The sequence below is a fragment of the Salvia hispanica genome, chromosome 3 (assembly GCF_023119035.1).
Source record: "Salvia hispanica cultivar TCC Black 2014 chromosome 3, UniMelb_Shisp_WGS_1.0, whole genome shotgun sequence".
NCBI lineage: Eukaryota > Viridiplantae > Streptophyta > Magnoliopsida > Lamiales > Lamiaceae > Salvia > Salvia hispanica.
Window position 1 is genome coordinate 52,168,255 of NC_062967.1, and position 65,401 is coordinate 52,233,655.

A 65,401-nucleotide genomic window follows, 5' to 3' on the forward strand; every position below is an offset into this window, starting at 1 on the left:
TTTATTTGTGGAAAATTATTTCACTTTATTATCCTTATACATCAAGTTATTGACAACTTATACCACTAATAAATCTTATACTCCCTCCGTCCCAATAAATATGAAACATTTAGTTTCCGGCACAAGATTTTATGCAGTGGTGTTTTATGAGTTAATGAAGATAGAGTAAAGTAGAGAGAGTGATGTTTCCATTTTAGGAAACGTTTCATTTTTAGTGGGACGGCCCAAAAAAAAACGTTGCATTTCTAATGGGACAGAAGGAGTACAAGAAAACAACCCCTTCTCCCACTAGCTCTCCAGTCATCTTTTCTGTACTACTTGTCCATTTTATAATAGTGTACTAATAAATGTAGCAACTGCCAAATACTATTGTACAAGTGAATCCTTCCAACAGTTTTGAATTTTAAATGTCTTTTTCTTTAAGTTTCTTAGAAGGGAAATTTCAACTGGTGAATGGAGAATTGCATTATACGTTTGTCAAATCAAAGAGCATTACGTAAGTCGCTGACTTGAAGAACAAGGTTTGGGGAATTAGTATTCAATACTGAGTAGCCCCTATGTTCCACAATAAAATTCATATTTTACCATTTCCGTCTACAACAAGAACCTTATTTCACCTTTAACATAAATTATAAATACACTTCATATTCCACCAATTTATTACACACTCACATTTTATTGCTATAAAACTACTATATAAGTAGAACTCATATTCCCCTAACCCATTCAATCCACTTTTCTTTATCATTTCTTAAAATCCATATCCACACTAAATAAAACTCCTATAGTAAGACTGAGATGGGGTAGTAATATTTTGGAATTGCTTCACACATGGGTAAACTTTTTTTTTTTTAAAAAGGCATCATCCAAAAAAAAGAAATATGACAGTACACAAATAAAAATTAAAATCGATTAAATGAATGTTCAGCGAGCATATACGAAATGTAGATCTTAAATTTTCATAATAAAGCATCAATCATTTTTGTGAATTAAAATTAACCTGCGAGATTAAGCATACAGTTAAGTAGCCTGCTTCGATTCAGAAAACGAGAAATGAATCAAACGAACAGCAGAAGGATTAAAAGTCGAAAGCCAAATGAAAGCGATGATGTATCATCAGCCCAAAATGCTACCTTGCCACAGATTAATTTGTAACCATTTTTTCTACTATAGAGTTTCAGGGTAAGCATCTTGTTCAACTTTTCAAACTCAGTGCAGCTTTGTGGACCATTGTCTCCTTATGGATTTGGTGGCAGCTCTTCTCCACGAGCTCGAGTAGCTTCTCCAAGTTTGATGACCACAAGTTCAGGATATCATTGCTGTCCTTAGCTGCTTGGAAACAGATCACACCTAGAGGCCTGTCGATCTTTGCCACCAGTGCTTTCGAGACGACCATATCTGAAAGATGTTTCTCAGCTTCCTGCGGTAATAATGATGAAATGGATGAAGGTGGTGATTCATGGATCGATATGAATTTCAACTTCAACAGCAGGTATTGGAACATCATAGAGATGGAATTAATAGAATAAACCGAACATAAGAACACAATATTCTCTTAATAATGAGATCATGTTTGTTCACAATATAGCAGCAGACCCAAAAAGGTTGCAGAAAAGCTGATAGAATATTTTTAGCTTGTTAACTTAGCTTATCATATCACGAACCTAGTTGCACACGTAATAGATTCATAATAAAAAATTTGGGTAACCATCAAACATTATCTAAGATGCACGTAATACAGATTTAAAGGTAGCGTATCCAGAATAACTCAAAGCTAGACGTTTACAAGTAAAGATGTTTCACAAATATAATGCAGAATGACCTGGACAGTGAGGCACAATAGATCTGCAAGTCTCTTCAAGGTGATCCGTGAATAGTACTTAGAAATGACAAGGATGTTCTGCAAGGTATACCAACGCTCAGTTACATGTAACACATAAATAAATAGATCTAAAAAGATATAAGCAACAAAAGATTAACATCATTAGAGGAAGCAATGAAGATAAATCACAAAGTATAAAGAAATGGTTGTTGGAGCCTTACATGTTCTATTACTCTGAGTTTCAAATCCTCAGCTGCCTTTTCACCCAAAGAACCACCAAGCATGTTCTTCTCATTCTCAAACTCGTTTTCAAATGTGCCCCAAAGAGCCGTCCATTGAATAACCTCCATAGTAACCAGTTGTTTCAACAGCAACCTAGTGATAAGGGCAGACTTATATAATAACCATATGAGAAATAAAAGAGGAAAACGAAAAACCATACACGTTAGAAATAGCTAACCTGAAATGAGGAATTTCTGACAGGTTCTTATCCTCCAGAGTTGAGTTAAGAAGGCTAGATTGCATAGGATCATGAGGAGACAAGACCAAATACCAGCAAATTTTTCTCAAAACCTGCAGGTAATATTGTGATTTTTAACAACAGATAACATAAACCAAACAGATCAAAAGACTTGTTATAGGAGTATATCCAAAGATGATAATTACAAGCAATTAAAAGCAAAAAACTGGTCAGTAAAAAAAAAGATCATACCGGTATCCACTGGGCTGGATCTTCTTTCACGGAAGGGATCTCATATATTGACTTGTAGCACCGGCATATTTCGAGGTAGTCATTGTTGTGAGAGTAATACCTAAAAATGTTGAAGGCAATCAGATTATACTGGCTGCTTACATGATAAAAACTCCTTGGAGGAGGATGTGAAGGAGGAATCAGACATTAGATATGTTGGAGGCAGCAAGTTATAACATATTTGTCAAACTCAAACCCAAAAGTATCCATACATCAATAAAGTAAAATCCATCACTGGGAATGAAAGATGATATTTAATGGCTAAAGCCTGAAATGCAATCAGCATGCTAGCCTCCCTTTGGCTATATTTGTTTGTATGACTATGTAGGTCTCATGAATCCCTATGCAAGTATTACATGATGGATTATGTACATGTTCACTAGAACATGGGCTGATATAAATGACGTATAACCTTGGAAGAAATCAAAAGTAGAAATGGTGAATACCTAATCATTAATTGGTAGTAGATCCGCTTCAACTCCAACAGCGATGGAATATCAGCTGGAGCCTCTTCAACAATGCTTTCACTTTCTTTGGGTTTCTTCTTTTCTTTTGATGGATCAGCCTCGAAAACTCTAGGACTTATCTTTCTCGAGAGTATTTGGGCACGGACATAGTCTTGGCGGTCTAAACATAGACGGACCTATGAAATGCAAAGGACGGAAACTCTTGACCATCAGCCAAATGCAAAATTGAGAAAGAAAACCAATCATAGATGGATATAAAAGAATAAATAACTTACTTGCTCAAGAATAAAAGCTATTTTTTCAGTTTTTGCCATGGCTCCAAATGTTTCGACCTGTAGCAGATATCTGTTAGAGAACAACTGAAGAAGTAAACAAAACCTACTGATTGACTAGTGCAATTAGTGAAAACAACTGACCGCAACTTCTTGCATTAAATCTGCAGCCTCGGCTATAAGTCCTTGTTCTTCCTTAATCTTGGCAAGTTTCTTAATAAGGCGAGCTCTCTCTATCTCAACATAAATCTGTCAGCAAATTGAGCAATACTTAAGACATCAAAGTCCTCAAAATACAGATAAATATAAACGGATTTCTGCACATGAATCACCTTCCCAGCTGATACACTATTAAGTGTCTTGATAAGCTCAATCTTAGTATCAATATCGGGAGTTTGATCAATATATTGCATTGCTAGTTGAACCATGGATTGCACGGCCTGCGTCAACCAAACACAAAATCAACCATCAACACAAACTTCAGGCAGCAAAAGAGCTTCCAGCAACATCACTAATCAAGCCATGAACGAGTTCAAAAAACGCATACAGCCGTTTTCAGCTTCCTATTACTACTAAATACTGAACCTAAAAGAGCAAATGAACACATCGACATTTCATCTCATCTCAAACCAAATTAATCAAAAGGAAAAAGATGAAAATGCTAAAACAAGAATAAACTCGACTATGATTGAAAAAATATCCAACAAAATTAAACAAATCCGTCGCTGCAAAAAATCTACCGAACCTGTTTCAACTGTCCGCGGCGCTTGGAAATGAGCAGAATCTGCTCGTTGAGAGTCTGCCACGCGCCGGCTTCGAAGCATAGCTGCAGAATATCGGTGGCTGCCTTCCGTGTGCCGGCGACGTCGCCAACTTGCCTCATCTGCTTCTCCACATTCAGCAGCGACTCAATTTTCGCCTCCAAACTGCCCCCTGCATCGCCCTGCGAAATCGAGACAATGAATCACCAAAATTACACCACTGAGATCCATAATTGGGCGGAAAAAACTGTATTAACAGAAGCTGATTGTGAATTAGGAGATATGACAGGTTACCATTTTGATGGAAGTGATTCGACGATTACAATCAGCTGAGAGTAAAAACCCTAGAGAGAGAAAGTGGGGAAATTTGAGGATTTGAGAGATTTTGAAATCTGTTTTACTATATGCTGAATTACTTATGTGCTTTTATTATGACTATTTTTCGAGAGATTTTGGAATACGACTATTTTTTCGGTGAAAAAAAAATAAAATTATTTTTCATGGATAGTGTAAATAAATTTTATATTTCATGAAATATTTACTTCCCTATAAGTTATACGAGTGTTTTAATTATAAATTCATAATTAGGCTCTTGATTTTTCCAATAATTAATTAATCCCCTTTTAATTTCAAGTGACTAACCAAACCGCAAATTTCCATCTTTTTGTGAACATATTTTTTTCCAAATTTCCACAATTTTTATTTGTAAAAATAAAATCAAACAGCTAAAAGATAAAACAAACAATTTTAATGAAATATGAAAGAAAGAAAAATGTTGGAGGAAAAAAATAAATTAATAATTTATTTATTTATAAAATAGTGATAAAACACCTACCAAAAAAATGGTTATGAAAATTAATAGCCTACGTGTATGAGTTAAAGAGAAAATAATAAAAGTAGACAAAAATTGAGCAGCAAAGAATCCAAAAGCGAAGCGGAGATTAATCGGCGGCCAAATCGCCCCTAAATGGAGACGAAGAAGCTGCGTTCTTTGATTTGCAATGGTCCTAGAACTAGTTGTGTCTCAAATTCTGGCTGGAAAATATCAATTGGTGTATTGTGCGCTGTTGGAACAGTCTTGGCAGCAAGATTTAGTAGATATTTCGATTTCAGAATCTCGTATGAAGATGCAGATTCTACTGGTGTTTGGGCTGTTCCCGGATTGCAAAATCTCGGCAACAATTGTTTCTTGAATGTTGTTTTGCAGGTAAAAAACACTGATTCCTTTTAATGTTAATTTGGGGCTGAGCTCGATTCTAGGTTTTGTGGTGATGCGATTTTTTGGTATGATATGTTATCTGCTTGTGTGTATGATTGTGTACTCTACTACTCTTTCAGAGCTTGGTTCTATAATTGCATTCTTTTGTTGAGAGAGAGAGGTTGTTTTGTATGTAAAAATCGAATCTTGAATGTTGTGATTATGTGTGAATATGAGCTCTTTTGAGCTATGTAATGTTCAATTTTGCAGTTGGATATATGTGTGTGTGAGAGAGAGAGAGAGAGAGATTGAAGTTGTTTTGATTGTAAAAATTGGATGTTCAATGTTGTTCTTGTGGTCTGACTATGCCATTTGTTAGTGTGTGTGAACGAGAGCTCTTTTTGAGATATCTAATCTGATTTGGTGGTAATGTTCAGTTCTGCTGTTTGATTATGCTGATTCTCCTGTTTTCGAACCTGTGCTTGCTTGTGTCCGACTATGCTATTAGTTTGCGAGTGTGATCGTGAGCTCTTTCGAGCCATGTAATGATTATGTTGGGTGATTGTGGCTTCAGGCATTGTCGAGCTGCGTTAGCTTCCAGAAATATCTGTGGGAGATGATGGAAGAATACGGCTCGTTATCAGTTGAAGAAGTAGATGATAATTGTGGTAGTGAAAATCTTCCACTTTTTAGTTCGTTAGCTTCACTACTGGAAGGTTAGTCTATCTTGTCTATGCTCTAAAAATATGAAAACCCATTGAGGTGATCACTCGCTACGTATCTGATTGCTTTTTTACAATCTCGGTTGTTTTTCCCAAGTTTAATTGAGCTCGTACCCTTAGTCAAAATGATGATCTTCACTATCTTGATGCCCTCCATTGCATATTATTTGCCCAGTTGTTCGTTGGAATGTTACATTCAGCGGCATTGCCCTTAATGAGATCGTTGTATATTGCAGAGTTATGTTGTGTTAGGCACCAAAAAACTGTACTCAACCCTCGGAAATTGATGGCTGAGATGGATCATTATATTCCGAAGTTCAATCTATCCAGGCAGCAGGTACTTGTTTCATTAGCACCATCCATCTCTATGAAGTTCATAAACATTACGAGTCTAATTCTAGCTTTATTGTAGGATGCCGAGGAAGCATTTTCCCATCTCTTGTCTTCGCTGAGAGAAGAAATATACGAGCATTTTATCCCCACAACATGTTCCTTAGCCGATTTGCCCTCACTTCCTAATGGTAGGATTCTTACCATAAAGACCAGCAAAGATGAGATTGAGTTGCAAAGATGGAGCCGTAGTTTTCTCAAGCCCTTTGATGGAATCCTCGGCAGCATCTTAGTTTGCCAGAGTTGTTCGTTTCAGGTTGAATGGTAAAATTTGCTAGTCATCAAGGTCCAAACTTCATCCTAGATTACATAATTTCATGACTTATATATATTTGTTTTTTACTTCTACAGATCTCTCTCGATTTTCAGCATTTTCATAGTTTGCACCTTTCGCCTCCAGTGAGCAGTGATGGTACAATTGTACGTTTGTACATTTTTCTCAGTCATTCGCTTTTTTTCTATTTGCATCCTCCACCATGCTTATTTTCTTCGTTGTGAAAATTTTAGATGGCTGGATGCACATTGGAGGACTGCCTAAAGCGATACTTTGTAGCCGAACATATTGAGAATTATTACTGCAGCAACTGTTGGCATAAGGCTGCAATCGAATACGTGTCTATTTTCAAAGATAAGGTAATCTACTTCGATCAAATCGTTGTTGTTCGAGTTTGGTATTTTACTATTAATATCGGTATACTTTCTTGCAGGCGGATATTGAAAAACTAGGAAGCTGTAATCGAGGCGAATCTTGTCAATGCCGGACACTATCTTCTCTCGAATCACTTCCTTGGTCAAATAGGTTCTCTCGTACGCTCAAGCAACTGAGTATTGCATGGAGCCCTAAGGTATGCACAGCGAAACGAAAAACAATCTGCAGCATTTTTGTCTAAACATATTTGAATTTCAAATCTTTTTAACGTGCAGATTTTGTGCATTCATTTCCAACGAGCTTCATATAATGTTCTTGGACAATCGACGAAACTTAGAGTAATCTACCTCGAACCCCGCTAGTCCTATTTGATTTTCCGTAGTTTGCATAGTTTCTTTTGCTTTCCTTGTCTTTTTTTGTGATTCGGGTGATATGTTCTCTTTAAAGGGACATGTCTCGTTCCCGTCGGTCCTCGATCTATCTTCGTTCACCAACACTGGAGTCGGGATCAAAGCCATGGAAGCAAGTTCGTCATTCAGGCCGTCGAGCCAGCGAGTAATGGCCTTCCCTCGTTTCATGTACCAAACAACGGCACTTGATCCGGGAACAAGCATTGCAGTCGAAAACGACCCTCATTTAGAAGATCTGGGCACCAGCTCCCCCGATTCTAGGAATCGAGCTGATGGCAACGTGAGCTTCTCATCCTCTTTGCCTTGCCATTCCCCCTCAGTTTCTCTTTCCCCACTAATGCAATGCTTGCTACTGCAGGTGGAAGCTGCGGCCCCACCAACGAGGCCGGCACGAAGCCCAGTTTACCGCCTCGTCTCCGTTGTGGAGCACTTTGGAAGCAGTGGCGGTGGGCACTACACAGTTTACAGGAAAGTGAGAGGCAAGATAGGTGATGATGGAGATGATGAAATTCAGCAATGGTTTTGTATCTCAGATTCTCAGGTGGATACTGTTTTAGAGAGAGAAGTGATGGATGCAAATGCTAGCATGCTTTTTTATGAGAAATTTGAGAATTTTTGAGCTACAAATAGTTTCTTTATATATATTATTTTTTTAGTGTTAGGCATATAGATCATGCTCCAGTTAAAAGGTGCCTCTGCAATGAATTGATGACTTAATTGTTAGTACTATGACTCATGGGGATGGCATTTATCCTAAAATTACTTTCATTTTTATTTTACCAAAGCTTAGATCTTTCTGTAATTGTGAAATGATACTGAGACTAATATTTTTTGTTATATTTGAATATTATTTGTATAAATATATACTCTCTCTGATCCAAGTTATTTAAGCTGTATTTTATTTTGGATTGTCGCGAGTTACTTGAATCATTTCTTTTTTTGGCTAAAAACAAAACATCTAATCACACAGTGGCGGATGCAAGATTTTTGTACTGGGGGAACCAAATTATTGTTAACAATATTGCATATATATAATGTCAATTACGGCAGAAACAATTCCGACTTGAATAGTGTATAGCGAGATAGAGATGAATAATGAGTGATAAATGGATAATATAAATAAAGATACATATAGTAATAGTGCCAATGTCGAAATAATTGAAAATTATAAAAATTAAAGATAAATATAGTAATAGTGCCAATGTCGAAATAATTGAAAATTATAAAAATTAAATTTACTGATATTATATGATAGTACTATATTTATTTTTATGAGATTAAAGAATTTTTTTTATTCTCAGATCATTAAGTACATTACAAATACAAGAAAAATATATTTATTTAACAAAGAGAATCACTAGATAAATAAATTAATGTAATTAAGAGAAAATTTAAAATAAACGTAAAATAAATTGAGAATAGAATAAGAAAACCTATAGTTGGTATCTATGAGAATGAGAAATATAGCAAAGGCGCTCCCAGCAAGATTCAAACACGCCGTATTAGCAGGGTAGCTTGCGAACCAGCTGAGCTACGCATATACTTGTGAAGTGTTCTATGAATACACAATATATAGTAGTGATAACTAAAATGCATGGGGTCCCATGGAGAAATCCCATGCCCCAACGTGGGTCCGCTCCTGTTAAATCACACATACTTGATTCTTTTTTTACTTTATTCTCTCTTCTACTTTCGTTTACTTTATTTAACTTACTAAACACAACTTTCTCAAATATCGTGTCGAAAAAAATGCCTCAAAGTAACGTGGAATGGAGAGAGTAACATATATCTGGTTGTCTATAGAGGCCATTATTGAGAGTATTATCGACATACTCTTATCGTTTGGGGGTTAATAATTTCGTTTTTTTTAGTTAATTGTACAAATAAATGTCGACATTCGTTATGATTTTGTATTCTCAGTATCGGTTAATTATTACAACTAAAATAAATAACCCATTATATCAATAAATCAGTGGAACCACTGTTTGACAAATGATTATTTTCAGCTTTTTTAATCATTATTAGAATTAATTTAACAAAACTTAATTAAAAAATGGCGGAGTATTATTAAAGATTAAGAAAAATATCAGAACTAATAAGTTTCTTTAAAATCTCCTCACTTTATGAATATAGAATAAAGTTTATTTTTGGTCCCCTTCTTCACATAGAAAAAATATTATGCATCGATGATCTATTTAGACCACCGAATATTTTCTTTTATGTATAAGGAGCAAATAGAGTAAAAAATGGTAGGAGTATACGTATTCTGGTGTAAATTCCAAAGCTAAAATAGAAGAAATGAGAGGGCTGCTAGGTCTACTGGGTTTTGAACCAAGGTTGGAGTCCCCTGACTAATTGAAACAAAACGCCAGCAAGCAGTGGTATTGTTCACGCTCTTGTTAGCCGACGAAGACGCCACCACTGATTCCCAACACCAGAGGGCTGCTCTGTCTGCTTGTTTCGAAAGCTAAGTCCCTCATACTTTAGCTTTTGATTTCTTCTTTGTGGTGCTCTCTGCACAGACCGTTGAAAGTGTTGTAACAAGTTCTACTATCTTTGTCATGCCTTCTTTTCTACGTGGAAATAGCTAAATCAGTTTTTGTTACTATCACCGGCACCTATCACAAGCTCCAACCTGATTTGGCCGTTGTGGTAACCAGCCTGCAAGTCACCCTTGGACAGTCAGGGCAGGGACTATTTTTGGACGCTGGTGACTACACCTACCAGTATCTAGCTTTGTTTGTTTGTGGCAGTGGTGCAGGAAATTGGATTTTGTGCTGTCAAAGACAATTTCCTCTTTTTGGTGCTGCATAAACTGTCATTGTGGTGCAGGTGGAGAGGGTTACCTGCCCTTTCCCAAAATAGGCAAACAACTCAAATTGTGTTGATTCATTACTGCAACACTAGGTCACGTGATTTGCTACCAAGTGACACGCCAGCCCAACCCCAGCTGCGGTGTTTCTCTATCCTTACTTGCCACATGGCAAAATGCTAGGGCAACATAAGATGACGAATCCCAGCTTCTCTATGGGACAGAATGGCTCTTCGTGGACTCGACGAAATTAGTGAAACTATTGGGAACTTAGAGGTGCCCGAAACTCAGCAAGTCTCAGCCAATTCCACTACCCAAAATGCATGAGAGGACCAAGAAGTATCTTCATCGACAGGGCCAAACATCATAGCTCTACCAGCCAACCAGCCTACTCCGTCTAGTGGATCTGTCAGTAGAACTTTGGAACCTTACTGCAGTGAGTAAGATTGGGTCTTACATTGGAACTCCACTCTCTGCTGATTTCTTTTTTTATATATAAATAAATCAATGAATAGATGAAACCAAAGTTACAAACTTCAACTTGGGCATACCCAAGGGAGAGACTGCCGGACAGACCCGGACAATCAAAAAGAGCACAAAATTCGAGAGGAGAAACCCTCAGCGATGACAAACAAGATCTGGAAATGAACGAATAAACTCCGTGCGGTGGTACTACCAACTAACCCAGAGGTTTGGTCGGGCCTCGTTAAAACCTCTTAAGACCAAAAACCCGAAGGAAAAAAGATCCCAAGAGGAAAAAGAGTACCCACGTTAGTAGCACCAAAAGGCTCTCAAAAACCCAAACACTGGGTAAAGGAACCCTGACCTTTCTTCTAATTCTGACTTCGCTGCTATGGTAGATGTTGAATGACTTGATCATCAGGATATCGCGAGTAGAGGAGACTATAAGTGGTTGACTTGATGAGGAAAGTCGTTCTCACCGCATCAAACTTCTTACCATCATTGATGTGAGCATTCCTAGCCTTCCAAATGAAGTAGACCGAGGCCATGAGGGCAATCTTCCTTACTTTTTGAATAATAGCCGACCTCGTTTCGTGCCTAGCAATCCACTTGATTGCACTTTTGATGGTTGTGGACCGTCGCTGCATCCCAGTCCAATAACTTATTTCTTCCCAAAGTTTTTTCGTTTTCAAGCATTTGAAGAAGAGGTGCACAATCGTTTCATCTTGTGTCGTGCAAAATTCACACCTCTTTTTAGTAGTCGTCCAAGTGACTCGGTCGCGTGTCGTCAGTCTCCCACGAAGTTCCAGCCAGCTGATGAAAGAGTACTTCGGAGGGATAAGGTCTTTCCAAACAAACTTAGGCCAGAACCGGCGTTCACCGTGTGGTCGGAACCAGTCGTAGGCCGCTTGAGTGCCCTTGCCCCAACTCCATTGTGTAAGCAATCTCTCCACCTCCTGTCTGGAACTTTTCCACCCATTTCATCCCGGATGGAAATAAGATGTTTGATGAGGGGAGAATCGATCTTCGGCCCCGGGGTCCACTCCCAAAAGTCAGTGCCTCGAATGATTTCAGTATGAATCCATTTGATCCACAATGTGCCCTTCTTGGCAAAGATGTTCCACAAAATTTTGGCATTGAGGGTCGTGTTCCAAACATCCATGTCCCGCAATCCTAGCCCGCCCTCCGTTGTTGGGAAGCAGACATCTTTCCACGCCACTTTAGCATACTTGGATCCCCATAGGAACTGTCTCGCAAGTCTTGAAGGAACCGTGCCAACCATAGGGAACGCTTGCAGCCAATACGCCTCCACATCCTACAAGCAAGCCCGGATTAGTTCAAGTCTACCCGCAAATGAGAGGGACTTACCGTTCCATTTTTTAACAGTCGAGGAGAATTTCTCAATGAGTTGAGAATAGTCGGCGGCTTGAGCACACGTGAAGCTAGCGGTATGACAAGATATTTTCCCGGTAAATGGGCGACGGGAAAACCAAACGTGTTGATCAAGACATCTCTTCGCTCATCCGCCATTGTTCCTGCAATTTTTCCCTTGGCTCACTTCAAGTCCCGAACAAGCCGAGAACTCCTTTACTACTTTATTAAGGACATCCAACGAGTACGAATCAGCATGGCTAAACAGCATAAGGTCATATGCGAAAGCAAGGTGAGTAATACGAAGCGAAACACAATGAGGATGATAATTGAAATGTGTCCCCATGTGTGCGAAGTGAGAGCAAGCGAGAAAGATACTCCATGCATAAGATAAAGAGGGTCGGGGAACTTCCATTAACAATAATAGAGTAGGTTGGTGACGTGACGCATCCCATCACTCTTTCCACAAAGATTGGATGGAAGTTGAGACCAAGGAGGACTTCTTCAAGAAAATCCCAGCAAATGGTGTCATAAGCCTTACGGAGGTCAATTTTCACAGTGCAACGCGACACTCCTCGGGCATGATCATAGGAGCGTATGAGTTCCATGGCCAAGTGGATGTTATCCATGATGCTTCTTCCCAAGAAAAAAGCCGATTGGGCTTGATTCACGAGTTGCGGCAACAACAGTTCCATCCACTTGGAGATAATCTTGGTGATGGCCTTATAGAAAACATTGCAGCACGCAATCAAGCGGAAGACCCCGACTTTGGGATTGTTGTTGGACTTTGCGATCAAGGCAATAATGGTCGTATTAAGGTCTTTAGCAGCAGTCCCGTATGAAAGAATTCCCTAACTGCTTCCACAAAGTCGCACTCGAGAGTGGCCCAGTTCTTCTTAAAGAACGCTGAGGAGAACCCGTCCGGCCCCGGCGCTTTCCCCTCATCAATATTGAAAAGGGCATCCTAAATTTCCTAGACCATGACTTCTCGAATGAGCCCTTCTTTATCTTCCTCATTCAGGAGCGGTCCGATCTAGCTGGTTGAGCATCTTTTGCCGTGCCAAAGAGCCCTTTGAAGAAGTTTACAAAGGTCTCGATGATTTCGTCCTGGTCATCCATAATTGCACCGTCTTCCCTGCAAAGGAAAGAGATAGTGTTTCGAACATTGTTAGTCTTAACCATAGAATGGAAGAAAGTAGTATTCTTATCGCTTTGGATAAGATTCTTGATCCCCGCTTTCTGGCTAAAGAATTTCCTTTCCGATGTTGCAAGCATTTCCGCCTTCTACTTAAGCTCTCTGAGCTGTTCGTGGAGGACTAGATCATCCGTATCCTGGTTGATCGTTGATACGCTCGGATTTTGCACGGTTTTAAGGCCATTATTTGGTCTATTTTGAGTATCAAAGTTGCATTGCACGTTCATTAATCGTATATTTTATCCATTTTGGTATTTTGACGTGTTTTGTGAGAAATGTGCAAAATAGAGCAGAAAAATGACACAAAAAGGTGAAATTTCGGAAGCAGGAGCTGTAGGGCAACCCAGCAGCCCACTGCACCCAATGCAGCAGTCGCTGCAACGAGTCCAGGGAGTTCTGGAGCTGTCCAGCGGCCCCCTGGAAAAACGTAGCGCGCGATAGCTGTCTTCAAACTCGATTTGCCGGTGATCCTGAAGTCCGATCAGGTCGTTCTATACACCATTCTCTTCGTCCTGGAAAGAGCTTCAAGTTGGTACAAGAAGCACCTCAATCCGAGTTCTGTGGAGAGAGTTATGATCGTTCTACCAAAGTCGCGCAAAGCTGCCAGCTGCAGTCTAGCCGGAAATTTAAAGATGGAAAGAAGATATTACCTTGTGAAGCCAAATCTTTTCCTTCTACTATGGGGAACGAAAATTACATATTTCCTAATTCTTGGAGGAAACTTATTACCAAATTTAAATCATTCTCAAGCCTATATATACCCATAACCTCATTCATAGAAATTCAACCATTCCATGGCCCCCAAAAGGGGAGCCTTCATGGCTTTCCCCTCCATTCTCCAACCTTAATTCCTTCATCCATCATCCATCACCATTCTTGGAGATTGAAGCAAGGCAAGAGGAGCATGGAGACTTCAAGATTCATCATTGGGTTTTGTTTGTTTATTTCATGTCTCGTACTTTAATTATTGTTTTAGTTCATCTGTCTATGGATTACTAAACAATAGAATTTTGAGGTTTGATAGTAATTGATTTTTATGTTGTTCTTTTTATGTTAAATGTTCAGAACTCGTTTCCACTTGATTTTTCTTGAACTTTTGTTCGACTAATTAGCCGTTACATTGATTATTGTCAATCTTTGATCGGTGATAGCTTTGATTGGTTTATCTTATATGTTCATACAATAATTGTGACATGAGTATTGATGCATGATAGAGATAAATAATGGTAAAACTTGAGTCGGATGAACGTAGAACTAATTAGAATAACTAAAGAGTTAGTGAAATCTTGTCCTTGAAATTCCTCTATTTGCCTAATTCTATCTTCTTCGCTTTTATTGTTTTACTTTATCTCTAGTTTTATATATTTCAAACTCAAATCTATGTTTCTCTAGATAGTATTTGACGCTTAGTACAGCCAGTTGCAATTATATTCCCCGTGTTCGATATCCCGGTACTGACTTTTAGCTATACTAGATCTACCCTGTATATTTGCAAGTATTTTTAGTGCTAATAAAAAGTGCATCAATCGCCAATTGGGCATCCTCTAGATCCTTAGCCGCTTGTTTTGCACGCTCAATTATCTTATTGGATTCCTTGAAGTTGAACTCCCTAAGATCTTGTTTGAACGCCTTTCATCTTTGGAATAAGGCGAACTGTTTAGATCCAACCACTGGCCTGCGCCACTTCTCCTCAAGAAGGGGCTTAAAACCTGCATGGGTCATTCAATAATTGAAGAATTTGAAAGGCTTAAAGTAAGTCTGAACATCACCGAAGATCTTAGTCTTTGTCGGTGAGTGGTCTGTCTAAATACCCACGGGCATAAACGTCGTGTCCATGATGTAACCAGCATGATCAACACCCAGGGCTCCAGGCCCTCCTCTCTGATCCTCCTCGGATAGGATAGTTGCATTTTAAGGGTTAGTTGGTTCAAAGGGCGCCTCCAATTCTTCAACTTCCGAGTCCTCTACTCTTGCATCAGTAGGGATCTAGGTGGATCCATCCGGCAGAGGGATTTTCTCTTCAGCATCATTTTCCATCGAGCCTTTTTCCGCACCACTCTATTGCGCTGCTTCTGCGCCTTTAAGATGTACCGGGTAGTGCGGCACATTGCCCTTTCGGTCGACTACTGTATTCTTATCTTGGTGCGGTTTGATCGACGTAACCGTGTGTGGTAGTGCCGAGTCTTCATTTTCAAGGCCAACAAACTTATTAGCCGTCTCCACCATCGAAGGCTCTTTGTGTCGGGCGACACCTTTGCCTTTATTTTTCCCCGCCGCCTTCCACACTCCAGTGCTAATATTTTGTGGGGCATTCGGACTTGTGGACACATTTACCGTACCACAGACTTAGCTTCGGCCTCTGGACTTGCCTTAACCATTCTTAGGGGCGGGACCTCGAGATTGGTCACGGGACTTTGCTCGGTCTGGGACTTGCGATTTAGGGCGGTTTAGCTTCGCCCGTCTGATTCTTTCTTTTTCCCTTTCCACGGGCTGGGACAGCCTTCACTGGCATGGCCAAATGCAAGGCAAGTGCGTAAATATTTAAGGAGATGCTCGTAGGCAATCCGCTGATCTAATTTATCCCCTCCCGGCATGATGATCTCAATACTTTTATGGGGCTCCTCGAGGATATTGATAATTACCTAGACCCTTGGTCCATCCAGAGTGTATATGAGGGTCGTGTCCTCATCCACCATAACTAGTGTGCCAACTGTGATGGCAATCTTATTTATCGCCGACTTATTCCAGAGAGTCAATGGAGATCAAGAATCCTGATCCAGATGGGGATATCAACCTTTAATTTCATGTTGAAATCAGAGTCCTCCAGCGTCGGCTCCATGACGAGTGGTATGCCAAAGATAGCCTGGGGGCCTCTTCCCTGGACTTTTTCAAGGTCCTTTTGTTGCAGAAAGAGAAGATGATCCACCCTTTTCCATGAAAGGCCGTCTTTACCGGAACGTTGTTGGATCATGCCGAGGACAACTTCTTTTCCTGGAAACCTGGCAGCAAACATACCACACAGGGAAGGACCCCAGCCTTGTCTAATCGGCATGAGGTCCGCGTTAGTAAGGACAATTGAATTAGAGGCTATGGATATACCTTTGACACTGAAAAGGGTGCGCGTCATGGGATTGGCAAGGGGGCGGATGGCTTGGTTTGAGGCAAGTCAAGCCTTTTATCGTTCCTTCTCGAGTTTTGCCTCAATTTCTTCCCTAAGTTCCTTCTCAGGTCTATCGTATGCATCTCCATGATCTACATGCACTCTAACGGGAATCGCATATTTGGAGCACAGGGCCTTGATGTCGAGACCTGTTCCGTCGTTCAAAAGGAGTTGGTCTAGAAGTCTTTGTCGAGTGTTGGCCTTATTATTCGCTTTTGTTTGAGTAGCCTCGTGATTTTTGTTGCGTGCCATTTCCACGCACCATCGGTAGTGGTTGGAGATTGCTCAAGCAAGCGATCCGAGGTCAGCTCGGCCGACTTGCCTCCGAGAGCCGGCGTTGTTGCAGGGTCTGCCACGCCAATATATTTCATAACATGTCCTTCCATCGCTATCAAAGCAGCCACGTGCGGGATCAGGCTTACTTTGTTGAAGAACCTACACGACAAGGTTAGCTAACCCGAAAAATAACTAAGTGTTGGGCGCAAACCAAAAGGGCGTAGGGTGCCCTAGGAGGGTGAGAAACGTTCAGGGGCGCACGCGTCCCTCTCCTGGAATGCTAGCTTCTTCGGCAGGGGACAACGAATCACAAGCGGTGTCTTGAGTACTTGAAGAGAATACCTGCAAAAAGAAGTTAGAAAACAAAGGAATTTGACAAAGTGTTGAATCCAAACCTTGAGGGCATAGGGGGCCCTAGGGAATTGGTGTGTCTCGAGCATGTGCACGCCCTTGTGGCTCGGCCGTCCGCGCCAACTTGTGCACCACAGACACCCCCTGCAGTACCAAATGATCCAAGTATTCTGAACACAGCTCAAAGACAAATCTTTAACAGTGATAAACAAGTGGACGCGCTCCATTTAAGGAAAAACCCAACCCGGTCTGGCCCAAAATCGCTAGAGCCCAAATCCAACCAGTCTCGGCCCAGCGTCTGGGCCCGAACCCAGCAGAGACCCGGCCCAAATTGGATCCAAACCCAGCACAGACCCAGAGCCCAAACCCAAATAGACCCAACCCGACCCTGATCTGCGCCCTTCTAACCCTAACCCTAGAACCAGCCACCAAATACGAATTTTGAATTTGTAGTGTCTAGGTTCTACGTATGTGACCGTTGAGATGGCGGCGCCGGAGACCTTTGAACTTCCGGCAAGGTGGCGCCGAAAAAATTATGGTTTCGACGAAAAAGTCACTGGAAAAATCAGAGTGGCCAAACACCCAAGAACGTCGCTGGAATCTGCAAATAACACAAACACAGACCAAAAACTATCCACCAATAGTATAAATCAGTCCCAAACAGATCAACAAGAGACGAAAACAGGAGATTAAGAGAGGAAGAAGGCCGAAGAACACTTCGAAACAATTCTAAGTGTAGATGAGACTTCTAACTCCAATCCAACCACATTCGAATCCTTCAATAAAAGAGCACCAAACCGAGACCTCCTAGGTGAATAATCACTTCAAAACCTGCAAAAATAGATTAGAACATAAGCAAAACACATCCATAAAGTGTGGAAGGCAATGGAACAATAGCAGATCACAAGAAAACAACACACACACAAAACCCACGAATTAAACACCAACACACAAAAAAATCAGAGATTAAATAGTGAGGGATGTAGAAAACTTAGGCTTAAAGGTGGAGAACTCAATTAACTTTAATGGAATCTTCGAACATAAACCTTCTTCACTTCCAACTCAAAGCAGCCGGCCTTTCTCAATCCGTCGCACTTGCCTTTGAAGACAAGTGATCTCTGAGGAAGCGCTGCAACTGAGTTGGAAGGAAGGGACTCTAATATTCGGTTACACCTCTATAGAAAAGAAGAACACCTCCTCGACGCAAAGTGGGAGAATCGCCGGAATCTGCAAATCGTTTACAGATTCAATACCTCACCTCTCTGACTGATTTTCACACCGTCAATCACCACAAGGGTGACTTCCGATGCTACTGGAGTGGAGAGGAGGCCACTAGAGGGCTGGAGAAGCTTCAAACTCACCGGAAAAATATTTTTAGATCAGCAAAGAAAAAACCAAAGAACCTCAAATCTGCTCCAAAACTGGTGTTTTTTGGATTAAACTCTTCGATTTGATGAGAGGATTAAGTTCCGAAGAGTTGAAATCCACCAGAAGTGAGGAGAATGGAACGCGAGAGGATTTGGGCGGAAATGCTAGAGATAGATAGTGAGGATTCTAGAGAGAATTCTTACCCTAAACTCTCTACTGATTTCAAAACACTTAGGACCCGTTTGATAGCCTACGAGGATAAAAAATCGCCCAATTAGTAATCAAGGAATGGAGGCCCGGTGGGCCAAAATTTGTTATCTTTGACGGTCGTTTGACAGGCAATATTTAATTCAAACCCAATTCTTTTGTCATTGTTTGATAACATATTATTAAAAATCTATTTTAGCATTGATGTATATTTTTTCCTCCCTTTTTTTCCCTTTTTTTTCCCACTTTTTCAGTCCCCCCCCCCCTCTTTTTTCCCTTTCTTTTTTTCGTAGGGTAGCCGAAGAGTTGTGGCTGGGTTTATTTAAACAGAACTAGGAGCATTGTGGTTGGGTCTATTTAAACAGAACTAGGAAATCTCTTGCTTATTGGTGTTTGGCCTTACCCATCTCAACAAGGATGTTTCAATTTTGTTTGTACCATTTATTTTTGCTGATTTTATGTGTGCAATGTCAAACCTTTTGTGAAATTTTGCAATATAGTTGTGTTCTAATTTTTGTTTACAATTGTGGGTGTTGGTGAAGATGTGAAATTTTGCAATTTATCTGTGTGCTAAAATTTGTTTACAATTGTGGGTGTTGGTGAAGATGTGAAATGTTGCAATTTTTTCAACGATGTCTGTTCGGCTGTGAGTGTAGAGTATAGAATGTTAACCATTTCTTTTTTTAGATAAACATAAAATGGCTGATTACCGTCGTGGCAAAGCAGTTATGGAAGCAGCTCTCGCTGATCGTGGTATGTGTGTGACTTCTTTTTATAGTTTTGTTTTTAGTTCTCAAACATTACACATGGTTTTTGGTATGCATCTCTAATTCAGGAACTAGCAATGTCCCTCGTCCCAAACAACTCAAAGGCGACAGGAGTAGGCGCATGTTGAGAAACCGAGAGGAAGAGGTCCTAGTTGCGGCCTTAAAGGAGCTTGTTGCACAGGGGTGGAAGGCTGACAACGGATTTCGGGGTGGCTACTTAAGAGGCTGGAGGACGCATTACGCAGAGAGTTCCCTACAACAGATATTAAGGCTACCCCCAACATTCAATCTAAGCTCGGTGCCTGGAAAAAGTGCTACTCCACGCTGCAGGCTATACTTTCATTGAGTGGTGTCGGTTTCAATCTCAATGGAGACTATAAAATTGACTGTGATGATGAGCAATGGGCTCACATTGTGAAGGTATTCAACATTCTAATTCCACCTAATTGAAGCTATCAGATGTTTGTTTGTGTGTTGACAGTTATGTTGGGAATGCTATTTTTTCAGGTTGATCCAAATGCAAAGCTTATGCGAAACAAATCGTGGCCATATTTGGATACATGAAAGGAAGTTTTTGGCAAGGACAGAGCCACTGGAGCAGCTGCGGAGGACATACTCGATGCAATAAATTACATGTGTTCGCAAGAGAACCTCATGGGGGTTGGTTCGAGCAACAACTATAGCTCTGCCGAATTCTTTCCGGCCAGCCAAGTCCCCGATGCTTCATCACCCCATGGGGAATCTGACAGTGTTTTTAGTACGCCGCGTGAGACTCCCACTAACAAGGTTCAAAGAAAAAAACGCAAGGTAATGTCTGAGATGAATGGCATGGTGGAGATGCTTGCAAAAATGCACACTGCTACTAATGAGCGCCTTGAGCTCTTAGCAACTCGTATTGGATACGAGTTTGATCTCACTAAGGCACGGAAGGAAGTGTTTGATCTTGTTGGCGTTATACCGGGGCTGACAATTATGCAACAATTCATGGCATGTGGGTTCATACTACACAAAGTGGAGTGTTTGGACTTCTTTATGTCTCTGCCTGCTGCTGCAAAACAGGAGTATGTGATGATGGCTTTGGAGGATAACCCACCAATATGAATGTTGGAATGTAGACCTACTTATCTATTTTGCTTTTTTTGGCTTTAGAAACTTTATCTATTTTGGTTTTTGGGCTGCCTGTAAGGCTTTAGATCCCTCTTCATGCAAGTTTAGCTCTTTTAAGCATGTTGATAAGGGTATGGTGGTTTTAGTAAAATGTTATGTTAATATTATGGTATATATAACATCTATGCTTTTGTGTAACTCTTTTAAACATACAAAATTACTATACAAATATGATTGATGCAAAACAGAACATACTTCATATTGGTACTTACATTAATGTCCACCAAAATACATTATATAGCACACGTCCAAACTACATTAATTCATTAACATCCAAACTACATTTCTAACATATATAGTACACATCCAAGCAGTGTTAATAACATATATAGCACATCCAAGCAACTAGCCAAAAAACAAAACATAAGTAGAGGATAAGCTATAGAGAAGTAAAAGCACACTTACTTGAAATGCAGACAAAAACCATACAACAAGGTTCAAGGATCCAGATTCGCCCTCCACCCGATAGGACTGCAGGATGCGCACGAGCTTCCTTGGGGTGAATAGTATGGCTTAGATGCAACCTCTGAGTGCTTCAATTGCAGGAGTCCGATGGCTTTGATTTCTTTTTCATTGGTCGAACATCGATCACTAACATGATCGGGGTCCTCGAATAGTTTGCGTCGTGCTTTCTCCTTAACTGGCCATACAGGGGAGTTCACTTCTTCACTCAAAGCTTGAAGCGGCGAGATTACTGGAGCATGCAGAGGAGCTTTATCACTTGAGTCCGACAGGATGATTAAAGTTTGCTCATCTTCCTCAACCTTCGCTTGCTCATCACCGAAAAGAGTTACAAGCTCATCGTAGATGGGTTCTCCATTGTGGTAGTAAGCCTCAGCTAGCTTATTTTTCTGTGGGAATGAAAGCATTAGTCATGTCCTATTTCTTAAAACATTGAATTAATTATAGTGTTGCATACCTTAAAAATCTCTCGCCACACTTGGCTAGGAGTTACCACAACATTTGACTGAGTTTTCCAGAAAGTGTCATCGATCTTGATGACTTCTGTGAAGCAATTATACCTGCTCTCAAGATGTCGGAACCTCTCGTACATCTCAGCCCAAGTTACCCCACAACCAAATCCCTTTTGAATAGCTACGGTGGCTGAGTTACCCCACAACCAAGATGTCTGGTACAACTTTCTCTCCCCACTGCATTTCTTTTTTTTTCTGGATAATTGTTTGGACGAGCAGCGAATCCATTTCTGGGGTCCAATGCTTCTTGTAGAAAAAGACATGTTGCTGAGGTATGTTGAGAGCCATCTTAGGAATAATTGCAAGTATGAAATGCTACAACTCAGCTGCCCACTTCTATTTCAAGGATTAGTATGTCTATATATGTGACAACTCGCATTTTTTGTATAAGAAATTAATGTTTAACACCGACCCACTTCTACTTTATATTAATAGCTATAAATTGTGATGTGGCTTGGGGTAGTTGGCTGCAATTGCAAGTTGCTCAATCATATCAATAATCAATTCTTTACAATATTGAAATACACAAATTGTTGGAATTGGCGATTGTATAAACGAAAATAGAACGAGAAAAAAAACAACACACAAAGGAATTTTACGTGGTTCGGTTTTATCAAACCTACGTCCACGGGAAACTATATGGGGATCTTTATTCACAACTACAAGATGAAGAAGATTACAATGGGAATCACGAATGGAATGAAGAACAACACTCACGCTCGCAATCTAATCACAAGACTTGAACTCTAGTGTTTCACTCTTCCTCTCTCTCTTCTTTTCTCCCTCTGTTTCTGGATGCTTTCGGTTGAATGAAGTGAAACCGTGTCACACACACTATATATACCAGCTGCTCCTTGTTAGTTATAACTAACTCAATCTGCAACTCATATACTTAGCTGTGGTGCTGGTGTACATGCACCCTCACTCCAAGGCAACTGATCCGAGCCAGGTCCGAGCCAGGTCCGAGCCAAGTCTCATGACCACAAACCTAACACTTACTACTTGCAGTAACACCTTCAGCTGCAATAGAAATAATTTATAGGAGCTTCTTGCTATTTTCATTCCCGAGACCATTATCATCAAGATCGTATATACCAAGGTGGAATGATAATTTGGTGTGTATTATTTATAACATATTGACACAGTAATTATATAGCTTAATTATTTTTTATTTTACATGTGCATATTAATCACTGTTATATAGGTTAAAATGTAAAGGTTGCTAATAATAATAAGATGATCAAAAAATAATTTTACTTGATTAAGATGACTAAATTTTTAGTTCGTTCAAGTATACATAATTATATAATGATATAAAAGAACATTTAGATAAATAAATAATTATGTAATGAAGTAGTATAAAAGAACATTTATATAAATAAAAGCAATTACAAATCCGATCAGAAAATATAGTAGTACAAAATAGATGGAACTTAGTCCACCAAAATACAAAATAATACACAAGTCTACCAATGGCAGTCATCAAAACTGTCCATTTTTTGCAGATAAAAGTTACTACACGAGCCTACCAATTACAAATCCAAACAATAATAGCACAATAGCCATAAAGGTCATAACAAAATAACTAGTCTAGCAATTACAAATCCTGCGCAATGAACTGGCATCTTACCGCCACCGCAACGACATTCCGGGACCAACATCGCGTCGTCGTGCTCCAACATGTTCCTGCATATGAACAACAAAATCAGGTATGAGAATGCAGTGGAAAAAACAAGCATATGGAGAATCAATAAATCGTACTTAATGAAATAAAAAACACACATAATTGTTCAAATAAAGTTGTCATATCAGTTGCACACCCACATGATCCCACATAGCTTGTGCCATGTCATCGCGTTTCTGATTCCACTCGGTTGAAGGCTCTACCCCGTCCACAAATTCAACGCCCCCATCATTATGGCCTTCATACTCAGCACAATCCTCGAAGCCAAGTTCTTTCTCTATCGGATCAGTTGGCATCTCAGAGCGGATAAAGTTGTGTAGCAAAAAACAAGCCATGATAAGCCTAACTTGGATCTTAACGGGATAAAATGCCGCACTCCTAAGAATTTCCCAACGCATTTTTAGCACCACAAAAGCACGCTCAATTATGTTGTGTGCCTTTGTATGCCTCATATTGAACATCTCCTTGGGGTTTTGGGGCATTGATGCAGTAGGACCCCACTCTTTAAGGTGGTAACAGACAGTCTTATATGGGCTCAAAAAACCTTCGCTATTAGCGTACCCGTTGTCGCAAAGATAGAAATTCCCTAAGACAACATACACATTGGATGAATATTAGATACAAGGTTAACTACAAATCCAATAATGTTTGAGTGAAGAACAATCATTCAAGATAAGCATATAACCTTTTGGCACACGCAAGCCATGAACCCTATTGATCGCGTCTCTGAGAACTCTAGAATCAGCAGCGGACCCTTCCCATCCCAGCAGGACATAGACAAACCTCATATACCGATCACAAACAGCTAAAGTATTCGTCGCTATTTTTCCCTTACGCGTCCGATACCTCGGCTTATCCACATTAAGTACAAGCATACTGATATATGTCTCATCCAGGGCCCCTAAGCAACCCTAGTAAACATAAAAAGGTAAATATCACGTGGTACTAGTTTTGGAGACAAAGAGAGATGCCATGTATAATGTTACCTTGAACCACTTCCATCGGGGGTCAACAGAATCGGTTGTTACTGGGTCAGGTTTCACCGTAACAAGAGCATTCAACTTTAAAATAGATCTCAATACACGATGAACATAATTAGACACCGTTTGTCCTGACCTCCAAAAATCAAACTTGACGATCCTATGTTTTCTATGGTGTGCTAAAATCTCTAAGAACATTGCTATTTGCTCCTCCACAAGCACAAATCTCCCATCCTTCAGGCCTCCCACGTGTTTCAGTAATTGGCAGAGCCCCCCGAATGTATTACGGTCCATTCGGAGGTTATCCAAACAATCAAAATCAGTAATTCCCACTAACCTATGCATATGCCTTACTTGCATTGGCATCCTATCTATCAAAGTGGATGGCTTAACTGGCATTTCCCTTCGAGTGCGCACTCTCCGTCGGAGGTTTGCATCTAGAAGGCGTAGGATACAAATTGTCTCAAATCTGTAAAGGTGCAAGATGTACTCTAATATTAGAGCCACTGATGCTTCAACTGTCTCAGTACGAGTCTCCATATTACTGAAGCTAGAAATGGAAAAAAAAAAACTTAAAAACAACTCCATTTTAAGAAGCTTCTAAGCATATTTTTGTTACAAATGTGTTAAGTGAGTAAACTTACATAACTATCAAATGTATATTGCCTACTTATGTCGTTTCTTAATGCAGAACCAAATACAAATTCTTACCTCAAATTCAGGAGGATTGCAACAGATATGTTTGTGTGTATGCAGTGCTCGGCAGAGATCCAATGTTGCAAAAGACCCGTCACAGCAAATTCGGCCAGTTTCAACAATGAAGAGAAGAATTTATGTGGGGTCAGAATCTGCAGAAGAATGAGAAAAACAACAGCATGAAATTGGTTTGCCTTGTTATTGGGTGTCGTTGCAACGGCACCCAACAAAAACCTATACCCCAAGCTACAACGGTGTACAAATCGTCTCCCAAAGCGACGACTTGAATTGCTCACAACAAAAATCAAGAGGATAAAAGCAATATAATGAACTCCAACCCGAGATGTTTGTGAGATGCACAATTGAATTTGCAGCTAGGGCTTGAGAGCTTGGAACTCAAAAATGGTGTAAGTGGGAAAATTTGAGAAGAATGAAAATTGCGCCTTTTTTCTCGGTCCAAGAATCGCAGATTACTAATCTTAAAAAAAACGGAAGATACTGTGCATTTGAGGTTTAAATCTGCGGGCCTAGGCGGGCCAGAGTAAAAAAATGGGCTGATGTTGTGGCCCAACAAGGGTATCAAACGAACAAAAATAACAAGTTACTAATCTATTTCTTGGCTCTTGTAGGCTATCAAACGGGTCCTTAGAAGGAATCAATGGATGGACCTCGGATTCAAGTTGTAATCAACACGGCACAACATCCTCGGGACGCAGTTACCATTGAAATGCCATCCGGAGATTTCATTGATGTGAAGCTGGAGTACGAGTTTCTGCCCAACTATTGCCCGGTGTGTAAGAATTTTGGTCACCTTGAAGAGAATTTCCCGAGTAGTAAGGATGAATGGCATCATGTGGGGAAAAGGGGGTGATCCAAAAGCCCAAGTCTCACAGTCGGTTGAAGAGTGCTACTTGGAGGAAACGTCCCCTCTGAGTACAACGTCAAGAATATGGTTGATGCATGCGCATTGTTCGGACATGAAGATGTTTAGGGTGTCGTTTCACATGTTCAAAAGGGGCATACTCAGCAAAGTTGATCGAGCAATGGTAAACGACGCTTGGTACTCGAATGGCTACATGGTCACTACGGAGTATTTACCAGCAGGGGAATATTCTGACCACTCACTAGTGGTCACCACCTTGTTCGGTAACACCATTTCCTATCCCAAGCCCTTTAAGGTTTTTAACTTTTGGCTCAAACACAGAAAATTCTCAAAGCTTATGGATGAGAAATTGTCGACATTTTGTTGATGGAACTGCCTAATTTAAGCTTGCTGAGGATTGCAAGCTTTTCAAAGCCCACCTTAAAGCTTTCAATTTCCAAGAGTTTAGCGATTTCTCCAACAGGGCAAAAGACGCTACAAAAAGCTTGTCGAACTCCAACTGAGAGCGGACATTGATACGACAAACGTGGTACTGAGGGATCAAATCATATGCCAAAAAAACTTGCAGCATATCTCATTGAATCTTAGAGAGCTTTCTTTGAACAGAAATCAAAGCTCAAGTTATCTCTGCTTAGCGACCGGAGCACTTCCTTCTTCCATTCCCTTGTCAAGAGAAATAGCTCACGGAACTACATTACCCTCCTCCATAGGACTGATGGTATGATTACAAGTGATCAAGGATAGATCATCCATGACTTCGTGGAGCACTACACATCACTCTTAGGAACTAAGATGCAAGCCGAGCCCATCGATGAGCAAGTGATTAGAGAAGGACCATTGGTCAGTGAAGAGAAGATGAACTAAGAGAAGGACCTTATCTGAGAGGTCACTGATGTAGAGATCAAAGAAGAACTCTTTGATAATGGAAATGAAAAGGCCCCCGGACCTGATGGCTACTCATCAGCCTTCTTTAAGAAACAATGGGGCAAAATTGGCCAGGAAGTGGTTGATGCAGTCTTGGAATTTTTCAATACCGGCCGGCTATTGGGGAATCTTAACACAACAGTGGTGAGCCTGATACCTAAGACAATAATCAATCCAACAGTTGGGGACTTTAGGACTATCTCTTGTTGCAATGTCGTCTACAAGATCATCACCAAGATATTATCCGCAAGGATGTTACCATTGTTAAACAAGTTGGTGAATGGGGCACAATCTGCTTTCATCTCTGGGAGAAACGTTGTGGATAATATCCATCTGGCTCAGGAATTGATGCGTGGATATGCAAACAAGAAGAACACCCCGAGATGCACGATCAAAATCGATCTCTGCAAGGCATGCGACACAGTGGACTGGAGTTCATTCTAGCGATTCTTAAAAGATTGAACTTCCACCCAAAGTTCATCTATTGGGTGATCCAATGTATTACCACACCTCGGTTCTCAATTGCTATTAATGGAAGCCCGCATGGATTCTTTTCGGGCAAGAGGGGCATCCGGCAAGGTGGCCCCATGTCTCCTACTCTCTTCATCCTTTGCATGGAGTACCTGTCTGGCCTACTTGTTGTCCACACGGCCGACATCAGTTTCAACTTTCATGCTAAGTGTGCAAGGGAGAAAATCACCCATCTTGCGTTCGTGGACGATCTTATGTTATTCTGCAGAGCGGATGTAATATCCATGGGCATACTTAAGGACGTGATGCGTCAATTTTCAAAGTGCTCGGGTCCGAAGATCAACTGGGACAAATCCCACCTCTTCACATCACATGTGCAAAATTCCAAAGCAGAGAAATGGAGGAGCTGAGAGGGATCTTTGACTTCCCAATTGGTAACCTTTATGTCAAATACCTGGGAGTCCCCCTTGAGTCGAAGAAACTCAATATAATGCATTATTCTCCACTAATCAATAAGATTGCCTCAACAACTAACAAGTGGCAGGTAAAAATCTCTATTATGTGGGAAAAGTCGAGCTAATTCATTCGGTGCTACAAGGTATGGAATGCTATTGGCTGCAAGTCTTCCCTCTACTATCCAAAGTTATTGATCGCATTACCTCTATTTGCCGTCAATTCCATTGGGGGACGAAATATCCTCCCGTTCCTTGGAAGGACCTTTGCATGCCGAAAGAAGAATGTGGGCTTGGATTCAGAAATCTAGGAGCACGGAACAAAGCCCTACTTGGCCGAAATCTTTGGAACATCCATGCTGGAAAAGACTCTCTCTGGATCAAATGGATTCAGAGCGAATTCATTAGAGGCAGGACAATTTGGGAGTGGATAGCAAGGCCACAGGACTCACCCTTATTCAAGAGAATTTTGGAAATCTGGGACATCATGCTCACAAATCACCCATAGTCTAAGGATCTTTGGGAGAAGTGGTACGCATCCAAAGGTACAGCTGAAGCTTATGATTGGTTCAGGCCGAAAGGTGAGCGCAAGTTTTGGCCAAGATTTGTGTGGAAAGACTTCGTGCCTCTAAAGTTTTCTTTCACAACTTGGCAAGCTATCATAGGCCGCTTGGCAACGTGCGACCGGCTAGGATACTTGAATGCTGACCAGCACTACCCTCTTTGCACGGTGAACACGGAGTCTGGTAACCATCTCATTTTCAAATGCCCAAAAACTAGGGTCGTGTGGCACGAGATTAAAAGTTGGCTTGGCATGCGAAGAATGATAAGCTCTATACAAATGGCAATTAAGTGGATAACCAAAGAGCGACACGGAGCTGCAGTAATGCGCAAGGCTAGGAGGCTGGCTCTTATGCCAACTGTGAACCTAATTTGGAGAGCTCGTAATGCATACTTACACCAAGGTAATTACCTTGGTTTGGGGTGTCACCACTGCGACGGGAGTCCCCCGTTGTAGGATGGTTGTTAGGGACTAGGGCTGGCAAAATATACCGAAATACCGAAATATCGCACTTACCGTACCGAAAAAATGCCGAAAATATCGCATTTTCGATATACCACACTTTTCGGTACGGTATGATACCTTACCGATAGATTAAGGTACGGCAAAGGTATGAATTTTGCATATACCGCGGTATACCGCATCATACCGCAATTACGGTATATACCGTATGTACCGTAATTTTGTGGTATATACCGTTAATAATTATATATATATTTAACATATTTAATATTTATAAAATTATAATAATATTTTATGGGTTTAGCAATTAGGCGTAAAATTTAATCAATATATATTTTCAAAACTTTTGAATTCTCCTCTCCACCACCGGCGTTCTAAATTCTAAACTTTCAAAACTTTTCAAAAGTCAAAATTAAAGAGTAAAGTTAACCCTAATTCTAAATTCCAAATCTCCACAGTCCACTCCGCCACAGGCCCGCAACAGCTCTTCACGTCTCCACCACCACTCCGCCGCTCCATCACCGCCGTCCGCCGCAGGTGATTCACTCCACCACCGGCGGACACACAGTTGATTCTCTCCACCACCGACGTTCGCCAACACTCCACCACCACTCTACCACCGCTGTCCACCGTTGCATATTCACAGAATCTCTCTCTTTCTCGTATAATATTGGTAGTGAATTTAATTTTTATCTCTTTTTGCAATTTTTTCTAATTCATAGGGTTGTTTGTTTGGATTAGGAATGAATTAATGAATAATGAGTGTAAACTGGGTATGTGTTGTTGGTTGTTGCTGCTATAAACTTGTACAAAAGTTCTCCTTTTGAACTTGATTTAATGATTCTTCAGTTTTGTAGACAAGGTTTATTGAATGGAAGAGCAAAAAACTTTCTTTTTGGTAGTTGATTTAATAATTCTGCAATTTTGTGTATCCACACTTTGAGTGCAATTTTGTGTATCCACACTTTGAGTACTATGTGTATGTGGCAGTGTGTGCTTTTTGAGAAAAAATAATTTGTTGAAGACTAATGGGATGATATATCTTTGCAATGCCTTAGGTTAGTGTGTGCTTTATTTATTGTTTTTCTCCATTTTTGGAGCAATACTTGTCCAGCTAATATATTGTATTAGCTAAAATAGGAGTAATGAGACCGTAGCTAAAATAGGAAACAAAAAAATAACTAAGCAAAATGAGAAAAATATAGTGTATGTGGTTGTAGAATTAGGAGTAATACTTTTTCAGCTAATATATTTTGGTATAACCACTGATCTAATGTCTCTTTTCTTGTTGGTATTATAATGGCTTTAACAAGAAACTTCATTAACTATTAAGTAGTACTAATATTAAAATATATTGTCTTTTCAGGATGTAATCCAAAGCTTCTCATACGGTCCCAAGTCTGCCTATTTCAGAATCACCAAATAATTCAACAATTGATGATGGTTCCAGTCAAAAACGATCAATAGAAGGTGTTGTAGAAGACAAACCTCATCTACCTCCTACCAAAAGAAATAGAAGTCCATATTGGGAGCATTGCCAAAAACAGACAAAGGATATGAGTGGCGGCAAGATACAAATAGGGGTATGTAATTACTGCAAAATTGAAATACCGGCTGTTCGTGGGAGTACTAGTGGCTTGAAAAATCACTTAGTCAACAGGTGCAAGTTAAGTCCATTGTATGATGTGAGCAGTCAGAAAGGTCAAACGGTGTTGACGAAAGAGACTATGAAACAAGGAAGTCGCATCGTTCCTCACTCTTTTAGTCAGAAAAGGTGTGAACTGAAGATGGCTCAATATGTGATCAGAGATGAAGTGTGTTTTCGAGCAGTTGAGAAGCCGAGATTTGTTGCTCTTGTGAATGAGTTTGAACCAAGATTTCAAATGCCCAGTAGAAGGAGAGTGGTAGGTATGGTTTATACCCTGTTTTTAGAAGAGAAGGAAAAAAAACAAGCAATTCTTAATGGACAGAGAGTCAGTATCACTACTGACACTTGGACATCCCTTCAAAATATAAATTATATGGTTGTCACTGCACATTTTTTGGATAATGATTGGATGTTGCATAAAAGAATTATCAACTTCACTAAAATCACAAGCCATGTAGGGGAAGAAATTGGAAAGTTGATTGAGATCTATTTAAGGGAATGGGGAATAGAGAAATTGTTTTCGATCGTAGTTGATAATGCATCGTCTAATGATACTGCTATTGAATACTTGAAAAGGAGAAGGAAGATTGATAAAACTTTGATGTTCGATGGAAAATATTTGCATTTAAGATGTGCATGCCATATACTTAACTTGATTGTTAAAGATGGTTTGAAAGAGCTGAAATCTTCAATTAAGGCTATAAGGAACGTTGTTTTGTTTCTTCATTCTTCGCCTGGAAGATTGAACAAATTTAGGGAGTTTGCTATACTAACTAAGTTTTCTAGTACATCAACCGTTCCCATGGATGTGAAAATTAGGTGGAATTCTACCTATAAAATGCTTGATGTTGCATTAAAGTATAGAATTGTGTTTGAGAGAATGGCTGAAGAATGTGTTCCTTTCATAAAATACTTTCGTGAGAATGATGAAAAGGATAGGGCGATGATGCTTCCAAGTTCAGAGGATTGGGATAATGCAAAAGCTTTTGTACACTTCATCAAAAGTTTCTGTGATCTGACTTTACAGCTAAGTGCTTCTAAAATTCCTACGTCTCATTTGATTGCACTTTCAATGTTTGCTTTGCAAATTGAGATTGAGAAAAAGTGTGGTGATTTAGATTTGACTCTCTCAAAGGTTGCAAAAGCAATGAAACTGAAATTTGAAAAATATTGGGGGGATTGGAGTAAAATGAATCCACTGATTTTTATTGCTAATGTCTTGGATCCGAGGAACAAGCTTCAAATGCTTAAAGTTAGTGTAAAAAAACTGAAAGACAGGAGCTTCAAAAATGCTGATCAAGACCAACAGCTTCAACACTTGTGTGATCGATTTAAAGATTACTTGGTCAGTTTGTGGGGAGAATACAAGGGAGTAAATGATACCGTGTTGAATCAGAGGCCACTTCTAGAATGTGAGGATGTTGGAGACAGTATTGGCCGAGGTGGATTGCATCTCTTTGATGAATTATACAATGGAGTGCAAGAGGAAATTGAACAAGACCAACTGAATCAAATAACAAATGAAGTGGATAAGTACCTAGCTGATGAGATGGAGAAGAGGTCTAATCCTACTTTTGATCTTTTGGAGTGGTGGAAAAATAATTCATCCAGGTATCCAATCCTTTCACTAATTGCAAAGGATATCTTTGCAATTCCAAGCTCGACGGTTGCAAGTGAGTCTGCTTTTAGCTTAGGTAAAAGGGTCGTGGATCCTTTTAGAACGTGTTTGAGTCCAAAAATGGTAGAGGCATTGGTGTGCACTAGTGATTGGCTTAGAGCTGAAAATTTCAGCTTATACAAGGATCCTACTGACGACGACCTTGAATTTTATAGAGAAATTGAAGAAATAGAAAAGAGTATGTTGCTTTACTCTTTAGTATCAATTATTAGCTTAATATCCTTATATATGTTAATTATCCTTTTATGTTTCTTTTGTACATCAAAACATGGGCCAAGATGCTTCTCAAGTAACACCTCCTACTTGAGCTAATCTTTTGTACAAGCACTTACGGTTTGTCAAGGTATTTCTACAATTTTAAATCACAACTGAAATCTATTATTTTGGTTAGTAACTAATGTCACATTGCAATGATGATGTGTGATGATCTGAATTCAGTTTTTGTAAAACCTTAGATCAGCAATGATGATGTATGATGATCTGAAATATTTCAGTTTTTGTGAGACCTTAGATCAGTTTTTGTGAAATCAGATTGCAATGATGATGTGTGAATGTGATGATCTAAAATCAGTTTTTCTGAAACCTTATCAGATTTTATGAAACCTTAGATCAGTTTTTGTGAAAACTTAGATAAGTTTTTGTGAAATCAGATTGCAATTATGATGTGATGAACTGAAATAAGTTTTTGTGAAATTTGAAATCAGCATCTGTGAGTTGTTACAATCTAAAATCAGCTTGCAATTAGATGGGTGATGATCTTTGGAAGCTAAGGGATAATAATTGTAGAAATGAAGAGATATGTCTTGAATGAGCTTGAGAAAAGCCAATTTATCTTTCTGATATGATCTTGAGAAGAGTAGTATGCTATGCATCATGTTTTCTATCAATGCTTTGGTATTAATCTTTCTGATATGAGCTTTCCATGTTTGTTGTTTGATCTCGAACAGGTGTTGATGATGAATTGATGATTGATGCATAATGGAATGGCATCTTCTTTGAAGCTCTAGCATCACTTTCTCTACCTTGAAGCTCTAGCATCACTTTCTCTACCTAAACCATGTTATTTGACCTTTTGGAAGTTATATGAATATTGATGAACTATGTTTTGATTTTTGAATGACATGAATTATGTTTGATTTTGATGGAATTTTATATTTTGGACCTTTTCTAGATAGATGAAATGTTACTTTCAATATTTTATATATCAAACAGGTATGATATGCGGTATACCGCAATACGGTACGGTATACCGAAATGTCGGTAAGGTAAAGGTTTTCAAAGATTGACATACCGAATTTTCGGTATACCGAAAAATTCGATAAGGTATAGGTATGACATTTTCTCATACCGCAATTTGCGGTACGGTATGTGGTATGGCATTCTCGGTGTGGTATACCGTACCGTGCCAGACCTATTAGGGACTTTTTGGACTCGATGTACCGTGCATGGCCGATGCTAAGGGGCAAATTATTGGATTGTTCAACGCAGTCGCTGGCTATTGCCCCATCCTATTAGAAATCTCAGTCGCCCATACCAGAACGCCCCTAGTTTTCCAAGGCCACCAGTATGGTAATATTTCATAGTATGATAAACTCAAGCCAGCCCTTCCGCAGTCTCAGTCGCCCATACAAGCGTTTAGGCTTTTGGCTTCGACAAAAGCCCCACCCGAACTTGGCCAGAGCAAGAGACTGCCACGATGCTTTTTTCTTGGAACATTCCGAAGACACGGGCGCCCCACATCTTTGGGCCACTAGTTCCCCAAGACGTTCCGTATGGTAATGTTTTTTGTATGATAAACAAATGTTTTCATGTTCTAGGCTCGTGAGCTTCATTTGATCTTCAAGCGATCCCCATTCCCCTTTTCCCCAATCAGGGTACTCTTTTTCCTTTTGAGGATGTTTCCCATTTCTGTTTTGCCTCAAGAGGTTTTGATGAGGCCCACCCTACACCGCCGAAGGGTTTCTGTTTGTGGTTTCGGGATAGACCCGGACTATCCCACATGGGTAGGCCTATGTTTTCGTGTAAACTCTTCATGGCAAGGACGTTTGTCTAAGCTATTAGGTTAGCTAGGACCCTTTACTTATCCTCAGGGTTTTTCATGTTTTGCGGTTATATTCTGTCTTAGCATAAGCCCTTGGTTTTGCCCAAGTTTGTGTGTATCTCCTTACTTCACCCTCCCCGGCTCGTTAGCCTAGGCTAGTTGGTTGTATCCCTCGGATATGCCTAGTCATGCTTGTATGTTACTTTATTTTATATCAGTCATTTATTCATTAAAAAAAAGTGACGAGTTCACCTTATAATTGAAAAAATTTGCTAAAAATAAAAATGAACTATTTTTAAGAGACGGGATGACAATGAAAAAAAAATTACAATTTTTATGGTATAAATGGAATATTGCTTGTAGATTATTAGTATTTGATTCTGTTACGTTTGAAGAATTTTTAATTTCCAGTTTGATTATTATTTGCACATAATTAACTTCAGTATGTGTCGTAAATCTATACATATATAAAAGGCGAGTTTTGACCTTATTTTGAAATATTTATAAATTTTGTCCTATTTTAAAATATGTGTAAGTTATGGAATGAATTTGTGATACAATTATACAATTCATAATGAAGTAACCGATTTTTCTCAACAATTATTGAAACCATTATCCATTAATTAGGAATAAGTGAAATTATTAAGGATCAATTGCTTGCATTAACTACAAAAATTAACTTTTGGAACCGAAAGGTTTAGATGTATATCCATGTTTATAATAAAAAAAATAAAATTTGTTTTCTCCATAAGTGTTCAAATATATATAGAGACTTGATGAAAATGAGGTTACAAAACATTTTTAATGATATCTATCGATATATAAAAGATAAAAAGACGAGTTTTGGCCTTATTTTATATATTTATGAATTTTGGGAATAAATTTAAATATTTATAAACAATTATTATGAATAGTATTTATTTAGATTACAATCAATAATTGGTGATTACTAATCTTAAATAGGATAATGAGCATTAAACAAATTTTGTAACCTCTATTGTCTTAATTTTATAATTTATGATTTTTAATTCCATGATCTCTCATATCTCAATTTTGATTTTTAATTTATGATTTTGCATTAAACAAAGGCATAGAATTGTGGATGAATGACATACCAACAAAAGCACTCTTCATTCACTCTCAAGCTCTCAACAATTTATGATACTCCCTCCGTCCCACAAAGATTGTCTCAGTTCATTTTTTATACCCGTTTTGCAAAAATTATAATAAATAGGTAAAGTTGATATAGAGTAAAATAAGAGAAAGAATCATGTAGGTAACACTATTCTCTACATTATTCTCTTTTACTTTACCTATGTATTATTATTTTTGCAAAGCTGAGTGTGAAAAAAGAAATGGGACAATTTTTCTGCGACGGAGGGAGTACATTATAGTAACATTGCATTGCATGATTTTTGGAGCCCCATCAAGTTCATCAATGTTTAGCAGGTTTGAGTTGTTATATACGTTATGAAGAAGTTGTTTTATCTTTAGGGATAATACGTCAATCCAGGAGCATTAACCATAATATAATTTATCATACGGAAAGATTATTTTTTCCTTACAAGACTTATAATTCAGTTTATTTTATAATTTTTATTGTTTTTTTTTTTTTTATTGCAATAGTTAGAGTATGGCGTTTTATAGATCGAAAATTTTATTTCTAACATATCTAACAATTCTTAAAGAGAGAAATATTGTAATAATATCCTATTTTCACTGTTTTTTTTTCTTTGATTGTGTCCCATTTTATGGTTTGAAAATTTTATTCCAATATTTCTAACAATACGATATTTAGAGAGAGATAAAATATTTTTTAAAAGTGTGATATACTCTATTAGCTTTTACTGAAAAAGCTACGTTAATTCTAAATTAGAGAATGAAGGATCTCAGACATCCAAGGAAGGAGAAAAGCATCAGAAGCTCTCAAGCCCGGCGAAGGCGAAAGCTCTCAGGCGGCCACTGCGAATGTTTTGAGAAACAGCCTTAGCTTTATCATCACAGATCCAATTCCAATTTCACACTAAAATAAACGAAATCTCCATCCAATTATGGCCAGCATATTACGGATCGAAGATGCTGACAAAGTGAAGGATGTTTGAATTTGAGGGACGCATTCATCCCCAAAACATTATTTCAATTGCCAGAGGGGAAAACGTTTTGTCCCTAATCTCAATCCAAAATCAAATCCAAATTCTAAAAACACAAACACAGAGGAAGCCGCAGAGGCGACGTTTAACGGAATTTACCAAGTTGAGGAGAGCGATTGAATTGAACTGAATTGATTCTGTTCAAAGGAATGAGAAAAAAGGAAATGAGGAGCAACATATAGATATGGATTAGGGTTTATTGTGGCCAAATTGGGCTTTACTACATGGGCCGGTATTTTAGTTAAGAATAAAGTTTATTTTTGTAACCAAATATTAGACCCAAAAAGTATTTTGCTATATTGTCTCATGTGCAGGTTGATATAATCATGTAGTGCTACTACGTGTTTATGGTTCTAAAATGCTCATATTTAAGATTTTAAATATTTTAAAACTTTTTCTAAAACTAAAATTATTTCTTTGTTATATAAATATAATCTCTTTTTTTATATAGTGAAAATTTTCAAGTAATATCACTAAATACATTTATATTTTTATATATAATGAAGTGAGTAACTAGAAAAAAATAGTTGAGTTAACTAAAGAAAAAAATCAATTGCATTTTTTAAATCTTAAGTCTGTGCAAGTATTTATCTCACCCCGATAAGAAATTCCTAGATCTGCTACACTATTGGACGGAGAATATATTTTTCATTTTATAGCCGTTTTCTATCTATCTATCATCATGAAATAGAAGCCGAGTTTTAAGCAATTATGCTATTTTCTTATATAAATTTGGATAAATGTTTATATTAATGCATATATAAATGGGAGTTATGGAAAAAAATTTTAAAAAAAATGTTATTACAAATATGTTACAACCTCCGTCCTACATTAAGTGTCACATTTAGTGTGGGCACGAGTTTTAAGAAATATAAAAAAAAGTGGGTTGAATAAGGGTGTCACTTATATATATATTAGTTTTATAATAAAATGTGAGTAGAATTGGTTGATAGAATGTGGGTCAACTTACTATTTACGGTAAAAGTGAAATGTGACTGTTATTGTGGGACGGACCGAAATTACAAAATGTGACACTTATTGTGGGACGGAGGCGGTAATAAAGTTGGCAAGTTGAAATGTTATGCATATTCATCTAAGTTGAATCAATGATATGTCGAAGTATTTGGATACATAATAAACACAAGAAAATTCTGAATTAGAGAATGTATCATCACAATATAAATGCAACAGAACACGAGACACCAACAACCAAACAATTACAGGAAAATATATGAATTTTTTTAATTATTTCAACTACGATTCTAGGCAATTCTTCAATGTGAATTCAAATAGAGCATTAAAATGGACTAAATTCTTCAACCAATTGGACAGTAAGAGCTAATTTTTCGGGATAGAAGATAAAATAAAATCACACGAGCCAATTTGTATGGAAAATTAAAATAAAATAGGTACGAAATTAGAAATAGTAATGTATAGTTTCAGTTGGCTCATGTATATGCTGTGAATGAACGTACTGAAAACAAAATGAAGAAAAAATCAATCTTTCCCAAATCAAAATCCAAAGCCGGCAGTGACGACCCATGTTAGAATAATCGTTGAGAGAGAGAGACGACTAGTTGACAAGACGGCTGGATCCACGTTTTCCCATAATATCTCCACTGATTTTTGTAAATTCGGTTCCTAAAATTATTGTCAACTGCCATTCTTGTTCTGGATTTTCTGAGTTAGGAGATAAAGATCAAATTTTGACCTTTTCTGGTAATAGTGATATTGTGTGTTTTGGCTAAGAACTGTTTTTTGCACTGTTTTATTGCTGACTGAACTGAAATTTTTAGAAAAATCATTTGTGGCAAGCATCTATTTCATTCTTTCTTCTTTAAAAGCACTGTTACAAGTTAGTGATTGTGTGTGTGTGTGTTTTCAAAAAATTGTGATGGTGGTTGGGAATTGAGGAATCCATCCCTCTCTCTCTTGGATTTGATGAGCAGGGTTACAAGTTAGTGATTGTGTGTGTGTGTGTGTTTTCAAGAATTGATGTTTTACTATGGATTGAACTGAAATTCTTTTGCTTGGACAGATGCAGGGATAAAGGGGCTGATGCTTTGTAGCTTCTTCTAGCAAATAGCTTATTTGTCTGAATTTGTACAACATTACTGTGGCAGGTATTAATCCCAAATTTCCTCCCTTAGTAAATGCATTATGTAATCTTTTTTAGTCGAAAAATGAAAGTTTGCTTGATGTATTGATGCTTGAATGCTATATTAATTAAGTCTCGAATTAGTAGCATCTGATAAAACCTCACAGAAATTGGCTTTGAAGACTGAGTTGTAGAGATTTTATGACTTATTGATATTGTAACTTCATTTATAACTAACTAATACATTATACATTTGTTTGAGAGTTGTTTAGGTCCGGCCTAGATTGAAATGAGCTTGATTTAGATAAACCGTAGAAACATTGTATCAAATCCCTTCCTTCAATCTGATTTTATGGAAATTTTGTTTTCTTGAAACAGATGAGAATGTCTCCAAAAAGCAAGGAGGAAAACAAGGTAGCTCTTGATTTGGCTGCTTGGTTGTTCAACATTGTCACCTCAGTTGGAATCATCATTGTTAATAAAACATTGATGGCTTCCTACGGTTTCACTTTCGGTATGTTAACTCTGTCTATCTCCCGAAACTTATTCTTGAAATAGAAGAAAAAGGCCTGTCTCAACATTACTAATATGTGTAAATGGGAGGGAAAGATTGCTTAAAATCTGCCTATTATTTTGTAGCTACCACTTTAACTGGCCTGCATTTTGCTGCCACGACCGTGATGACTTTAATCCTCAAACGGCATGGATACATCCAGAGCTCGACTCTCCCAGTGTCGGATCTTGTGAAGTTTGTCTTGTTTGCGAATTTCTCTATCGTTGGGATGAATGTGAGCTTGATGTGGAACTCAGTCGGATTCTATCAGGTCACTCTCCTCAATTCTGAGCCATTTGATGGCACTGATATGCATGTGTGTGTTTCTTAATCTCGTGTTTTGGCTTCTAACAGATCGCGAAGCTGAGCATGATCCCTGTCTCGTGCCTCCTCGAAATCGTGCTGGACAGAGTGAGGTACTCGAGGGACACCAAGCTGAGCATCGTGGTCGTTCTGTTGGGCGTGGCGATCTGTACAGTCAACGATGTGAGTGTTAATGCTAAGGGGTTCGTCGCTGCTGTAATCGCCGTTTGGAGCACTTCTCTGCAGCAGTATGTAAGTCATGTTTCCCCTTTCAACTTATTAACAAATCTTTGCAATGAATCATGAAATTGTATTTTATTCAATTGAATTGCAGTTTGTTCATTATCTTCAACGGAAGCACTCCATCGGTTCGTTCAACTTGTTAGGCCACACGGCACCACCCCAGGCAGCATCGTTGCTGCTGGTCGGCCCCTTCATGGATTACTGGCTGACGAGCAAGAGGGTAGACGCATATAACTACACCTTCTCATCAACGGTGAGCATGTTAAAAAAGAACGCGAGCCCTATAGCATGATTTCGTATTATTCACTCTTTTTTCGTGTACAGATGTTTGTTGGAATATCTTGTGCCATTGCAATAGGAACCAATCTAAGCCAGTTCATCTGCATAGGAAGATTCACGGCCGTTTCGTTCCAAGTGCTCGGGCACATGAAAACCATCCTCGTGCTAACATTAGGCTTCCTTTTCTTCGGGGGAGAGGGGCTCAACCTGCATGTGGTTGTTGGGATGGTGATTGCAGTGGTCGGGATGGTATGGTACGGTCATGCCTCGTCTCAGCCGGGTGGGAAGGAACGGGTCTCGTCTCCCTCGTCTAGCAACAAACTAGACGAAGAAGCAGTCGCGCTGGTGAAATCAAACGAGCCAGACGGGAAGGTCTAGCCGTGGCAGAATGAGCTTCTTTGAGGTGAATTTTGGCACTAAATGGTAGAGATACATAGGATTACACCCAATATATATTGTTAGAAGACATAAAGTAGGATTTGTCATTTGTTGATTAGCTCACTTGAAATTGATATAGTGTTTCACGATATAAGTGAGTCTAGATTGTCATTGCCAAGAATTTGCATATCTACAACGGCTTTCAATTAAAAGAAATAGATAAATTCCTTAACAAGTTAAATGCAGTCATGAAGGCTGGCCAAGACAATAGGGTTGGGTTAGGTCGGGTCAGGCACTTGATTCGGGAAAAAAAATAGGATATTTGATCCAAAATTTCCCACGTTTTTTCAGTATCTGAGTCGGGTAATAGGGTACCCCTAATACCATTTTGTTAACAAAAATAAAAGATATAATAATATCATATGTTTAATTATTTTTTTAGTTTTCTAATAATATAAACTTTTAATACCCCATAAACTAAAGGTATAAATATAATATAATAATAAGTGGTGTTTGGTATAACCGATACTTGAATTGTGTGTTATTTTAAAATCGTACTACCTCCGTCCCCCAAAATTTGATACACTTTGACTCGGCACGGGTTTTAAGATATGTAATGAAAAGTGAGTTGAAAAAGTTGGTGGAATGTAGGTCCTACTTTTAAAGTATTAGTTTTATAATAAAATGTGAGTAGGAATGAGTTAGTGGAATATGGGGTCCACTGCCAAAAATGATAAAAGTGAAGTGTATTAAATTTTCAAGGACGGACTGAAATGGTAAACTGTATCAAATTTTGGGGGACAGAGATAGTAACATTTAGTGGATAATCGTGTTCGACTTTGATTAGATAGAACACACTTAGACACCCCTATTTGAAGATTACTCTTTTGCTAGAATTAGAATGTACATGTGACTTTTGTGAGAGTATAATCTGATGATTAATAATCAACTAAAATTTGGTCTCCCAAATTACCATTCAACCAAATAATTATAGCACGAGCAGAATCATTAAATACTCAAGAAATGTAGTACTACTACTATATCATTATTCTTCCAAGCAATTTCCTTAGACCATATATGTATATGTCCACTATTGAATTCATGACAGTGAATTTCAAAAATGGTAGTTCTGTGAAATCCGTAAATGGGGGTTGGATTTAATTCCATGTTATTGAATGCAGATATCTACTGTAGTGGATTTATTTTTGTAGCAGGCAATTATTGTAAGAAAGACTTGCAAATATATTGAATTAAAATAATTTTCCATAAATGTGGGGTGAGGAGTTAGCATAGAACAATGATTTTGTTGAAGAAATGACAAGATGCTGCTGCAGAGACAGCTGCATTTTGGAGCCCACTATTTGTTTCCATGCTCCAACCAAATTCCACCTTTGGAAATTCCAATTTTACCATCCTTTACCATTTTCCAAATACGGTTAAAAAATTTAAACCCCAAACTCGTCAACCTACTATCAATACAATGTAAACATAATATAAAATATTTAAATTTTAATTTTAATATCAACATAGCATCAACTATTAACACTGTATTGATATTTTCTAATGATACAAATTATAATTTGAAGTTTGTACAATATTTAGAGCTTGTATTTGATTCATATATTTTCTCTACACACGTGGATCTTCAAATTAGGTTATGGACTTTGATATTGTAAAAAAGAAAACGCCTTACTAATTAAATTATATTTTATTTCATACTTAGACATTTGTGTTGTTAATGAAATGTTTAAGAATTCACATTTAAATTACTGGCATTATATAAATATTATGAGATTTTACGAATATTATTTTTTTTTAATTGTGACTGAAATAATTTAGTGGGTCATTGATTTTTATTCTTTGAATAGTTTTTTGTACTTGGGCTATAGTGCGTTTGTACTTTGGGCTTTAGGTTCTAAAGAGAGGGCCATCATGAAATTTGTCCCACAAATACATGCACAAAATAAACAAGCACTTGTTTAATCACATGGCCTCCCTAATTATGATTAATGATTCTATAATCATCATCCACTAATTACACCATCATTTAAAACAAAATGTATACTATTATATTGCCTCTCCATCTTTAAATAATCCTTACCACTCCTTCACCTCATTGCCTACCACCCCCCAAACACTTTCCTTAATCTTAGGATCAATTTCAATATACAATATTCACGAATTAAAAACTAATTAATTGACTGGATTAGTTTTTGTCTCTTTTTTTGGGTTGGGATATGGAGATTATAATGGTCAACCAAGACACATATTATCATCTTTTTATCTAATCAAACACGTTTAAATTCTAACCAATATATACATATTATTTGCATATCACATATTCATATTATCTTTCATCATAAAAGCTATACGGGAGAATCTTTTAATGTTGAAATTTGAAAATGTTATACTGATATTCACAAGAGTGTCGAATACAAAGAGTAATTTAATCAAATTAAATAATAAAGTATAGTTAAATTTGATTTGACATGCACTTTTATTTCCGGCAAAATATGCTATCACCCATTCACCCTAACATTCCTAACATAGGCACAATATTTTCATATGTCTATAATGGACTACCATGTCACAGCATATTTCACCGAAAATGTGGCGGATGAGATAATTGCAAAAATTACAAAGTTTGTGATTTATATTTCAATTTTATGAAGTGTGCAACAAACCGGAAGTGACTATATTTCGTAATTTATTTGATAATTTACTCTTTATTTTTCCATATATAATATTTATCTAATGGAGATCAATTTATACTCATAAATTGTGACGTACTATGTGTTAATCTATAATTAATTAAGATAACATCTAAGCAAGCATATACATGAAACTGAAATTGCTCACTATTTTAGGAAACGTGGACTCCACATCATCATTGTAATTTCCCTGTACAAAATAGGAAAAAAAATCAAGAAAAAAACAAAAGCTTTGTATAAGAAAAAGTGTGATAAAAAGATAATGAAAAAAATAATTGAGACTTCTTCCACTTTTAAGATATTCAGTGCCTAATTATTCAAAAATGAATGTGAGGAGGTCATAAAAGTTTGGGGAACTTTGAATGTTGATGTCTACTATGTGGGTCCTAAATAAATAATAAGAATTTATTTTAATGTTTGGTGGGGGATAGCCATATATCATGAAAAGTGTTCAATTCTTGAAAAGTAGTACTTGAGTAAACTTTTATTAACTTCATTATTGAATTTTCAAGGAATTAGAATGGACATTTTCAATATTGTAAATTACTGAAATTATGGAAATAGTATTGCTTGCAGGTATGATGTATCTAAGTTCTATGAGAATCGATACAATTATGTGTGGTTAATTAATTTGACTATCTACGTAGGTTTTCATACTTGCAAGAAACTATAACTGAAGCGTGGGGATTGTTAAATTGCAACAAATTTCTAAAAATGATGTGATGTTAGGAAAATAATGTTGAAATGTCAAATTAGAATTTAACGTCACCCATTTTTTTATATATATTCACGTCGTACAGTTTAGTTTAGAAACTTTATTTATTATTCAATGAACAAAGAGATCAATTTTCTAAACACCTCTTAAATATACTATTAGACTGGGCTCTCCAAACACACTATTTATTGCAATAACAATACTAACACTATTTAGACATGAATGATCACTCAATCTCCCAAGATTATTGGGCAACAAAATACCCTCCTCATTTGATAAGTCAAAGTAGGTTTCGACTAATATATTATGCTCTATGTTATATGAACAATGATTAAGAATTATAATCAGCGAGACCTCGTGCTTCCTTAAATAGTCAATAAAGACTTATTTCACTGTTACATTCTTTCAGTGTTATATCACACGAATATCATTCATTCTCTCAGTTAAGATAATTTTTGAATTAATGTCTCAACCTTTCACAATGAGTAGTCAAAGTCTATCTAGGCTATGAAATTCTTTTCTTTTCTACAAAAATTCTAGCTAAGTTACTTACTGTGAACACAACTCATGTCTATTCTACCGTGCAGAAAACTTAAACATGTTTGCTTAGTATTTAAATTTAAATCAAAATATCTTATAAATACATAAGGTATTGTATTCAAAAGATATTTTACAATATATCAAACTCTAAAAAATATAATTCATATAAATTTTCGAATACAGTAGTAATATTTAGAGCATCCACAATGGCTTTAGGCTAGCCATAGGCTAGCCACAAACTCCTACGGCCACATCATCAGGACAAGCAACTGGACAAGCAATAGGCTAGCCATTGGCTAGCCACAACAATCAAAATTAGAAAAACAAATTTACAGAATTAAACACAAAATACGAAATTAAATTTACGACACATATACGGGAAAATGCAATAATTTCATTTAAATTAAAAAAGTGTGTCCTAAAAAAAATTACATAATTTAAAAAAATACATAAAACAAAAAAAACTATTGTCGTGCAGTCCTCCGCGCCCACAACTCTTAAATTAAATCCTTTTGGAGTTGAATATGAGCATCCACTTGGCGCATGTCGGCATGTGTCTGGAGGTGGCCGGTTTCATTGTGAGGTACCCTCCGTCGTACGTTGGCGGTGGCCACACAGTGGCTTGGACCAACTTCATTATCGTCGTTGGCCCAACTAGTCAGTTGTACACCTTCATCTTCGACAATCATGTTGTGTGTGATTATATCAGCAATGCAGATGACATGCCACAAACGCGTTGGGCCCTTAATTGCCGCCCATCGAGCCTGGAGCACACCAAATGCGCGTTCCACGTCCTTGCGCGCCGACTCCTGCCATTCCACAAAGTAGGCCTTCCTGTCCTCATTTGCGCATCTGATCGTCTTCACAAAGACGGGTCACCTAGGGTATATCACATCCGCCAAGTAGTAGCTCATATCATGCCGGTTGCCGTTGGCGACAAAACTGATGGCCGGACCGACGCCCCGGCACTGCTCGTTGAAAATGGGCGACGAGTTGAGGACGTTAAGATCGTTGTTCGACCCGGCTACCCCAAATTACGCATGTCAAATCCACAGCCGATAATCAGCTACGGCCTGGAGGATCATCGTGGGATTCTTTCCCTTGTAGCCGGTGGTGTAGAACCCCTTCCAGGCAGCGGGACAGTTCTTCCACTCCCAATGCATACAGTCTATGCTGCATAACATCCCCGAGAACCCATGCTTCTCCCCGTGCATCTGCAACAGATCCTGGCAGTCTTCGGGGATAGGGTTTCGAAGATACTGCTCACCGAATATTTCAACGATGCCCTAACAGAAATACTTCAGACACTGCAGGCCAGTCATCTCACCGATGTAGAGGTACTCATCCCACATGTCTGTTGCGCCTCCGTAGGCCAATTGTCTGATTGCCGCAGTGCACTTTTGAATAGCTGAGTGGCCGGGTCTGCCAGCCGCATCGTGCCTGAAGTGGAAAACACAGATATCGACGCTCCAAAACGTCAACGATACGCATAAACACCTCCATGCGCATCCTAAAACGCCGCCTGAACAGGGTTGTCCCCAAACCGCGGCTGCTCTGCGAAGTAGTCAGCATATAGCCGCTGATGTGCAGCTACGTGATCCCGATCAATCACTGCTCGGTGGTGGACAATGGGTCGAGGTACCGGCGGCGGCGGCTGCAAGGCCCTTTCTAACAGCCGCTCTGCCTCACAGATCATATAGGCCTCTAACTCTTCCAACATTTGCCATTCGAACTCCTCCTCAGCATCCCCACCACTACCACCCCGCGTTACTCATTTCGCTTATTGCTCTTGTATAGAAATTCAGTGAGAGAGAATACTCGTTAAAACAAGCGGTGCAAATGAAAATGACGTTCAAATCGCGTATATATAGTGTTTCGGAAATTAAATTAAAAAAAATACGCGGGCCGATCGCTCGCCGATCGCCAGCCTACAACGGCGGCGAGCGCATCGGCCAGCGACGCGAAATCGGCTAGCGTTCGCCTATTTTCTCGTCGATTTGGCGCTCGCCGGCCACAATGGTTTGGCAAGCGGGCCGGCCTGCTCGCCGCCATTGTGGATGCTCTTGTATGTATTTAATCTTTCACTAAATATGTCTCCCTGAATTGTAAATTTTTTTCATATGAATATATGTAAGCAGCACCACAGTAGTATAAAACTCTATATAACAGTACACACCAAAATATCACTATCTTATTTAAATAATGACTAGATAGATTCGCCACAAAATTTGTAGTAGTACAAAATAAACTTGAGCATTCTACTTATGAAGATTAAATTTTGTAGAAATATCAGATTTTAGCTAAGATTAATGATATTTTCCATCAATGCGATTATGCGATATAAAAATTTGCAAATGCACTCATTTAACAAACATAAACTAGGAGTAGTACTATGTCAAAAGACTAAAATGGGTTGGATATTGTGGAAAATGACAGCACTTCACACGGTCACACAAGCGAGAGGATTGCCGAGTGGCGTCAAAGAGATGTCTGAAATGACAAGAATATCCTTCGAACATTTTTCAAATAGGCCAAAAAAAAGCTGACACTAGAACAATCACATTACTCCCTTACCCCATTTTTGTTACTGTAACTGCCATATTTCCCTCTAGTTATTAATTTCAATTTATATATAATTATTAACTTACTAGTACATAAATTACTACTTATATTTCATGATTATTCAGGGAGTTGGGAAGGTGGGTAATAAGGTAAAATGGCCATTTAGATTAAACTTAAAAGTTGCTCGTACTTTTGAGTAAATGTATTTATATTAAAGTGAGACTCAAACTTAAACTATTTATATTAAACTTAAATTTTACGTTATTTTTAAGTATATGTCTTAGAGCGTCCGCAGCGGTGCTCGCTGGTATGGACGCCGTCCGTGCCGCTAGCGCGGTGTACTGCTGCTCGTCGATGCGCTCAATCCGCTGGCACTGTGCTGATCGATGCATCGAGCACGTCCGTGCCAGCGAGCACACTGACGTGGCACAATTGTATTCGCCAATGGTATATCCGTTGGATTTTCCTTTTTTCTTAAAAACAAATTAAAAATAATACCAAAAAAAAAAAAAAAAATAGATTCCCAAAAAATATAGCCGTTTATTACCGTATTTTTGAATTTTTTTTATTTTTTTTGAATTTTTTTTATCCCAAAAACATCAATAAATACACACATTCATCATCCATTTTTTCATACAACACATTCAACATCCATTTCATAAAACTTATCTAGGATTTTAATTATGTAATTTTAAATTTTTAGGATTTTAATTATGTAATTTTTAATTTATTTTAATTTGTAATAGTAATCTGGGTATTTTTAATGCATTTTAATATTGTGGAAATGTTTTTCTTTAAATTAAATAATGAAATGGTGGGACTCTTGAGCATGTCCTTGCGGAAGAGCATGGATGTGGGTGTTGTGCTCTTGCCTAAGAGCAGGAAGTAAAAGTGGATCCGGGTCCATGTCCATACTCTTGCCAAAGAGCACGGATGTGGATGCTCTTACAAATTTTTTACTGTACCTATAGTACACATCCAATTTGATATTATTTCATAGAACATGTAAAAATTGGTTTAGGTTTATAGTATAAAACTGGAGAAGTTTTCTACATAAAAAAATGTGATTTGGTGTATGATTAGATATAGTAATTTTTATGATTTGGTGTATGATTAGATATTGATCTAAATTGCTTTAAAGTAGATTTAGATATATATATTGATTTACGTCGTTTGTAGATTGAATATAGAGGCACTTTAAAGTGGATTTAGATATATACACCTTCTGTCGGCGAATAGGAGTCCTGTTTTTTTATTTTATTCCGTCCGCGAATAGGAGTCTCCGTTCACTTTTACTATAAATAGTAATAATATGGTCTTACATTTCACTAACTCAATTCACTCACATTTTATTTAAAATGTATATTCAAGTGAAACCAATATTTCACTCACTTTTTTTAATATTTCTTAAAACTGGTGTCAAAAAGAAATGAAACTCCTAATGTCAGACTACAAATACTGATGTATGAATAGGCATAAGCAATGTTTACTCATAGTGAATTTTCAAATAGCAATGGTTATCCTTGTCATAATAATAAAAGGGATTAAAGTAATTTGTATGGACAGGCAAATTTAGTACCATGAAAGTATTTAATCTTTTGGTGTGAGAACATGTTATAAATATATTCTTAAAAAATTAATACCTTTATAATAGAGAGATACTTACCGCCTCCAATATATGATAAATAATTACTACTTAAGTATTCCCTCTATCGGAAAATAAGAGTCTAATTTCTTTCCAAAAATGTTAAGAAAAATTGATAAAAGAAAAGGTCAGTGTAATATAATCTTTACGACTTATAAAATTAAACTAAATATATAAAATAAAATACGTAACAGCTAAATAAATAGACTACACGAAAGTGTGATTCACAAATAATAACGTGAAGTACGTAGCAACGAGGAGAATTCCGATTGATGTTGCTTTCACTAAATAGTGAATACAGTATTCATAACACACAAAGCATTTAGTCAATATATGTTATCCGATGTTATCCGATGTTATATTTAAATTATGTAATCAACTTTTCTATTTTTACACATATATTAATTAAGAATATACATGTTAGGGTGACCATCAATTTTAAAATGAGAATGTACTCACGATCTAATAACCTTTTTAATTCACTTTTCATTATATCCGTTAAAACTCGTGTCCAGTCAATATGTGATAAAGTTTATGGACTGGAAGAATAATATTTTAATTTAATTTTTGTTAAAACTCTCTAAATTCTGTCCCACATCGACTTGGTGACGATTCAATCTAATCTATATAAGGATGGATAACCCTCCCCCTTATGAGGCCTTTTAAGGGGTGAGTGGCTCATTTCTAATATGAGTGGCCCATTTCTAATATGGTATCAGAGCGGGCCCAAGTCGATGATGGTTTTCTCTTTATCTATTATCTACCTCACGAGTGGAAGACCGATGTCCTTTCCGGCCCACACGTGAGGGGGCGTGTTAAAACTCTCTAAATTTTGTCCCACATCGACTTGGTGACGATCCAATCTAATCTATATAAGTGTGGATAACCCCCCCCTTATGAGGCCTTTTAAGGAATGAGCGGCTCATTTCTAATAATTTTCTTATATCTGTGATTCACTATTAAGTTAACTAGTAATGCATGGCCTTGGTTATGGATGATGGAATGCTAATAAATACTATACGCAGTAATATTGAAAAATGAAATGTAATAATTGATACTCCATCACGTCAAGAAAAATAATGTACACTTGTCATTTTTTGATGTCCATAAAAAATATAGTATATTTAAAAAAGTAAAGTTTTCAACAACTTCTCTCTTATTTTTTGCTTTTTTCCTTTCTCTCTTACTAATATTATGGATTCCACATTTCACTATCACTATTTCTTTCTTACTTTTTTTTTCTTTCTTTCTTTGTACTAATAATATGGACTCCACACTAACACTACTTGTCTCATACTTTTTTTTCTTCTCTCCTATTTTATCTATTCCACATTAAAACTCATGTTATTCATAATGTGTCCTATTTTTTGTGGGCGGAGGTGGAGAGTGGAGTAGTATTTTTCATTTTCAAAATGTTAGAAGTGGTATTTTAGTAATTTGAGATTTGTGTTGCTAGATTTACTGCAATGCAGGTACAATTGAAATGCATATTTTTTGCTATTTTTGTCCTTGAAAAGTAGATAGTGAAATAACTGTTCAATCTTTTTTGTCTTAACGTAATCGACGGTGAAGATTGTGTGCTCGTGGGACCATGAATGAATGCTGCCATAGATTGCGACGTACTACTAAATAATTGACCACAGCGCGTGTATTCCATTCCTTAATTTTGGATTGTGATCCATACTAGTGGTAAATTATAAATTAGCATGAATAATGTAACATAATAATCATATTTTATGTTTATTACTATCATTATTTATGTATTGATGATTTGATTCGACCATAATAGTCGTGCAAATTTTTCTTATTAGGTTAATTGAACAATTTTTTTAGGTAAATAATTAACAAAGTATATTAATTTTTATTTATAAAAATTACTCTCTCTTGTCGCGGACGAAATGAGACGTTTCTATTTTGACACAAAATAGAAACTGATTGGGTTGGACATAAATTATATACAACTTCCAACTCCCCTCATACTCCCGATGTGGGATTAGTTTGTACTCAACAAACCTCTCTCTCAAACTCAAACCAGATCACATCTATTTATATATTTCAATTTTTGTATCGCCATTTTCTGAAATAACTTAATATATTATCGTTGGGTTCGTCATTCAACAATATGTTAGCACATATTCTAGCTTGTAACTCCTTTATGTATCCTCTTTTTAAGTTTTTGGTCTTTTATTCGGGATTGCATCGTTGAATACTTTTAATCAATCCACCGTTTTTCTTAAAAATAAATAAATATGGAGTATATTACTAACTTAAAAATGCAAAATATATGATTCAAATCGAATATATCGAATTATCGTTGTTCCCATATTGAAATGGAAGCATTTCTATTCCACTTTTTGCCATTATTCTTTAGACGGAACATATTTTTTAGAGTGAACTTCAAATATGGTCCCTGTACTATGGGTTTATCTCGAAAATGGTCCCTGGACTTTAAAAATATCACCAGTAGTCCCTGGACTAAGGGTTAATATAAAAAACGGTCCTTTTGCACTGTTTCGAGACGAAAATGCCATTTTGAGGGATTTTGGGGGGTTTGGGCAATTTGGTCTTTTTACACTTTTAACAGTTTAAATCTGATATTATTTCAAGTTATGTACTAAATCTGATATTATTTCAAAATTATCATTCTTCTTCCCTTTTTTCATCCTCCACTTTGTTTCTTTATTTCAATATTAGATTTAATTTATAAAATTAAATTTTAAATTTTGATTTTATATATCAATAAATTTTTTTAATTAAAACTATTAATTCATGGACACTATAAATATTGATTAAAACTATTAATTTTTGTTATTTAATATAATATTCAGCTGAATTGAAAAAGTACAGAAAAATAATATTAATAATGATGGAAAAATATGAGCTATTCTATTTAGCCTTCGTTCGATTGTTATAATTGTTTGTGATTGAATATTATGAAGTTGACTAAAAATTTTATATAGGAGTATTTTTGTTGAAATTTTCTAGTCATTTTGATTGTTTTCAAATTAATAAATGAAAATTATATTAGTCTTACATTAGATGCATATTTATTTCAAAATAAATCGTGTTATATGATCTATTTATGATTAAAACTAAGGTGTTGTCATATCTTATTCATTAAATATTAGACACTATCAAATATTGATTATGACAATTAATTTTTGTTATTTAATAATTTTTATAATTAAAAAATTTTATTGATATTTAAAAACTGAAATTTAAAATTTAATTTTATAAATTAAATCTAATATTGAAATAAAGAAACAAAGTGAAGGATGACAAAAGGGAAGAAGAATGATAATTTTGAAATAATATCAGATTTAGTACATAACTGTAATAATATCAGATTTAAAATGTTAAAAGTGTAAAAAGACCAAATTGCCCAAATCCCCCAAAACTCCTCAAAAGGGCATTTTAAATCTAAAAACAGTGCAAAATGACCGTTTTTTATAGTAACCCTTAGTCCAGGGACTACTGGTGATATTTTTAAAGTCCAGGGACCATTTTCGAGATAAACCCATAGTCCAGGGACCATTTTTGAAGTTCACTCTATTTTTTAGTCCTCGAACTTTGTCAAAGTATCATTTTAGGTCCGTGAACTTTGAAAATATCATTTGAGGTCCGTCAACTATGAGTTAATATCAATCTAAGTACTTTTTTACTATCTCCAAGTTTTTTCGGTTGAAAATTCCCTCAATACCTTGAAGGATACACATATTTATAAAAAAATTATCACATACTCATATCTTTCATAAATATCTTTACTATATTTTTGATGAAATTTCTAAATATAACTGGACCTTCAATATTATCACTTAATATTGTGACATGCAAGAAAAGTTCCTTCTTCAACTTTTTATAATTAAAGAATTTTAAAACATTTTTGAGGTAAGAATACTCGTAAAAATTAATGTCACAGTCAATAGACGATTCTTGAATATTGATAAATATCTCTACTATCTATTTTTGACTGTATATTTTTGACAATGTACCAATATTCAAGTGTCGTCTATTGACTGTGACATTAATTTTTACGAGTATCCATACCTCAAAAATATTTTAAAATTCTTTAATTATAAAAAGTTGCGGAAGGAACTTTTCTTGCCACAAAATCGATAATATTGAAGGTCAAATTATATTTAGAAAATTCGTCAAAAAAATATATAATAAATTTATTTATAAAAAATATGAGTTTGTGATAAGTTTATTAAAAATATGTACCCTTAAATCTATTGAGGGTATTTTCATCCGAAAAAACTTGGAAATAACAAAAAAGTACTTAAATTGATATTAACCCATAATTAACGGATCTCAAATAATATTTTCAAAATTCACAGACCTAAAATGATACTTTAACAAAGTTTATAGAAAAAAAAAATGTTCCCTCTATTCTTTATTTATATCCTAATAGGGGTGCACTATGGTGCCACCGTAGATAGGATAACACCATACCACCAATATAGTCCGTTAGATCTCATTTATGGACGCCTAGGATTAAGTTTCGTGAAAAAATACGGGTTTGCAGTCTACTATATTAGATATTGCAGTCTACTGCATTAGATATTACAGTCGTGGTAAACTGCAATATTATTGTGGTAAGACTGCAATATTCAATTAACAGCACTGCAATCTGGTAACGTAAAATTAGAAATTTTCTATTTTACCCCTCCATATTTTTACACGTGACAGCATGACAAACACACGATTTTCAAATCCAATAACCTAAAATAATAATATGGAGTTACAATAAAGAGGATTGTTATCTTAATACATCCCTATCTTAATATCCTTAAAATGTGTCATATTCCCACTATGTAGCAAGGCGTAGGTTACCTTTCGTATGATGTCAATCAATAAATTTTAGATTCTAAATAAATGGTCACAAATCTCAATCTTCATAGTAAAACAATTTAGTAATTTATATTGGTATAGGCCGCAGCTATATTTGACACTTACTTGTAGGCTATCAAATTCGATAGATTATTTCTCCAAGTTTTGTATATTACATGAATGCACATGGTTGGTGTATGTATTTACGTTTATTCTTTGTCAATATTTAATAACTCGACTGCGTAAATGTAATAAGCATAGTTCGATTAGATTTGGTCCATCAATCCTGTAATTCTAAAAATAAGTTGAATCTTTTTTCTAAATTCTGCAATCATCTTATGATGAAAAAACTAATCGTCTTGGTGTATTATATTGTTTATCAACCAAATGACATAATTTTTACAAATAGACGGCATCATTACATATTTATCGGTAGATACATTCATATACAATTTTCATTGTCATATCAGTTACAATTTCACAAAATTTCGATTTAACAATTGTGATTCAATCTAAACTTAATGTTCATTTCAATTGATCTTCAAAATTGCGAAACAAAATCATAATTTGAACAAATTTTTATATTCTTTTGGCAATTGCTATAAAATTATTGTCATAAGTTCATACAACAATAATTGAAGTCGGTTATACATTTGAAGCATATATTCATAAACGACAGTAATAAGATTATCTTTACTGATTGAATTATTGATAAGTAGTAACTTTTAATTATCACACTTTAAATTAAAGGGGATTACATGAATATCATACATGCATTGATCATATCATGTTTCATATCACACTTTAATTTGGTTGAATGCCCAATAAAAGTTATCTTGCTAGATGCACCAATTGTAGCATTCTTATCAGTAAAAAGGTTTATCAAAATGGGTTATGAAAGTAATTTGGAGATGCCTCTTTCCATTTTCATTAATCCATAAATAGAAGGATTGGAGTTCGTAATAAAAACCTCATTACTAGCTAGCACACAATTAAATGAAGGAAAAGAGAATTGTTGACATCACTTACTATACCTGCATTTAGTGTGACAAAAAACGTAATGGTCAAAGAAGATAGCCATTACTCCAAAGTCTATTTATGACAAAACGTAACAAACTCTTTAAGTATTAACGCAAGGGATGAAGTAGGCGCACGGTTTTGCATAATATATATATATAAATACTCCTATAAATTGTGGAGTGGAATACTGATAAAAGCATCTTTTCTATAAATTTCAATCTTTAAACTTTAATATAAACAGTTAGATTTTTAAGATTTGATATAGTGATATTTTCTGTTGACGTTATTACATCAAATCTTGAAATTTAACTATAATATACGGTGGAAAGGGATGTAGCGCCGCCCGCTACTGCTCGGCAAGCGGCAGGGATGGGGATGTCGGGCGGTTTTGGGGTTGGAATGGTGCAGAGGGGAGAATCAAAATAGTAAGTAAGTTGGAAGGAGGAAAAGATGTACGGTAACTTTCATTTTATAAAAAACAATTATTTTCAGTATCATCATTATAGATATGTATTTTTTGAATGAATAATGCAAATTAATATAAAAAATATAAGCAGTATTATTAGAGGAATAATTTATTGTAGGAATTGTGGTATAATGTAAATAATGAGTTTCAAAATTGATGCCTTCAAATATTATTTGCACCTTTTAGGTATTTGAACTCTAAATAATATCACTATTGATCTCTAGAATATGCAAAATACAATATTAGTCATTTCCCCCCCTCTTTTTGCCTATCGGCCTAAAAGGATATAAAGTGTCTTTCTATTCCCTCATTTCATGCAGTGACTCCTTGCATATGAAATATTACTTCAATCTTTTTTTCTATTTTCTTACTTAAATATGTGTATTGTTATACATGGGTTAATTTCATCAATAATTACCAAACTATGGTATGTGTATCAAATTTATAATAAATTATAGTAATTTATCTAAAAATAAACTTTATACTATTATTATTTACGATTTATTTATTTTTTATTCTAGACACTTAAATTTAAGTAACCTTTGATGTCTCATGTGTCTATATAGCCAGGGTCAATTTTGAAACGTATCATTTTTCCATTGAAGCTTACTACTATTCATTATTTTTCTTAATTGTAATATGTAAAGTGAATTTTAATTCAGAGTGCATATTCAATCAGTGAAGTAACAGACAACATGAAATTTCTTAAATATAAAAATCACTACTACGTTCTAGCATCTCCAAGGGAAAGAGTAAATGGAAAGGTAAAAGAGAAATAACTACCATATTTATCTCTTCTTGATAAAATTTCATGCTCCTATGGAAAATGTATTTGGGGAGGTATTATATCTTCTTTCATTTTGAGAAGGTATCTTTACCTCTTCTCGAAAGAAAAGGCAAAAAGTTAGTTGATTTTATTTGTCTTCTTAATTTACCCTTCTCTTGGAGTTCATTACTTTTTAAGAATGTATAATTACCTTTTTGAAAAGGTAAATGAGAAATATACATTCTCAACTTACCTCTTCCCCTGATATGCTCCAAGAGAGAGGATAAAGATATTCATAGTCTTTTAGGACTGATGGGGTAAAAAAGGAAATACTCCCTGCGTTCCAAGGAAGATGACCCCTTTCTTGGGCGTCACGAGATTTTATTTTATGTAACTTTATTTTATGTGTTAAATGGAGAGAGTAAAGTAAGAGAAGGGGATAAAGTAGAGATAAAGAGGTTTTTATTTTAAGTAATGCGTCATCTTGGTTTGGACAAATCAAAAAGAAAAATGGATCATTTTTAATGGGATGGAAGGAGTAAATGATTTCAAATACTAGCATTTTACTACATTTCTCAGAGGTTGTAGTATGATTCATCGAGTTTAAGGAATTAAAAGTATTGATTTGGAAATATGAATTTGAAGTTTGGATGAGAGGGATGCGTAGAGGGATATGGAAACTTGATAATTGGGAAGTGTTAGATAAAATAGGTAGTGAGTGGGGGATATGTATAATCTGAAGTCAAAAGTAATGATGGTCCGAGGCCAGTCTGTAATAAAGGTGATGAATTAAACTTAATTACACTTTGAGATCATGAATGAAGACAATTGTAATTAAAGTCACCCCAACGGAATCTACATTTAAAATAGACACTTCCATCCATTCTTAATCACACGTACGCAGCCCAATCTCTCTCTCTCTCTATAAGTAAATACAAGCATGTGATTCAACAGCTGTGTGTCTCTTCAACTAAACAATCATCACTATATATCTCTCTCTTACCATCCTCACTTCCCCTTTTGACTCCTCCCATTTCACCACTTCTCTCCCTTCTCCTTCACTTTCTCTGCAATCTCCTCTCTTTCCAATGGGAGAAGAACACAAGCTAATTTGCAGCTAATTCCCCCCCCCCCCATTAAATTTAACACCCTCCCTTCAAAATGAAACTACACACTACTAATCTCTTCCTCCTCCTCCTCCTCCTCTCCTCCGCCGCCGACAACAGCCGCGACTCCCGCGACCTAATCTCCTTCAAAAACGCCCTCCCCAACCCAACCCAGCTCAGCGCATGGAATCCCAGCGCCTCCCCCTGCAACTTCCCCGGCGTCTCCTGCAACAACAACTCCCGCGTCTCCGCCCTCGACCTCTCCAATCACCACCTCGACGCCGACTTCTCCGCCGTCGCCGCCTTCCTCCTCCCCCTCCAAGCCCTCCAGTCCCTCAATCTGCAAAACTCCAACATCTCCGGCTCCATTTCTAAACTCACCTGCTCCGCCGCCCTGATTTCGTTGGATCTCTCTCAGAACTCCATCTCCGGCCAGCTCTCCGACCTCGCCGCCTGCTCCTCCCTCGCCTCCCTCAACCTCTCCGCCAACTCAATCAACCACTCTCCCCCACGCGCCGCCGCGTTTCCCTCCCTCAAAACCCTCGATCTCTCCCACAACAACATCTCCGGCGACTCCGCCGCCGCGTGGCTGCTCTCCGCCGCCGCATTCCCCTCCCTCCAGCAATTGTCCCTCCAATTCAACAAGCTCGCCGGAATCCTCCCGGAACTCAGCTCCAAAAACCTCGCCTATTTGGATCTCACCAAAAACAACATCTCCGGAAATTTCCCCAAAATCGGCGACTGCTCGAGCTTGCAGCACCTCGATTTGTCCTCCAACAGATTCTCCGGGGAGGTCGGAAGCTCCCTCGCCTCATGCTCGAAGCTCACCTTCCTCAATTTAACCGACAACCACCTCACCGGAGCTCTCCCCGTGCTCCCCGCCGCCACTTTGCAGTATCTCTACCTCCAGCAAAACGACTTCCAAGGCGTCGTTTCGTCGTCTCTCTCTGAATCCTGCTCCACTCTGATTCAGTTGGATCTCTCCTTCAACAATTTCACCGGCTCCTTGCCGGAAACCCTCGCGGAATGCTCTTCTCTAACTCATCTCAGCGCCTCCAACAACAACTTCTCCGGCATATTGCCTGTCGACACGCTTCTTAAATTGACGAATTTGAGAAATCTGCAGCTTTCCTTCAACAATTTCGTCGGAGATTTACCAGATTCCTTCTCAAAGCTGCAGTCTTTGGAGGTTTTGGATGTGAGTTCCAACAATGTGTCTGGATTAATTCCGGCTGGGCTGTGCAGCGGAGGTGGTACCAGCAGCTTGAGGGTGTTGTACCTTCAAAACAACATGTTCACAGGTACAATCCCTCAAAGCCTGAGCAACTGTTCAAATTTGGAGTCACTTGATCTTAGCTTCAATTATCTCAGCGGCACAATTCCTGCTAGTTTGGGTTCTTTGTCTAAGTTGAAAGATGTAATTCTGTGGTTGAATCAACTCCATGGTGAAATCCCTCAAGAGTTTATGTATCTGCAGAGTTTGGAGAATCTGATTCTTGATTTCAATGATTTGAGTGGCTTGATCCCTTCTAGCCTTAGCAACTGCACTAGGTTGAACTGGATTTCCTTGTCCAATAACAATCTCTCCGGTGAGATACCGTCCTCGTTGGGGCAGCTGCGCAACCTGGCTATCTTGAAGCTCGGCAACAACTCCTTGTCCGGGAGCATCCCGGGCGAGTTGGGCGATTGCCAGAGCTTGATTTGGTTGGATTTGAACACAAACTCTCTCAATGGCCCGATCCCGCCTGCTCTGTTCAAGCAGTCGGGCAACATTGCTCAGGCCGTGCTAACGGGGAAGAGCTACGTGTACATCAAGAACGATGGGAGCAAGCAGTGCCATGGTGCTGGCAACTTGCTCGAGTTTGGGGGGATTAGGGCTGAGCAGCTGAATAGGATCTCGACTAGGCACCCGTGCAACTTCACCAGGGTGTATAAGGGCATCACCCAGCCCACGTTTAACCACAATGGATCGATGATCTTTCTTGATGTGTCGTATAATAAGCTGGAGGGGAGCATACCTAAGGAGCTAGGGACGATGTACTACTTGTCGATCTTGAATATGGGGCACAATGATATCTCTGGCCCGATCCCTCAGGAGCTTGGGCATTTGAAGAATGTAGCCATTCTCGATCTGTCCTACAATAGGCTGAATGGCACGATCCCACAGTCGTTGACAGGGCTCACGTTGCTCGGGGATATTGATCTGTCGAACAATAATCTTTCTGGGATTATACCTGAATCAGCGCCCTTTGACACGTTCCCGGATTACAGGTTTCTTAACAATTCAGGGCTGTGTGGGTACCCTTTGCCTCGGTGTGGGGGCGAGGTGGCTGCGGGGAGCTCGGGCCAGCATCCTAAATCGCGTAGGAAGCAAGCGAGCCTTGCAGGGAGTGTGGCGATAGGGTTGTTGTTTTCATTGTTTTGCATATTCGGTTTGGTTATTGTGGCCGTGGAGACGAAGAAGCGGAGGAAGAAGAAGGAGGCGGCTCTCGAGGCGTACATGGAGAACCACTCGAACTCGGCCACGTTGCAGAGCAACTGGAAGCTTAGCGCGAAGGATGCGCTGAGCATCAACCTCGCCACATTTGAGAAGCCATTGAGAAAGCTGACCTTTGCTGATCTCTTAGAGGCCACGAACGGGTTCCACAATGACACATTGATAGGGTCCGGTGGCTTCGGGGACGTGTACAAGGCGCAGCTCAAGGATGGGAGTGTTGTCGCCATCAAGAAGCTGATACATGTGAGTGGGCAGGGCGACCGGGAGTTCACGGCGGAGATGGAGACTATCGGGAAGATCAAGCACCGGAACCTTGTTCCTTTACTAGGTTACTGCAGGGTGGGCGACGAGCGCCTCCTCGTGTACGAGTACATGAAGTACGGGAGCCTCGAAGACGTACTCCACGACCGGAGGAAGGCCGGGATCAGCCTCAACTGGTCTGCGAGGAGGAAGATCGCGATCGGGGCGGCCCGGGGGCTGGCATTCCTCCACCACAACTGCATCCCGCACATCATCCACCGGGACATGAAGTCGAGTAACGTGCTCCTCGACGAGAATCTTGAGGCTAGGGTTTCGGATTTCGGGATGGCGAGGCTGATGAGCGCGATGGACACACATTTGAGTGTGAGCACGCTGGCTGGCACTCCGGGGTATGTGCCCCCAGAGTACTACCAGAGCTTCCGTTGCTCGACCAAGGGCGACGTCTACAGCTACGGGGTTGTGCTGCTCGAGCTCCTCACCGGGAGGAAGCCCACAGACTCCCCCGACTTCGGGGACAACAACCTCGTCGGGTGGGTGAAGCTCGTTGCCAAGACTAAAGTTAGCGACGTTTTCGACCCACTCCTTCTCAAGGAGGATCCGAGCCTTGAAATCGAGCTGCTGCAGCATCTGACGGTTGCGTGCGCGTGCCTGGAAGACCGTCCGTGGAAGCGGCCCACGATCATCCAGGTCATGGCCATGTTCAAGGAGATCCAGGCAGGGTCGGGGCTCGACTCGACGTCCTCCATCGCCATAGACGACGACGCCTTCACCGCCATCGAAGGGGTGGGGATGAGCATCAAGGAAGGCAATGAGCTCAGCAAGCATTTGTGATGTTTCAATGGATTCTTTGTGGAGATGCTGATTCAAAATGCCTCTCAAAAATTTTCCCCTCAAGAAAATGGTATAGACTTGTACTTGTGCCTGAGATTGTTGTACCTAGCTAGTAGAAGAAAAAAATCTTGTTATTACACATAAAAAGGGATGTTGTTTAACTTGTAACAAATGTTGTACAGATATAGTTTGAGTTTGTTATGAATCATTTTACATTTTTCATAGCTTTTCTTTTTGTCTGAAAACACATCAGTTTTTGGTTTTGCAGTTTTTTTAGATTTCTCTGACCTCACTGTGATAGTGACTAAGTGTGGATGGTGATTTTTGGAACTTTCTTTCAACAGATCACATTCACTATTGTTCACCTTCAGAAATTTAATTATTTTTTAGTTAATTATTGTACTTATTTTATTATTGTTTATTGAGGAGGGGTTGAAATTTGAATAAATGTGAAAATGTGTCTGCTATTTCTTACATGCATGGAAGTCACACATCAAATCCTTCCATTTAAAACTGGGAAATTGTAGGTCCATTTCTCATGCTTGACAACTGTAATGTCCAGCTATTTTTCACAAATATTCATGTGTATATAAATTATAAATATAGATTTTTTTTTGTTTTCCCAAACAGGGTGTATCATTATCCAATAATTGTTGAGAGATAAGAAAAGGCATAGTCCCTTGACTAGTCAAATCTTTTTTATGTGAATAAAAAATAACATGGAGCATTTAATAATTAGGGATCATAATGGTGGAATGTCAAGGTAATTTAGTGTTTTTAAAAAAAATTAAAGGCTAAAGTAAATGTGATTATAAATGGGACAAATAATAATCATTTCACATATGCCATCATTTGTTTTGGAAAAGAGAAGGAAAAAATCTCAATTGATTCAACTTTCAGAAGATATATTGTGCACTGATTTACTTGGATTACAATATGTCATCATCCAAATGAGTGATTCTCTAGCTAGTACCTAAATTTCTTTTTCTTGAAAGTAATTTTTGATAAGAAAATAGTATTTTTCTTTTTGTAAGATTCACTTTTGGGAAGATACCATATGACATATGTACTCATTTTCTTGGAATACAATTTGTCATCATATCCCAACACTACTTTTAAGATTAGTGAGTGGTCCTTCATAAAATTATTATAGATTATGGAGTAGTTTGTATTTTTATATAATTTTGTTTTGTTTGTTTCTTTTTTAGTGTGTGTGTGCGTGTGCATGCGCATGTGCACGTGTAGTCTTGCTTGAAGACTATGCAATCCGCAAAGCAAGGTTGGGTGCTCTATTACCAATAAAAGTGCACATTTTCACCTTAAAGTTATCAACTTCAAACTCAATAAAGTCCAATTCTATGTCCTAACCCTTAACTCATTAATTGAGTATAACAACTATGAATTTAATAGTAGTATGTTTGATTTGATATTACTATAATTTATTTGTTTATAACTCCGTCTCTTCGGAACCAACTGCATTGTTTCTACGGACTATTTATTTGTCAATTATTGATATATTTATTCAAAAAAATTGATTATATTTTATTATTATTAAACAACATTGTAATAAAATAGTAAGTACTTGTATTTGAATTTTTGGTATGAAATCACAAACTACCAAAACCGCACCATGCATAAAAGGGAGGAGAGCACGAATTTTGGAAATTTCATGCATTCATATGACCATATTATATATAGACTTCATTTTGCAATTTATTTAAATAATACCTATTGAATTAAAATATTCCATAGTGTTCAATTCCAAGAGTGGACCATGTATAAAAAAGTCCAACTATCTCATAGTTTCAATGCATCAAGGCACAAACTATTCTATCCTTATTAATGCCTGCCCACTTGGTTTCAAAATATTTGTAATTTAAGAATTTCAAGATTTGTCCTCATCTCTTCAACACATTTCATGGATCACCCATTTAATTCTTTTTATTTAATTTTATTATTTTCATCCTTATTTTCCGAGCAAGACTTGAAAATAGATGTTGCGTCCACCAAAAGTTGTAGTAGTATACGTTAGCACCAAATATATTTATAGTGAAAAAACAAACATAATCTAAGAAAAAACGATAGTTATATAGTAAAAAAAATGCTTCACTTTCACTCAACCAAACAATTTTTACAATGCAAACCTAATTAAATGTGGACACCTAATTAAACATATTCCTGCAAATACAGCTGTGCTTGTTTCTTCATCTCTCCAACTCCATGATTTAAATAATTGCAGTTTGTTCCCTTATTCAGTTTGCATTATTGATTTTATAATTATCCAGTTGTTATCTAATATATAATTTTGTTTTTTGCTTAGTAACACAAATATACGTTTATTATATTAGATCTCAAAATAAAAATTAATATAAATTCCTTTACTTAATTCATAGCCAACCAGACAAATCTCCCACCAAACCGGTACTACTCAATTCACAAATCAATTTTTTTTAGTACTATTTGAAAACATTTTTTTAATGAGTCCCATCACATGTGAGTTACCTCAATTTAATGCAACTATCTATTAGTTATCTTTCATTTAATCAGAGAAGTATGTGGCATACGGCTGTCCTAATTTACGTACAAAATTAGTACTACTAATAATATACACTTATCAACTAATTATTCCCTTTATTTTTAATCAACTATGAATTATAAATAATTAAATCTCTTAACCATGGTGGAATTGTCTCTTGAACTGGTTTTTATGTATGAAAAAAAAGGTGGAGTACCATTTTTATAATTTAAAAATGTGGGATTTATAGATTGTGGGTATCATTTTTGTTGGAGTAATAGTTTTAGGTAAACACATATATTAATTAGCAGTAGTATTGAAACTTTTCTATCCGAAGTAGAGAGCTACCAAATCTCTTCAATTATTCAAATGAATGTCATTCGTTTTAATATTCTCAAATAGAGACATGTCTAACAATGAAATGTATGTGTGTACGTAGACAAATACACCAAAAAACAAGTGTGTGTAGGCCACTATGTTGTCTCACGCACTGAAATTGATCTCTTATTGATTGAAAAAGACTCTTTTAAATTGTTAATATAAATCGATTATCTTTAATCTGTTGTAAGTAAAATTCACTTTCTTTTACTGCAATTTTTTAAAATAAAATATGATCCTAATTAATCGTTTAGAATATAAGGTAGATGTGCCCCAAGTCTGGAAATGGTTAGACAAATTTTCTTTTGCAAAATTATAAAAGTGGGAGAGAATGATTTGTCCCTTCAAAACTTTTTAGTGAAAAATCACAGTATTTTGCCAGCCAATTTTGTCGTCGATCCTATCACTCATCCACACATTCTATATATATGATAATTAAAATAAATGTGATGAGTGTCGTGAAATAGACATGACTCGAAATATCAGTGAAGTTCAAACTCATTAATAATTTGGTCTCCCTCTAAATAATATTTATGGTTATCATAAAGTTGTAATCGACACGTGGATGTCATCAACCCTCAAATTATAGTCTATCAAGTGAATATAGACAAAATTAAGGTACACAACATTCAGTAAAAAAAATATAACACGTAATATTAGGCATATATAGGGTGATTAAATATTTCTGTTAAAAGTAACGCTTTATATGTGGCAATGTAAAATAAAACTAAAATTATGAATTTAGTTATAGAATTCGCTTGCTAAAATCCAAGAAAAAAAAAGAACTTGTAAAGGTTTGACGGTTTAATTACCCCTTTTAAATAAAAAGATAGGAGTATAAATTATTTTCATAGTTTGAATGTTCTACTAGTACGTACCCAAATGATAAGTTTATAAGTTCATTTGGAGTAAAAACAAAAATTAGAATCATTGGAAGCAAAAATTGGGCTCTTATAATTCAAAGTTCTAAAAGTTATTTCGAAATTTGAAGATTAAAACTTCAAACAAACTTGTGAGACATGATAAAATTATTTGTACAATTGCATCTATTATAATATCCACGTAGGAATAAGGGTATAAATTTGCACTTAAAATTTTTATATTATTATAAAAGTACTAATTATTTATCATAATTCAAATAGAAAATAAAATTGATGTGTGAAGTTACGTACTGATGACCACTCAATAAAGGCACAACATAGATTGCTCTAATACAAAACTAACTGTTGCGCCGACAGGTTCTCATGGTCATGTAATTCTTCTAAAAAGTTTACCACACTAATTTTATCCCAAGACATATAATTTCACATTATAAATATATATGTCGAAATATCAAATATCAATAAATTTTGAAGGAAAAAAAAAACGAATTTAGAAGAGGGGCCAAACAAGCCATAAATCTTTTGTAAACCGGTAAAAGCATGATTGTCACCTGTACGGCTCCAAGCCGTCCCAACAATCAATCTCAGCCGTTGGATTCAGCGCACGCGGGGCCCGCGGAATGCAACGACATGAGCGCGTGCGTACTCGATCACTATCTCTGGTGTTGATGTGTCGCACCACGTCATCATCGGGCTGGAATATTTTGGAGTAGACACATGGGGTTTACAGTTCTGTGGGGCCCCCTCGATTATTTCTAAAATTATTATAAATTCGGAAATAAGAAAAGAATATGCGAATCATCTACTTTGATGGACTCTTATAACCGAATTCTCAGACACATTAGGTGACCGTGACATTTATCATTTCCTTTTTTATTTTATTTTTAATTTGGAATAATGCTAAATAAATGCATTAATTTTGATTAATTTAATTTTTTTTTTGATGATTTTTGATAGCTAATTACTTGAAAAATGAGTGGGTGGAAATGAGTGGGTGGTTGTTACTCCCTCTGTCCCCGATTAAGAGTCTCACTTTTCCATTTCGGTCCGTCCCCAATTAAGAGTTACACTTCATTTTTATCATAAATAATAAATAGGTCTCACATTCAACTAACTCAATTCACTCACATTTTATTATAAAACCAATATAAAAAATGGGTCTCACATTCTACTAACTTCTTCAACAAACTTTTCTTTACATTTCAAAAAATCTGTGCCCGGTCAAAGTGTGACTCCTAATCAGAGACGGAGGGAGTACATTTTTATCTATATACTCCTCTGCCTCAAAATGCCATATTTGCAAACTACATAATTTTAGGATGTTTTATTTTGTGCGTTAAATGAAACGAAAAAATATAATTTTTATATTAACATATTAGGATTATAATAAAAATAAAATGTACTCCCTCCGTCCCACATTTGTAGTAACATTTAGTTATGACATGGTTTTAAGGAATTGGTGGAATGAGTAATTAATGAAGTGAGAAGTGAAGTGTGTAATAAATGAAATGAGATAGTGGAGTGAGATGATGGAGTGTGTAATAAATGAAGTGAGATAATTGATTGTGTAATAAATGAAGTGAATTGGTTGAAGGTGAGTCCCTCTTTGACTTTTTGATTTTTTATTTTTGTTTTGATTT

At 37.3% G+C, this 65,401-nt stretch overlaps 6 protein-coding genes and 2 non-coding genes across 10 annotated transcripts; 3 read left to right on the top strand and 5 right to left on the bottom strand.

Moving 5' to 3' along the window:
• Positions 1-1,015: 1,015 nt before the first annotated feature.
• Positions 1,016-4,460, bottom strand: LOC125215296 (26S proteasome non-ATPase regulatory subunit 12 homolog A-like). Its single transcript, XM_048116670.1, has 11 exons — positions 4,368-4,460; positions 4,058-4,255; positions 3,645-3,752; positions 3,457-3,561; positions 3,316-3,372; positions 3,020-3,216; positions 2,535-2,634; positions 2,283-2,395; positions 2,044-2,197; positions 1,823-1,900; positions 1,016-1,420 (listed from the first exon to the last, which is right to left on the bottom strand). The coding sequence occupies exons 1-11, from the start codon at positions 4,368-4,370 to the stop codon at positions 1,196-1,198; spliced, it is 1,338 nt and encodes a 445-aa protein (XP_047972627.1). The 5' UTR covers positions 4,371-4,460; the 3' UTR covers positions 1,016-1,195.
• A 506-nt stretch (positions 4,461-4,966) lies between these two features.
• On the top strand, positions 4,967-8,302 carry LOC125211815 (ubiquitin carboxyl-terminal hydrolase 27). The gene is made up of 10 exons (XM_048111752.1): positions 4,967-5,280; positions 5,846-5,987; positions 6,230-6,330; positions 6,406-6,639; positions 6,735-6,803; positions 6,891-7,016; positions 7,091-7,228; positions 7,308-7,370; positions 7,480-7,722; positions 7,801-8,302. The coding sequence occupies exons 1-10, from the start codon at positions 5,041-5,043 to the stop codon at positions 8,059-8,061; spliced, it is 1,617 nt and encodes a 538-aa protein (XP_047967709.1). The 5' UTR covers positions 4,967-5,040; the 3' UTR covers positions 8,062-8,302.
• Positions 8,303-20,825: 12,523 nt separating this feature from the next.
• Positions 20,826-21,833, bottom strand: LOC125210940. The gene is made up of 2 exons (XM_048110589.1): positions 21,498-21,833; positions 20,826-21,429 (listed from the first exon to the last, which is right to left on the bottom strand). The coding sequence occupies exons 1-2, from the start codon at positions 21,813-21,815 to the stop codon at positions 21,016-21,018; spliced, it is 732 nt and encodes a 243-aa protein (XP_047966546.1). The 5' UTR covers positions 21,816-21,833; the 3' UTR covers positions 20,826-21,015.
• Positions 21,834-23,067: 1,234 nt separating this feature from the next.
• LOC125210467 lies at positions 23,068-24,756 on the bottom strand. Its single transcript, XM_048110018.1, has 5 exons — positions 24,223-24,756; positions 23,922-24,147; positions 23,377-23,822; positions 23,183-23,238; positions 23,068-23,077 (listed from the first exon to the last, which is right to left on the bottom strand). The coding sequence occupies exons 1-5, from the start codon at positions 24,754-24,756 to the stop codon at positions 23,068-23,070; spliced, it is 1,272 nt and encodes a 423-aa protein (XP_047965975.1).
• An 11,162-nt stretch (positions 24,757-35,918) lies between these two features.
• LOC125217292 lies at positions 35,919-36,040 on the bottom strand. Its single transcript, XR_007175705.1, has one exon. It is a non-coding gene; the product is annotated as a small nucleolar RNA SNORD14 (small nucleolar RNA).
• Positions 36,041-36,068: 28 nt separating this feature from the next.
• LOC125217239 lies at positions 36,069-36,165 on the bottom strand. The gene has a single exon (XR_007175656.1). It is a non-coding gene; the product is annotated as a small nucleolar RNA snoR99 (small nucleolar RNA).
• A 1,472-nt stretch (positions 36,166-37,637) lies between these two features.
• LOC125212656 (UDP-rhamnose/UDP-galactose transporter 6) lies at positions 37,638-40,269 on the top strand. 3 transcript variants are annotated; one of them, XM_048112879.1, is made up of 7 exons: positions 37,638-37,902; positions 38,222-38,306; positions 38,660-38,795; positions 38,921-39,105; positions 39,189-39,389; positions 39,472-39,633; positions 39,705-40,269. In XM_048112879.1, the coding sequence occupies exons 3-7, from the start codon at positions 38,660-38,662 to the stop codon at positions 40,035-40,037; spliced, it is 1,017 nt and encodes a 338-aa protein (XP_047968836.1). In that variant the 5' UTR covers positions 37,638-37,902; positions 38,222-38,306; the 3' UTR covers positions 40,038-40,269. The 3 variants fall into 3 exon arrangements, with proteins under 3 accessions (XP_047968836.1, XP_047968837.1, XP_047968838.1); XM_048112880.1 differs by having other exon boundaries at positions 37,638-37,811; XM_048112881.1 differs by lacking the exon at positions 37,638-37,902 and adding an exon at positions 37,927-38,140.
• A 15,955-nt stretch (positions 40,270-56,224) lies between these two features.
• LOC125213222 (systemin receptor SR160) lies at positions 56,225-60,211 on the top strand. The gene has a single exon (XM_048113638.1). The coding sequence runs from the start codon at positions 56,454-56,456 to the stop codon at positions 59,985-59,987; it is 3,534 nt and encodes a 1,177-aa protein (XP_047969595.1). The 5' UTR covers positions 56,225-56,453; the 3' UTR covers positions 59,988-60,211.
• Positions 60,212-65,401: the final 5,190 nt, after the last annotated feature.

Coding starts and splice junctions, on each gene's coding strand:
- LOC125215296 (XM_048116670.1), bottom strand. Junction 3,373..3,456: donor ATTTAATGCAAGAAGTTGCG/GTCAGTTGTTTT, acceptor TATCTGCTACAG/GTCGAAACATTTGGAGCCAT. Junction 2,635..3,019: donor TACTACCAATTAATGATTAG/GTATTCACCATT, acceptor CAACATTTTTAG/GTATTACTCTCACAACAATG.
- LOC125210467 (XM_048110018.1), bottom strand. CDS start 24,756: ATGGAGACTCGTACTGAGACAGTTGAAGCATCAGTGGCTCTAATATTA. Junction 23,823..23,921: donor TGGCTTGCGTGTGCCAAAAG/GTTATATGCTTA, acceptor ATGTTGTCTTAG/GGAATTTCTATCTTTGCGAC. Junction 23,239..23,376: donor CACAAGCTATGTGGGATCAT/GTGGGTGTGCAA, acceptor GTTCATATGCAG/GAACATGTTGGAGCACGACG.
- LOC125211815 (XM_048111752.1), top strand. CDS start 5,041: ATGGAGACGAAGAAGCTGCGTTCTTTGATTTGCAATGGTCCTAGAACT. Junction 6,804..6,890: donor TGAGCAGTGATGGTACAATT/GTACGTTTGTAC, acceptor TGAAAATTTTAG/ATGGCTGGATGCACATTGGA. Junction 7,371..7,479: donor GACAATCGACGAAACTTAGA/GTAATCTACCTC, acceptor TTCTCTTTAAAG/GGACATGTCTCGTTCCCGTC.
- LOC125213222 (XM_048113638.1), top strand. CDS start 56,454: ATGAAACTACACACTACTAATCTCTTCCTCCTCCTCCTCCTCCTCTCC.
- LOC125212656 (XM_048112879.1), top strand. CDS start 38,660: ATGAGAATGTCTCCAAAAAGCAAGGAGGAAAACAAGGTAGCTCTTGAT. Junction 38,796..38,920: donor TTCCTACGGTTTCACTTTCG/GTATGTTAACTC, acceptor ATTATTTTGTAG/CTACCACTTTAACTGGCCTG. Junction 39,106..39,188: donor ACTCAGTCGGATTCTATCAG/GTCACTCTCCTC, acceptor GGCTTCTAACAG/ATCGCGAAGCTGAGCATGAT.
- LOC125210940 (XM_048110589.1), bottom strand. CDS start 21,815: ATGTCTTTTTCTACAAGAAGCATTGGACCCCAGAAATGGATTCGCTGC. Junction 21,430..21,497: donor TGTGGCGAGAGATTTTTAAG/GTATGCAACACT, acceptor TCATTCCCACAG/AAAAATAAGCTAGCTGAGGC.